Source organism: Aedes albopictus, chromosome 3 (assembly GCF_035046485.1).
Source record: "Aedes albopictus strain Foshan chromosome 3, AalbF5, whole genome shotgun sequence".
Classification (NCBI taxonomy): domain Eukaryota; kingdom Metazoa; phylum Arthropoda; class Insecta; order Diptera; family Culicidae; genus Aedes; species Aedes albopictus.
In genome coordinates, this window is record NC_085138.1 from 370,002,020 (window position 1) to 370,062,967 (window position 60,948).

The 60,948-nt window shown below is 42.2% G+C and overlaps 1 protein-coding gene and 1 long non-coding RNA gene across 8 annotated transcripts; both read left to right on the plus strand.

Moving 5' to 3' along the window:
* The first annotated feature begins 10,522 nt into the window (after positions 1-10,522).
* On the plus strand, positions 10,523-11,474 carry LOC134291780 (uncharacterized). The gene is made up of 2 exons (XR_009999283.1): positions 10,523-10,996; positions 11,062-11,474. It is a non-coding gene; the product is annotated as an uncharacterized LOC134291780 (long non-coding RNA).
* Positions 11,475-13,714: 2,240 nt separating this feature from the next.
* LOC115267813 (protein germ cell-less) lies at positions 13,715-53,006 on the plus strand. Of its 7 annotated transcripts, none has more exons than XM_062855566.1 (6): positions 13,716-14,332; positions 14,545-15,005; positions 49,070-49,229; positions 49,294-49,666; positions 50,104-50,799; positions 50,892-53,006. In XM_062855566.1, the coding sequence occupies exons 3-6, from the start codon at positions 49,093-49,095 to the stop codon at positions 51,213-51,215; spliced, it is 1,530 nt and encodes a 509-aa protein (XP_062711550.1). In that variant the 5' UTR covers positions 13,716-14,332; positions 14,545-15,005; positions 49,070-49,092; the 3' UTR covers positions 51,216-53,006. The 7 variants fall into 7 exon arrangements, with proteins under 7 accessions (XP_062711555.1, XP_062711550.1, XP_062711552.1 ...); XM_062855568.1 differs by having other exon boundaries at positions 13,716-14,208; XM_062855569.1 differs by having other exon boundaries at positions 13,716-13,930; positions 14,484-15,005.
* The last annotated feature ends 7,942 nt before the right edge of the window (positions 53,007-60,948 follow it).

Sequence of the window (60,948 nt, forward strand, 5' to 3'; positions counted from 1 at the left end):
TAATGCAGTAATGGAGGAGTATAATGAAAACATGCTGTTCATTTATGCATTTGGTCAAACCATAGTTGTCTCTAAATGACGAGAACGGGCAGGCGAACGGGCCCTTCCGGTGTTCTGCAAGTGAGAAACAAGTGCAGGTTTATTCAAAAAACATACAGGACCTCGAAGAAGCAAATTTTAACAGCTAAGAAGTAAAATTTTTGAATATAACTGGCACACGACTCTTACGATCATGAGATCGTCTGAGATTCTGGCAACGAAATGTTTCTGTTATTGGCTTAGTGGGTTTGCCTAGAATCAATTGAATTACCCTGTGTTTTAGTAAATCAATAGGTTGACGAAATAATATTCCAGACGCATATGAAGGCCGTATACAATATGTAGCTGGGAGATGGTAACCTTTTTTTTTATGTTTTTTTGTCGAGAGGAGAAGGAAGATGTGACATACCAGTTTAGCACCCTATGCGCAGAGATGCGAATCGTCAGCATTCGCGCATCATCGAAAACCGCGACCCAAACGCGACAACAATATTCGCGCTCCATCAGACATCGCGACGTCGCGACGCGCACGTCGCCGGTCGTCAGCGACACGAAGACTCGAGCCGGTCGAGCAGGAGAGACCGCGCCGCTGACGATCGCCCCCTCTTTCGCATCGCAGCAACCGGGTGGCAAGCACGTGTCAGCCAAAACAGGATGGAGGCAATTTTGCGGCAATCGGCCGAAACTGTAGTGTGGAAATTTACAATCTCCTCTCTTTTATGTCCTATCAACAGTGACGGCTTGTCACTGCAGTGGTTGAACCGTTTCGGATAGGGTGCCCATCTCGACGGGACCGGTAACAGTCTCCCCCCGGTGCTCCCCTTCAGGGGCAGCACCTTGCCCATGTACGTCGAGCACTGCCAGCCTAGTTGTCGGTCGTCTGTAGATTCCATGTTGAGTTTGTACGGTCGCTTGGCGCACTCGGCCATCAGATCCTTTGAAGATCTGCCTAACCTTGCCTCGTGGCCACTCACTACGCCTAGCCCCGTCCGCGACCAGGACAAGGTCACCCACCTTCAAGGGTCTGGTTTCGTCAAACCATTTCGGTTGTCTCCTGATAACTGGAAGATACTCTACAAGGAAACGCTGCCAAAACTTGTCGAGTTGACATTGGATTGTTCCCCACGTATCACGAAGATATTTCTGCGATTCCCCAATGCTGACACCGCCCTGTTTCGCTCCACTAGAGGTACCCAGAAGGAAGTGATTGGGTGTCAAAGCTTCAGACTCCTCAGAGTCCAAGGGCAAGTATGTCAGAGGCCTAGAATTGACAATACTCTCTACTTCAACAACCAGCGTTTGCAGTTCCTCATCGGTTAATTTCCCCTCTGAATATGCATCATTCATGGCTACCTTGACAGACCGTACCAACCTTTCCCAAGCACCCCCCCCCCATATGTGGAGCTCCAGGAGGAATGAAGCTCCACCTCGTGTACGCATTGGTGAATGTCGTGGACAATTCCTTGTCGATCTGCTCTCGTAATATGCGTTCTGCCCCCTGAAAGTTTGTTCCGTTGTCGCTAAAGATTTCTATCGGCGATCCTCGGCGACCGATGAACCGTCGCACACAAGAAATACAGGAGGCTGTTGACAAGCTATACGCTATCTCAAGGTGTACGGCTCGTACCGTGAGACACGTAAAGAGGGCAATCCACCTCTTCACGTTGGAACGTCCTACTTTTGTTAGAAGTGGCCCAAAATAATCCAGACCAACATAGCTGAACGGGCGGACATTCATCGCCAGGCGTGCTGGAGGAAGTGCCGCCATCGGTGGATTGCACGGGCGTGTCTTGCGAATTTTGCACAGCTGACATCTAAATGCGACCTTCTTCACGATTCTACGCAAGTTTGAAATGGCGTAGCGTTGACGAAGCTCGTTGACGATGGTTTCGTTGTTACCATGCCGATAGCGGCGATGATAGTCTTCTACCAAAAGGTTGACAGCATGGTGTTTCGATGGCAGAATTATGGGAAACCGGGCATCGTAGGTCACGTTCTCCGCAGCAACAATACGGCTTCGCTGCCGCAACAATCCGAATTCGTCAAGAGCGGGCATCAACTTGACCAAGTTACTTTTTCGATCTAGAGGTAGTTCCGTTGATTCGGATTTATTCTTCTCCAGGGTAGCAATCTCGTCTGGGTAACTTTCACGCTGTACGTGTTTCGAAATCGTCCGTTCTGCACTGAGCAACTCAGCTTGTGAAAGCGAGCCACGAAGCTTTTGTGTTGGCTTAGCAATGTTGCAGATGAAACGTAAAACGTAGGCTGCGGTGCGCAGCATCCGATTCCATGATGAAAAGCGTTCAAAGTCCAGTGTCGTCACGAATACGAAATGGAACATTACTGACGGTCTGATGTCTTCGGTTGTAGACTCGATGGGATTGTCTCTTTTAGGCCACGATTCTTCTGAATGCCGCAGAAATTCTGGCCCATTGAACCATTGGCTTTCCGGACTGAAGTAAGGTCCACGACCCCACTTGGTTGCCTCATCTGCTGGGTTGAGCTTGGACGGAACCCACTGCCATTCGTTGACGTTCGTAGTCTCCAAAATTTCCCCAACTCTATGAGCTACGAAAGGTTTGTAGCGCCTTGGATCTGAGCTGATCCATGATCTCGCTGTTGTGGAATCCGTCCAGAGGAACCGCTTGGAGAATATGATAGGGTGATTATCCTGGACGAATTTGAGCAAACGTGCACCAAGGACACACCCTTGTAGCTCTAATCTCGGAATAGACATAGGTTTGAGCGGAGCAACCTTGGATTTGCCGGAAACCAAAACGCAGGTGAACGATTCATCTCCAACAGCCGTTCGAATGTAAGCTGCACACGAGAACGCTATCTCGCTGGCGTCCACAAAAATGTGAATTTGGGCATCTTTGTATGTTTGCTCTGTTGCTCGTAGGAAATAGCATCTGGGTATCCTTAGGGATGCCACGAACTCAATCATCTTCGTCCAGCGATTCCAGTGTTCAAATACTGCATCACCTACTGCTTCATCCCTTTCTGTCCCCGCTCGCCACAAGTCCTGAATAAGCACCTTCCCGTGAATAACGAAGAATGCCAAAAGTCCCAGAGGGTCGAACAGTGACATGACGCATCGGAGCACTTGCCGTTTTGTCGGACGAATACCGCTATCCAAGAGCTGCCTGACGTCCTCTCTCATGTAGGTGGAGAAGCTCAACTCGTCCGTACTTGCAGACCAAAGCATTCCGAGCACGCGTTCGACTTGTTCGTCTGATTCTAGATACAGCTTCTTACTGTCTTCCTTGGCTATTTCTCCGAGTCCTGCCATGACCCTTTTGCTGTTAGACCTCCAGTTACGAAGATGAAAACCGCCGTTACGATGTACCAGTCGCACCTCTGTTGAAACCTTTTCCGCTTCGCTTTCGCTGCCAAAGCTGTCGAGATAGTCGTCGACATAATGGCTCTTCAATATTCCTTCCACGGCTCTTGGGTATTGCTGCTGGTGTTCCGTGGTATTGAGATTTTTCACGTACTGTGCTGATGCAGGCGAGCACGTTGCGCCGAACGTAGCGACGTCCATAAGGTAAATCTCCACTGGTCCATCGGAAGTTTCACTCCACAGGAAGCGCAGAGAGTTTCTATCCTCAGGTCGAATGCCCACTTGATGGAACATTTGTTCTATATCTCCGCTAACAGCGACGGAATACAGCCGAAAGCGAAACAGTACAGCCGGTAACAATGTTAGCTGGTCCGGACCTTTCAACAAGACACTGTTCAGCGATACACCAGAAACTTTTGCAGCCGCGTCCCATATAAGACGCACCTTCCCAGGTTTATTTGGATTTGTTACGGCTCCTAACGGTAGAAACCAAATCCTCCTGGCGTCCGCAGTCTCCAGATCTGTCGAAGTTGCCCGATGAGCATAGCCTTTGTCGATGTATTCCTGTATTTGTCGACTTATGTTCTCTTTCAGAACTGGCTGACGCTCCATCCTCCGTTGAAGGCACTGATGTCTTCTCAACGCCATGCCGTAGCTGTCCGGTAGTTCGATCTCATCATCCTTCCACAGTAGGCCTGTTTCGAAGTGGCTACCAACTCGTTTAGTCGTTGTCTCCAGCAATTCCTGAGCTCGCCTTTCTTCCGGACTGAGCGTAGTTTCTAGATGCTTCACTCCATTCTCTTCCACCGCAAAAACTGCTTCACGGTATCATGTAGCTCATCGTCTCTCGTACATCCGCAAATATGGAAGCTGAATCCTTCGTTGCTTCGAGAACTTTGTCGCCCATAGACGCACCACCCCAGTCGTGTTTTAACGGCGATTGGTCCGGATCCATCGCCTTCATTTATCTTCAGCGGCACAGCAAGTTTTATGTTGTCCACTCCGATCAAAATTTCCGGTCTTGCATTGCGGTAGCTTTGAATCGGCAGTTGCTTCAAATAAGCGAACTTTTTCGCCGCCTCTTCTAGCTCGAATGTTTGCGTTGGTAGATTTAAGTTCCTCACGGTATGAGCGTTCACCAGCTTGCAATGTCGCTTCTGCCCTGGTCCAGAAATGGTGATCGATACTAGCTGAGAGTCCTTCTCTTCCCGCGATGTGTTTCCGGTCCATTTGAGGCAGATTGGTTGCGGATCCCCAGTCAAGCCAAGCTGCGCTACCAGATTACGTTCGATCAACGTTGATGAAGAGCCCTCATCCAGAAAGGCAAAGGTGTCAATTTTGCCAGACTTCCCATGAAGCGTGACTGGTATGATCCGGAATAGAATACCTGAATCTAGTAACTGGTGAGTGTGAGTCACTGCCTGCTTGTGTTGTCGGAGTCGTAGATTTTCCATGCAGCAGTGGATGATGTTTGAATTGACACCCATTCACATTGCACCGGTTGTTTATCCGACAGGATCTTTTTCCGTGGCTGTACAAACATATTTGACACACGTTCAGTGCCCGAATACGTCGCCAGCGATCGTCGACGGAAAGTGCCCTGAATGCTTGGCATTCTCGAAGCTTATGGCCTTCTTTATCGCAATGAAGGCACCCGCTCGGCTTTTGCTGCGGCGTCGTCGAAGAGAGTGTTTCGTCTGGCCTGGTAACGTGCGAGTTGATGAACCCTTTCGTCTTCTCTCTGGTCCCGATCTTCCGTGAATCCTGTTCGTAGAGCACCACACTTGAAGCATCTTGCATTACGCCGACCATATACTCGCTGAATGTCTTTAGATCCACCACCGGACGGCCGCGCTTGAAACCTGCCCACATCAGCTTCTGTTCTGAGGGCAACTTTCCAATGAGTTCCTGCCGAAGAGTGGGGTTCGACAAATGCGCTCTTTCATCCGCCGCTTCGATGTGGTCACACAGTTCTTGAACCGCCATCCCGAACTCAATGAGGGCTTCCAACTTGTCTCCCCGAATACTGGGCATAGCTTTCACCTTCTGCAACAAAACGTTGATAAGCAACTCCGGACGACCATATCTCATCCGCAACGTCTCTATCACTTGAGGTACGGCAGCTGGAAAGACTAAGCGACTGCGCACACTTTCTAATGCACGTCCTCGCAAGCATCTTTGTAGGCGCACCATGTTTTCTCCGTTTGTGTACCCGCATGTTCTTGTCGTGTACTCGAAGTTGGAGATAAATATCGGCCATTCGGCTGGATCCCCAGAAAACGTAGGCAGATCTCGTGCTAAAGATTGACGAGAGGTTAGCTGTTGCGGCGTTGGCAGTTCGTCTACTCTCCTCTCCTGCCCGTTCACGTCTGATGCCGCACCTTCAGATGATATTGGCGGAGTACCGACAGGATGTTGCTGCCTCAAAGGCTGCTGCGTTGAAAGCTGTTGTACCGGTGGTGCCCACATTGGAAATTGTGGCAGCAGATTTGGCTGCTCTGCATACTGCTGGACTGGATACTGTTGCACCGGACGTGCCTGCACTGACGGCCAACGCCCTGACTGCTGTTGAAGTGAAGATGACTGCATCAGCGGCTGCTGCATTGACGGTGGCTGCACTGACGGTTGCTGCGCTGAAGCCAGCTGCATTGGCTGTTGGATTTGACCTCGCTGCACTGATGGCTGTGGCACTGGATGATGACGTTCTACATGCTCCTGCACTGACGGCTGCTGCATCGCAGACTGCTGCACCGAAGGCTGCTGCTCAGAATACTGAGGGACTTGATACTGCCGAACTTGAGGCTGCTGTACTATACGCGGCTGCACCAAAGGCTGCTGCACTGGACGCGGACATTCGATATGCTGCTGCACTGACGGCTGCTGCATCGTGGATTGCCGCTCCGAAGGCTGCTGCACTGGAAACGGTTGCGCTGGATACTGCTGCACTTGAGACTGCTGCACTATACGCGGCTGCACCAAAGGCTCCTGCTGCTGCACTGGACGCTGACACTCGATTAGCTGCTGCACTGACGGCTGCTGCATCGCGGGTTGCCGCTCCGAAGGCTGCTGCACTGGAAGCTGTTGCGCTGCATACTGCTGCACTTGAGATTGACGATCTACCTGCTGCACCAACGGCTGCTGCATCATTGACTGCTGCACAGAGAGCTGCTGCACTAACGGCGGCTGCTGCACTAACGGCGGCTGCTGCACTGGAGGCTGTTGCTCTATGTACTGCTGCACCGGTGGCTCCTGCATCGCGGATTGCTGCCCCATACGTGACTGCAACAACGGCTCCTGTACTGGTGGCTGCTGCACTGGATGCTGACTCTCTGCATGCTGCTGCACTGGAGGCTGCTGCATAGCTGATTGCTGCACTGTTGGCTGCTGCACTGGGGGCGGAAGCACTAACTCTTGTTGCACTGGTGATTGGTACCCGAAAGCATACTGTCGTAGGTGTGGTACTTGGGTTATTGCAGGGGGGAAAGGAGTTTGCTGGGTAACAGTCGGTTGCTCGTTATTTATTGCATTAGAGCGCGCGTGGGCTATACGCTGCTGCTCTTGAGGGGGAATTTGCATGATTAGATGTGATTTTGGTTGAGAGATATTGTTTATTTCGATTTGGTTTTCGGAGGCATGACACTTACCTTGAAGGAACTCGTTCGGCCGGTGCTTTGGGATAGCACCTAGCGGTTTGGCTACCGGTTGTACGAGCTCGTCGTTACTGCTTACCGTTCCTATGTTGTCTGTTTGGGCCGCTGGCATCGACACCGTCGTTAAACGGTACACAGTAGAATGCATTCCTTCTATCTCTTCTCTGCATAGCTGCAGCTGTTGCTGCAGATCCGCCAATTGAGGCGATGTTGGCTCCGACTGCAGTAAGCAGCGCTCCAGTCTCACACGTAATTCACGGATAAGATCCTTGGCATTGTGTTGACTGATTACCTCCGGCAGTGGTTGAAGATCGCTAAAGTCTCCCGTGGCCTCGAAAGCAGGGATTGTCCGATCGCGAAGAGGGGAGCTGTGCAGTTGAATGTTCAAATTATCTGCCGTGTCGTGCTGCTGAACCATTGAAGCAACTGCCGATTCAAAACTACCGCAATGCAACACTTCTTCAAAATTTTCATCCGAGATGAGTCATCATCCCGAAACGAGCAAGAAGTATGGATGCGGTGGATGTGACCGGCCAGACGAAGCGGACAACCTGGTCCAATGCGACGCCTGTGATGCGTGGTGGCACTTCAGTTGTGCCGGCGTTACGGGATCAATTACCGATCGTTCGTGGATGTGCACCCGCTGTAAACGCACCTCCCGCGCTTCCTCCAGAGCCAGTGTCACGAGTCGATCGTCCTCGCAACTAGCGGAGAGTATGGCACGTCTGCGCGAACGCCAAGAGCTGCAGAAACGGCGCACAGAGGTTGAGCTGGAAAAGAAATTCCTCGAGGAGCAACGAGAATTGCTGGAAGCTTCGATTGCCGCCGAAGTAGAGAGAAGAAGCCAGGTGAGTCGAACGGATAGCCGAAGGAGAGTCCAAGATTGGATCGAGAGCAGCGCGGACCAGACAACGAGCGCGGCTGAGGGAAATCGCCAGCCAGCAGCTTCAATGGTTCAGCAGCACGACACTCATCCATGTCAGGGGAACTCGGATGCCGCAGCAGCGGCAGATAATTTGGACATTCAACTGCACAGCTCCCCTCTTCACGATCGGACAATCCCTGCTTTCGAGGCCACGGGAGACTTTAGCGATCTTCAACCACTGCCGGAGGTAATCAGTCAACACAATGCCAAGGATCTTATCCGTGAATTACGAAGAGAGATTCTCACAAAAGATTTTCGGAATTCTAAGATGAATTTCCAAAGAAACTTAAAAGATATGACCCAGAATGCTGCTTAGAACCCTAAGAGGGATTACTCCTGAATCCTGAGAAAGGTTCCCTTAAAATATTGGATGGGATTGCCAAAGAAACCTGAGATATATACCGCATTTAGTTCACCACTGGACTGCGAACTGCGACTTCTATAGTGCGAAAACGTAAATAAAAGTGCGCGATCGCATCAAATCAGGTTGATGTCTTCGGCGCACTAATTCTTAAATCTATGGTGAACAAGTGCTCTGAAGACACCGAGTTGATTTGATGCAATTGCGCACTTTTATTAGCGTTTTCGCACTCGTGAAAACTAGTGCGATAGTCCAGTGGTGAACTAAATGCGCTATACTATCTCAGTAATCTTGGAGATAAAATTCCCTGATATTTCCCTAAAATCTTGGGTGGAATCCTTTAGAATGCTGAGAATAATTCTGCCAGAATCCCGATAGGTATTCTCCAGAATACTACGAGTGATTCCCCCAGAATCCTGGAAGGGATCATAAGAGGGGTTCTTCCAGATTCTTAAAAGAAATATATCTAGAAACGAGTCTAGAAACCTAAGAAGAATTTTTCCAAAAATCTGATATGGATTCTGCCTGAAAGGGATTACGCAAACTTCTAGAATGGACTTCCCCAGCATCCTGAGAATAATTCTCTGGAATTCTGAGAAAAATCTGAGGAAATTCCTAGAAAAATTACCGCAGATTCCTGAAAGGCATTCCCACAGAATCTTTGAAAGGACTTTCCTAAGCTCCTGAAAGGGATTGTCCCAGATATGTGAGTGTGTTTCTCTAGAATACTTAAAATTGTTACACCAGAATCTCAAGAAAATCTTCCCATAATCGTGTCAGAGATTTTTCATGATTATTATTGTGCGTTTAGCACTAAATTGATTTCCGAAAAAACTTCATTGACTTCCGCTGCCTTTCCTATGCGTTAAACATAACGTCGGAAGTAGTGCGCTGTACAGTAAATCTGGTTTTCTATACAGCGCACTACTTCCGACGTTATGTTTAACGCATAGGAAAAGCAGCGGAAGTCAATGAAGTTTTTTCGGAAATCAATTTAGTGCTAAACGCACAATAAGAGGGACTCTCCCAGATTCTCGAATGGATTTCTGTGAGCAGCTGCTTCAGAATAAAGAAAACAGAATTCTACTGGGATTCTGGTAGAATGCTGAGATGGATTTCTTAGAATCCTAATAGAGGACTCACAAATCTATGCGAGGGATTTTCCAAAATCCAAATTTCCAAAGCCAAATGTAGAAGTAGGTAGCGAGACATAATTAAATTAAAATGAATTTCCGTTTCGATGCGCACAACAATTTCCATCAGTGCATCCATTGAGAAACCGTGCACACCGAAATCTTACTTCCGTGCTTGCGATCGACGAAAAGCGGGCTTTTGAAATCCTACTCGCAGCTAGGACGCTGGTTGTCGGGAGAAAAAGAGAGCGGATCAAAGGAGAGAAAAACCAAAAGGAGAGAAAGAGGAAGATGATAGATGTGAATGGTCAGGCTGGTTGAATATGAGGGCAGTTTTGAGAATGTTGCGATAGAGTATAGTCGTGAGTTTTGGTGGTGGAAAATGAATAAAATTGTGAATGTGAAAAAGAAACACTGGTTGGTTGGATAATTATTTTCCTGTCAAGAAATCCTACACCAAATTTTCAGAGAATCTTGGGAAGAGTACCCGCAGAATACTTAGTGATATTCCCCCAGCATTTTAAAAGGATCTAACGCAGATTCCTGGGAAGGATATCACTAGAATCTTACGTGGGATTCCCCCAGAATCATAAGAAATATTCTCCCAGGATTCTGATAGGAATTTCGCCACAATTCTGAGAATGCTGAGTATGATTCTCCAAGAAGTCTGAGAAGAGTTCTTGAGAATGCTGAGAAAGATTTCCTCAGAATTCTGAGGGTCTTCCATAATCAACCCAGATCATCCAGAAATTTCTTAGAATTTTGAAAGCAATTTCACCCTTGGTAGGAAATACCCCAAAATAGTGAATTCCCTTAGAATCCAAAGATTCCCTAGAATTCTGATAGGTATTCCCATACTGCTGAGAAATATTCCTGCAAAATTGTTAAAGGGACTTCCCCATAACTCTGAGGATACCGCTAAAATTCTGTGAGAGATTCCTTCAAAATGATGATAATTATCACACCAACATACTGAGAGCTTATTCCAGAAAAGAAAGAAAGACTCTTCCAATAGGTATTCTCCCGGAATTCTATTAAGGATTTCCCAAGAATCCTGAGAGAGATTATACATTAGAGTGGGCCAACGTTGTATGGGAAAATCCAGATTTGATCACATCAGTCCGGAACAAAGCTTTTTCGATGCTTTTTATGGTCTGCAACAACTGTGCAAAATTTGGACGCGATTGGTTGTGTCCCCGCATTCCGCATTGCATTTGAAATTTGTATGGGATTTAGTATGGGAAAACATACTTTTTTGCATTTTTCCCGTGGGAGGCTCAGATTTGTCTAGAACTATATAACCAACGATGTTAAAGTATAGCCCAGGGGATGCTGGTAAACTTTGCCAAAAAGAGTAAGGTAATAGAGTAACTCTGAAAAAAGTTATTAATGTTCAAAGTTTGATATCTCCGCGCAACTGCTAAAAAGCATTTTTTCTGCCAACACTGCTGGTGCTTCGAAGGATCAATTCATCCTTGCTTTTTATTCTGACGTTTCAAGGGGACTCACCTTCATTCCATCAACAAACAGCAAACAAAACTAATGGTTTTCAATCGATTTGAATTCTTTAATTATTTTATCTGATCACACAATTTTTATTATTTTTTTAGGGTCTGTCCTTGAGGAATGGTTTCGGGAGATTTTCGATCACAGGGAAAATTATGGAAGTTTATGAGAGTTTTCATGTGAAATACACGTACATTAAAACATATTGTGCCTGTTTAACTATATTTGACTACCAATGCTAAATAGTACAGGTCAGATGTGATTATCGATAGACCGATCCTGCCCTCTGTTTTTGAAGCGCACCAGCCTTAATGCGTAGAAAAAGCGAGCCTGCGACAAGTTGCTTGAGGAGCTGTGACAACCGAGTTTGAGAAGCGCAGGACTAATTTATGTTGTGGAAGCTTGCTAGTAGGTTGTTAGCCTCTCTGGCCAAATGTACGACTCGAGCTGTAAAAATCTTCAGATGTTATAACGTGGAAAAAAGTAGATTGCAATACAATTAAATTTTGTTTTATAATTTAATATTTTTTATATGATCGACGGTGGGTGAAATATGAGAAAGGCAAATCATTACAATAAAAAAATCGTACATTTTGTAATTTTTGCGATTGCTTTCTTCAGGATAGTTTATTTGTATCCCCTGGTATAGCTAACAAACATATTTGAAAGGAGGAGGCGTCATAGCCCCTTCTTGAGCTTTTTGTACTCTCAAATTAATTTGGAATTGGAGTCCAACAATGTCAGCAAAATTAAGGCAAGGATTGAAAATGTGCTCATGCCATTTTTCGTTATGAAATTCGTGATTGAACTCTAATATATGTGGAGTCTGTCATGTCATAGTTGGTTCCTTCAAATATGTTAGACTCAAACTGTTGAACTTATTGCCCTTCATTCTTAAGTTATAGTTCATGCTATCAATTGCAAAACTCTTTTAAAATGACTAGAACAAATCATTCCATGGAACCTCTCCGAACATTTAATAAGGCCCGTTCATAAACAACATATTCTTAGGGAACGTCCATTGATAACGTTACACTATGAAGGGGGAGGAGGGTTCAAGCAAGGTGTGACGACCCATACAAAAATTTCAGAGGTACCATACAAAAGGTGTGGCACAGGGGGGAGGGGTGGAAGAGTGTTGAAAATGGGCGAATTTTGCGTGACATAATTTATGGGCTATCCTACGCCAAAGTCTACGGTCCACACGAACTAAAAAAAATGTATGAACAAAAGTATACGAGGATGGATGGCGTGTCTTAAATGGACAAAAATACGTCTACGTAGCTCATAGGCTTATGCGTTTTCCTCTGTCTCAAATGACTCAAAACGTTGTTTTATTGTTCTTGGTTTGTAAATGGAAAAAATGCGTCGCAAGCCTGGCTTTAGCAATATCCGCCAACTGTTTTCTTCTTTGAGTAAATCCGGAAAACCCCCGGGAGTTTTCCATGTGATCAAAAAGTTCCACAATGCCTTGCATAATAACTGGTCGGAGATGCCACAACTTAAATTCAAGTGAGTTATTCGTAAAGTGGTCATCGTTTGAAATAAGCACCGGAACCATTCCCCAAAAGCAGACCCTAAAATGATAAGAATTGTGTGATTAAAAAAACATACTTGAAGAATGAAAAGAAAAAAAAAACAACGCAAAACCATCAGTGTTGTTGCTGATTGTTGATGAAATGGGAGTTGAAGTTCCATGAAACGTCAAAATATAAAGCAAGGATGAATTGATCCTTCGAAGCACCAGCAGTGTTGGCAGAAAAAATGGTTTTCAGCAATTGCGCGGAGATACCAAACTTTGAACATTAATAACTTTTTTCAGAGTCACTCTATTACCTTACTCTTTTTGGCAAAGTTTATCAGCATCCCCTGGGCTATACTTTAACATCGTTGGTTACATATTTCCAGACAAATTTGAGCCTCTCACGAGAAAAATGCAAAAAAGTATGTTTCCCCATACTAAATCCCATACAAATTTCAAACGCAATGCGGAAAGCGGGGACACAACCAATCGCGTCCAAATTTTGCACAGTTGTTGCAGACCATAAAAGGCATCGAAAAAGCTTTGTTCCAAAAACACGACCCTGTTGACCCAGTCTATTATACATACTCCAGTTTTCTAAGATGGGTTCTCTCAGAATGTTTAGAGGAATAGGTACTTCCAGTATCCTGAGGGATTTCTTCAGATTCCCGAAATCGATTCTCCCTGAATCCTGAGACGGATTGTCTTAGAATCCTGAGAGAAAGTTTTCCTCGAGATTCTCCTAGATTGCTTAGACGGATGTCTCCAGAACTCCGTGGATATCTTCCAGAATCTTGAGAGGGGTTCTCCTAGAATCCTGAGAGATTAGACTCCTGGGAGCGATAGCCCAAGAAACCTAAGATATACATCAGATATGTCTCGATTTAATAAACCCTAGATCCTAGATTATATATATACACTCTCGATTTTATGTAAATTTTTTTAATGGTTGAACTCTACAGTGTTAAAGTTAATCCAGCTTTTTACGCTGGCCATAAAACAACGAGGGGTGATTCGATATTACTCTGTTTAGAAAAATACTGTCACTCAGTTTTGGCAATTTTCAATGAAGTTCAAAACTGAGTCGAAAACTACTCACTTAAGAGTAGTTTTCAATGAGCGTGTACAGACGTGGAACGTCATTGAAATTGAAACAAAACGTCAAATCGCTGTTCCGTTTTTGCGTTAAGCTAAGCGGAACGCGAAACGGACATCAACAAAACAAAACTCGCAGCAAACGAGCGAGCCATTTTTGTTTTGACGCCAGGTCGGTTCGGTTCGATCGTGCGTGCTTCACCGTTCTAGTGAAAAAATCGTGCTTCCTGATGATCAGCGACTGGTCTTCAATAATTTGTGAAAAACGAGTGAGGAACCTGATTTGCGGCTAGTAAAACGGTAGTGATTGTGGTTTTGTGATAGGAAAAAAAGCTTTGCGCTGAGTTTCTGAAAAGGTGTGTTGATATTTTTCCTTCCATCGCGTATCGCTTCGGCACAACGGGACATCCTTAAGCAAACGCGGTCAAAATTATTCCACATTACAGCGGCATTGGAAAGTTCGTAATCTCGAGTAACTTTAATATAATACTTCAATCTAAAATGAACTAATTTGCCTAATCTAGGTTTTGCCTCATTCCAATGTCTCAGATTCCAATCATAATCGTTTCTCAACACGCAGTGTACGATTTTGTTGACAGGGGAGAGGAAGAATTTGTTTACCTACACAATCTGAGTGAATTGGATCTGTATGATTAACCGAAGCGACACAACACGGGCATTGTGGAAGCTCTGTTCAGCTGCAGCTGACCTACTGCGGCAAAGTTGTTTCGCAAGCAAAAACCATCTATCGCGACTAGGTAATGTTTTTGCTGCTTTGTTTGCGACGGGATTCAGACATCTTAATCGATTGCGATTGTGCTAAGTTTATGATCATCGTTGTGTAATCGAGCTTATCATCGACATCAATTCCTTTTGCATTTTTTTTTCGGGAAAATGGGACGTATATAGAAGTGCGCAGTTAGGAAGTGCATGGACAAAAAAGTGTAAACCGTAATTGTGAATCTTTCAGAGAAGGGGAAGACAAAGGCACTACGTCAACAGTAGAAGCTGTGCGTGTGCATTAATATTCATCTGTTGCGGGGGTGTGCACACTGGTCTGCTGGATAAACTCATACTACCTACCTAGTGGCTGTAATAAAAACGTGTACCTATAATAAAGTTCAGAACGACGTTAAATCCGTAAAAATGGCAAATGCATTGCATTCGATTCTGCTTATACCGTGCGTGATGTGAAATGCATATTGTGCCCCTTACGACGTTCAACGTTTTATCTGTGGAGTGGATCTGTGGAAAAGGTTGCATGCACCAGTGAGTCATATTGTTCAAGGCTGAGACAAGAGAAGAAAACTGGAAGTGAAGTAATTGCTGCCGTTCTTATTTATATCGTTTGCGCCTCAGACGGTTGCTGGAACATCAGTCAGTAATTTGAGTAATCATCATTGAATACAAACGTCTTCGATTCTTTTGTCTGTAAGTATACTAAACATATTTTTAAAATATAATTTTGCAGGAATATTTGCAAAGGGGTGTAAGTGACCATTCTGCCGAGTTTGAACTTAGCATATAAAAAAATGTTCTTCAGATTTCAAGCTTTCAGGAGCTTTTAAAAAATTGTTTTTAGATGATTAGAAAAATTTCACAAATCGAAGAAAATTTGATCGATTTTGAAATTTTATACATTTTGTATGCGATGATAAATTGGTGAAAAACTTTAAATCTCATTTACCCGAAAGTGTTTTTTGTCACTAACACCCTTTGCTTCTGACCCCCTCATTTATATCTGCAGATGGCAAACTGCTTCAAACGCTTACATGATGAAGGCCGTTGTAGTATCAATCAATGGCATCTTCTTAATCACTTAGAGCATGGTTTCCAAAACTGTGGGTCGCGACCCCACCAAGGGGGTCGCCGGCCTCCATCCAGAGGGTCGCGAGGTACAGTAAAATATTGTGCTGAAACTTACAACAAATGAGGGAATTTCTATGGGGGGTCGCGAAAACTACGTCTGCAGGCAAAAGGAGGTCGCACGACCTGAAAGTTTGGTAACCTATGACTTAGAGTGTCAATGGATGGTGAGTAGTCATGAAATTTGGCCGCAACCAAATCAGTAAAGAGATCCCAGTTGGTTGACCGGGGATTCCTGAAACACAATGCTTGCGAAGTATCATTTAAGTGTTCAAAGCAGGTGTAGCGATGGTCGGATAAAAAATCTTCATCTGAAACATGCCAATTGGTCATCTCGTGACTAATTCTTCTAGAGCAAAGCGTTATGTCTAACACTTCCTCTCTAGGCAGATACCATGTTAGATCTGTACTACTTAAGTATTCCCTCAAACTGGGAACCTCTCAAGTCTAAGCTGCCCCAGATTATATGGTGAGCATTAGCATCACTGCCAACAATTAGCTGAAGACGTTTTGAAGTGCAGTGTGGGATGACTTACTTGGAAGCATCCGTGATTCATCATCCGAAAAATACACCGAACAATACTGCCTATGATCGCATAATTGTCCTATATGAATAGGAAACCCAGCAAAGATGGGACTGATATGCGATCATGGGCAGAATAGGTAAAGGTATTCAATGTTGAGGTTTCGAACAGATACATCGATTGCAATAGTACATAGTACATTTCTAGCGACTAATTCAGAGACGAGTGTAGCAGCGATTGCGTTGTTGACAAGCACACATGTTGGAGGCATGACACACAAGTTTGCCATTTAATTTTTAACGGAAAGTAGCAAACACCGGGTTCACAAGGTTTCCTAGATAGAAACTCCGCTTGTACCATTTTGCATAAGTCTACAAAGCTTGATCGTTTCTGTTCTTTTATGCTGAACATTGATCTGAGCTATTTTAACAGTAGCCACTTCCTAAGCTAGGCAAGGCACAAAAAGGGGAGGGGTCAGGGGTTTTGAGCCGACCCCCCCCTCCTTTCTGCACACGGGCTTGCAATGACATCTTAATAATGTCGCCCTTACTCAGCATCAACCTCAAGTTTGAGACAAAAGAAGGGCAGCTGATGGCCACGGAGAAACACAAGATGCTCCGCTTATAGCGCAGTGAGGGCAAAAAATTGTGGAAGGCGCCACTCCACAGGCTCCATTTGCTATTAGGTTTCTATTAGACCCCTCCAAGCATTCATTCCTAGGCACGGGACCGAAAAAGCAGCATAACACAATGAATTAGGGGTCACCTGGTTAGTGGATTCTTATCACTGGAACAGGCGATCCGTAGTGCTATTCTTAGACAGTTGAACTTTGCCCCGGTGAGGACGTCACGTCAAGAAGAAGAAGAAGTGGACTTTCAACTTTCACTTCTCTCTACAATCAGCACGATGAGAGTGAAACGCAGGATAGCATGGATAAGAACTATTTGTGGAGATTTTATGTTACTGAGCCTCTTTAGAATTCGTAAATAGGTATGCGGTTTAATGTCAGCTTGATAGCCATGCCACGTTTGACGCTAGATGGTGCTGTATGCTATAAGCTATTTTACGAGACGTTCTACCGGTGGGCCGCTCATTGTTATTGTTTACATTTGATGTTTTTGTTTTCGCGAAAAGTAGCATAACATGTGGTGAGCGCCAATCAGATTTTTGCTGGCAGAGATGTTTCGGTTTCTAATGTGGCATGTATCAATCCCCCGAGCTGCATGATGTTACTAGCAGAGGAAAAAACATCCCCACGGTCTACGGGTATTGATTATAGTGGACGGATTGACGCATTTTCGCATCTAAATGAACCCCGTTTTTTTGATGGGCCTGTATCACATGTTATGCTAGCGAAAATGTAAATAAATGGGCCCAGCGGTTGGACTTCAAAACTGGTAAACATTCGAAAAACAGCTGATTTGAAACGTCTCATAAAATGCCTTATTCGCAAAGTTGATGTATGGAGATAAGTGGGAGCGGATCATACTGTCATTATAATATGTTGGATAAAGTGGCAATTCTAGTTGAATAGGGGTTTTGACCCCATTCCCGCCACTACAGGTAAACAAAATTGTGCATTACCTAAATTCACAACGAAACGACCGTTTTCGTCCACTTCCATCTGAATCAGATACTTTTTTGCATGAACTTGTTGTTAACAGTGATTGTTGTGAAGATTTTCTGCCGGAAATTTGTTTTTTAACGAGCTTACTGCACCTAGTCTAGCGCCAATTCTCAGCACCAGTGCCAAACATCCAGCAAATTTAAATGGGAAACCACTTCGGCACCCATATTTGTGCTGACGAAGTGCACCCGTCTGCGTGCAATAGTTATTTTGAGCACTTGTGCGGTTTCAGAATGAACGCGTAGCTCATTGACTGTGAATCTCGTTGCGGCAGGCGAGTCACTTTTTAGTGATTTGGTCACTATTTTTGAGCCGGTCACTAAAAAGTCACTATTTGCATGAAAAAGTCACTAAAGTCACTTTTTTCAGTAAAATGATCACTAAAGTCACTATTTTCGTTAATCTGACTACATTAAAAACATTTATTGTCAAAATTAATGGACAAATTTTCCTCAGAAACCTTATCCTTAAAAAAAAATTTCGGCTGCGCAGCTTATTACACTATTATTGTTCTTGTCTTTATTAACCTTCATCACATTGGAAGCAGCTCGCTGACGTAGTATACGGTTTGGATCGAAAATTAACTAAAGGAGGGTTAATATGTTTTCTCGTATTCCGAAGAAGTAAAAATAAATGTGTGGCTATGATTATAGATGAATTTCTGAAATATTATACTTTTTCAATAATAACATTGCAATATTCCTTAAGTATTTTCATTTAAAATTTCAGTTTAATTAAATCACCCTATATCTTCGCATTATTTCAAACTGTTAAGAATTGAATGTTTGGATGGAGTTCAGCGGATCGGAATACGATAACACATACCCAGCTTTAGCATCCTATTAAACATCATATGCGATCGTGTGTTGATTGGGCAGTGCATTGTATTCCCCTGTATCAGTTAATCTTGGATAAATCGGATATTTACAGCTCAAGAACTTTTATAGTAGGTAAAGAAAATATTCTTTTTCAGTTTTTTCAGTAGATTGCAGAACTATTTATGTTACAAATGCGAGATGAATTTCTGATGAAACTATTGAAGGTAGTAGTGACATCATTTGATCATCATTTTTTTTTTTACTGAAATCCGGAAAAGTTTATAATGAAGTTTATTTACTTCTGATGAAAATATTCATAATTCTTCGAATATTGTTTTCATGAATCTTTCATTCATCTCTGGAGCTTTTCTTGGAATCTAATTTTATCAAAATTTCATCCAATATGCGATGGTGAGATTCAACAAGAAATCTGCCAAAGTTTCTTTCGCAAAATTTGCTCAGCTTCTGTAATTATTTTCATAAAATATAGATCAGTTTTTCAACTGCGTCTTCGAGAAATCGATTGAACAGTTTTTTTTTCAGAAATCCAGTTTCTGCGAAAGTTTTCCAGAAGTGGAAAGAATTAGATTTTGGGAATCTTGTACAAACAAAGAATTATGAACACATATATTTCTTAGAAACAGAAATACTAAACAGGTTGCAATGAAACATTTTTTGTAATATTATCTGAATGTAGGAATATTGTATGAAAGTTTCATTTGATTTGCTCAAACCTTCAAAAAGTTGTGGTCGTATATTTGTCTCGGGAATCTATATTTTTTGTACTTGTTCTTCAAAGAAAATGAAATTTTCTTACTGGTAGGCAGTGCTGCAATTTTTCGACAGGCCTTTATGATAGCGATATTTTGCTTTTTTCATTTTCTCCGTTTTGGTTTTCCTGTCAATGTTGCTTTCCGATCAGCAACACGGGAGCGAAATGAAATAGGTACTCACACTCGCACGCAGCGTGCTGAAAGCGAGAGCTGACAGGGCTAATTTCCATTCAATTTTCTGTAGTTGAGTGCTTTCACCCGTGGTAGCGTATAGGGCACTCACTCTCACAAGCCACCGAATGGCCTTTCAGCATGAGTAGTGTGTGGTTGATTGGGAATTTATCTTGTTGGGTCGCTTACGAATGGAGCTCTCGGACTCTGTCAGGTCTCACAACGAGGAACTGAAAACGACCGCCGCTGTCATTCATTTTCGGCTGAAAAACAGGCACTGAGACTGATATTTTGCAAGATTGCTAGTAGGCAATAGTGGTTTCTGCTTTTAGTGGTGTCGCGTGTACGTACACGCTGCATTACACGAACACTACCTGAGTTACTGGTTGAAAATAGTAAACAAAGATCAGCTGTTCCCGGCAAAATCAAATGGGCATATTTTCAACCAGTAGATTTGCATAAGTGTTCGTGATACCGCGCTGCGAAACCACTATGGCACAAAATTCATTGTAAGAACGTGTGCGTCCACAGTAAAATAAAATTAACAACAGATTCACCCAGGTGAGCGCTTTTTTTATCTGTATTTACGAGATTTTTAGCCCTAGGCTAGTTCATCTCGGGACCCACGCTTTACTTCCCTTCCGAAGGAAGAACTCACATTTTGTGAGTTTGTCGGGAGTGGGAATCGATCCCAGGTCCTCGGCGTGATAGTCAAATATTTTAACCATCACACCAGATCCACTCCATGCAAGGTGTGCGCTTTAAATTGTGCCAATTACATGATATTTCGGTGTAGAATAAAAATCCTTGAAAATAACAGGGGTTTCGAAGTTTCGGTCGCTCGGCTAATATTCATCCAAGGATGTTTTCGATCACCTGGCAATCATTTGACTCATTTATCCATACTGAGCTATCAGAAGCCTAATATTGAAATGAGGTGTTCGGCAAACTTGTAGTGTTTTTCCTACAATTAACACCAAGGACTAACTCTCATATACACGGCGTGAGAGCGCTAGTAACACCTACTCATACTAACACTTTTACGCCGTAAATATGGTATGTGGGGGCAAGATGGGTCAGTACCGTTTTCAAACGTACTATTTATTTTTTGAATCTTTCTATAATTTTCCCAGATGAACGACGTGGATACACAAAAAAGTGATATATTGTTTTTAAAATTCTTTACGTTCCTTATGCAGAAAAAAAATAAAATATTTTTTCGTTATACTCCTTATGCTATACATTCCATATAACTACGTGTAATGTGTAGACGGGGCAAGATGGGTCACCCTATTTTTTTGGTATGTTTGCATAGTTTTTAAAAATGTTTTATTTTTAATAGAAAGGCTATTATGTGACCTACATTACCGAAGCGACTAGAGCGCTGAAAATTTGTGAACATATTTTTAATATTTTTCTACAAAAAATATAAGTTTTCAAAGTTTTTTATGGCTATCTGAATAAAAATATTCTGTTTCTGAGAATAATCTACCGATATGTTTCAACACTTCTTTCATGTAATCTGTACGTACATATGTGAAGCTTAGATGTATAGAGAAAAAATAGAAGATCTAGTATTTTTTGTTGGAGAAAAATCGAATTTCTGATAGCTGACCCATCTTGCCCCCGTAGAAATGAGGTGGGGCAAGCAGGCCTGGTAGTGAGTCACTTTTTAGTGATTTGGTCACTATTTTCGAGTCAGTCACTAAAAAGTCACTATTTTCATGAAAAAGTCACTAAAGTCACTTTTTTCAGTAAAATGGTCACTAAAGTCACTATTTCCGTAAATCTGACAACATTTAGAAGATCATATGAGAATTTTGGTAAAACAGCAATGCCAAAATTGATAAAAGAATTTTCCTCAAAAACTTTGCATTAAAAAAAATTTCGGCTGCGCCGCTTTTTAAGTCATTATTTTAGCTTATAGCTACAGTTTTATTGTATTTCGAAGAAGCGAAGATGGATTTGTAGTTAAGATTATAGATGAATTTCGAAATTACTATACTTTTTAATGGTAACACTGATATATTCCTGCATTTAAAGTGTCAGTTTATTTATATCACGGTATATCCACGAATTTAAGAACTGGTAATGATTAAATGTGTGAAATAAGTTTATCGGATAAAAATACGATAACACACAGTGCATTGTATTCCTCTGAATTGGTTTATCTCGAGTTAATCGAAACTTTTTAAACAAATTTTAGAGTTTGCAGAACAATTTCTGTTGCAATTGCGAGATGAATTTCTGATGAAATTACTGGAGGTAGTCGTAACATCATTTTTTCAGCAGCTTTTCACTGAAATCCGAAAGAGTTTATGATGGAGTTCATTTGAGAGTTTCTGATGGAAATCTCCATACACGTGATAGTAAAAAAATGGTGGAGGTATTCTGCCGTAATTCTGCAAAGTGACGTAAGCGACATTGATAGTTTTGGCCCATCTTTTGGTTATTATGCATAAAACTCTTGCTCATCCTCTAAGTTTTATTCCATAGATGATAGATTACGACTAGATCTTGCATTCTAATACAGCAGGCATACCACAGTGTTATTTTTACACTAGATATTATACATAATATACCGAAAAATATTGGCATTTTAATGGCGCTTACGTCACTTTGCAGAATTACGGCAGTATTTCAATAATATTTTGTATTTGAAATGAATCCAGAAGTTTGTTCAAAACGTTTCTTAAAACATTTTTTCAAGAATCTTTTGTTCCTCTCTGAGTTCATAGATCAAACTGTTTTCGCCAAGAATATGTAAGTTTCATCAGGAATTTAAAGATTCATTCAATTTCAGAAGTTCCTCCAAAACATATTTGGCTACATTGTTCAGGAGAATAGTAACAGCTTTGGCGACGACTGTTTGGTAGACTTTTTGGGTATTTTTGTGGCGTTTCAGTCTTTTCGGGGAGAATAGTATGAATATATTCATTATTCTTCACAATATTTCAGGGAGAATTCTTCCGAGAATTTCTTGTCGTGGCAAATGCCAGAGCATTTATCTAAAATCGCTTTTATTTAAAATCTCTACTAGAAATGTAGCATTTTTAATCGATTAAAACCTCCAGTTCCGCAAGTTTTTTCATGCAATATTTACTCGAATTTATTGCATAGTAATGGAGTAAATTTTAGATTGCAACTGGAAGCTGCCATAAATTACTTTTGAACTATTGTTCCAGTTACAACAGCTTTAAAAAAACAACAGCTATCCAATTGAAGGTTTTCTTAGAAAGAATTCATTGCTTGCCAAGCCCATATTTGCCGTCATGAGGAAAAGGGAGGATAATTCTTCTGAAACACGAAATTCCTCACAAAATGTCATACATGTTTAAACATTAATTAATTCAGTGATGTCTGCATTAGTTGTGTCAGTTGTTTGTCACGAGAATCTAAAATTTTTTTGTGACCTTAGCACTTTTGAAAATCATGAGTGGGCGAATTTCGGCGCATAATTTCTTTGAAAATGAAATTTTCTTGCTGATGGGCAAAAGAAAAATTCGAAGAAAGTTTACGTAGGAATTTGGCCACAGTAATATAAAATTAACAGTCTCTGCAGTAAAATTTCATCACAAATTTAATAATCAACATGCAGAAATCTGTCTGCACTTGAAGTAACAAACATCACACATCGAAGGAAAACTTGTGTTTTACCTGATAACAAATTTGCTTGTGATTTCTACCTGTCAGAGATTTTCACGGAACTTATTACCTGTAGTTTTGGTGTGATAATCAAACTGGTTTCATGTTCGAACCACAATTTTTCACTGCAACCGATGTTTTCTTAATTAATAATTAAGTTTTGTGACGGCTCAGGCTCATTTCGGTTCAACTTGAGTTAAACCGCGACAGTTTGTTAAATAATTCACCAAATCAAATGTAGGTGTCGCATGTACGATATGCACGAAGAGGTGGTATTTTGATATCATCATTAACAAACAGTTACCAACAACATTTTTGAAGATAGTAGAATATAGTTAAGGCTTCTTAAATTGAACACTTTCCGAAATAAAAAAAAATATTCAAACAGAGCACAAACTCTGGAACGTAGCTAAAAATTATGCATTTATTTTCTCGGGAAGTCGTTAATTCATCTAATGTTTAGCATATAAATTCTATAGTGGATAACTGACACTGAGGGAGATTACAAGTGGTAATCGAAATACGCAACATAGGGCGGAATTAAAAGGTACGAAACTGATTACACTCATTCGAAGAGGGTATTCTGCTTAGAGGGTTCGAAAAGTCGGTACAAGATATAAATTCAATTTTCTAATAATTTTGAGGTCACTATTTAGTCACTATTTGGTCACTTTTTGGATATTTTTGGTCACTAAAGTCACTATTATTTTGCCACCTGAATGCTACCAGCCCTGATGGGTCATGTTTTGACAATTGTTTGTCAAGAAGCAGGTATCAAACTGTATGACCTTTCTATACCCTTATATCATAGCTGACTAGTGTATCTGGAAGTCGTGATAGAAAACAGAGAAATGCTATTTATATTCAGAATGTTATAGGGATCCATTTCTTAGGTGACCCATCCTGCCCCCACTTACCATATAAGAGTAAGGATACGGCGTCCTTGGTGATAATTGAAGGAAAAACACTTATCTACAAGTTTGCCGAACACCTCATTTCAATTTTAGGCTTCTGAACTGAGATATAGACAAATGAGTCAAATGATTGCCAGATGATCGAAAACATCCTTGACATAATCGTCATAATTGAAAAATCGAAAGCAGTTTTCTCGCTGAAATTTTCGCAATGAAAATGTATTCACTGTATTCCGGGTGGAGAATGGAACACTGTGAATACAATTTCACTGCCGAAATTTCAGTGTTGAACGAGAAAACTGCTTTCGAATTTTCAATGATTACGGTTATGTCAATGACGAATCCTTAATCAGTAGGATACATCATCAAAACAAGAAACAGTATTGAACTTAAAGTGTTCCCAATGTCTGCAAACGTGCTAACAAATTAAAACCATATTTTCTTGCGTGATGAAGTAGGATAAGTTGATATTTTTATTGTCACCAACAATCAGTTATCAAAACTTTCGAAAATAGCAAAAAATATAGTTAAGGCTTCCTTTGTGCTCATGAATACTTTATTGTTTATTTTTTTTTGTTTTGGAAAGTGTTCAATTTCCAAAACAAAAAAAAATAAACAATAAAGTATTCATGAGCACAAACTCTGGAAGTTTAAAGTTAGGCATTGATTTTCTTGGGAATTCGTTAATTGTTCGAAAGTTCAACATAGAAACTCAATTTTCTATTAATTTTGAGGTCACTAGGGTAAATGTACCAATAGTGGTGCTATTAGTAGTAAAATAATTGAATAAAATTTATAATACCACTACATAAAAAGTCTGAAAGCGTTCATCGGTAGTTTTTCACTTAAACTTGCTAGGAAAAATGTAAAAACCATTGTTTATATCAGTTTTTATCAAAAAATCACTTGCACCAACTATAGGTACACGGTTCCTATTATGGAGGTAAAATTTAACATTGGTTCCTATAGTGGCGCATCCCATTGAATTCTTATGGGACCCACCACTATAGGAACACTACCACCACTATAGGTGCAAAGGAACAAAAAAAAAATAAGGAAAATAATTGTTTAAAATAGCTTTTTGTAATTACGTTCCTAAAAGTTTTACTTTTCCATCAGTGAAATTGCAGTGAAAAGGCCTACTTTTCCACACTTGAACAACAGTGCCGAAAAGTACTACTTTTCGGCACTCTTAAATTTGCCGAAAAGTAGTACTTTTCGGCACTGTTGTTTGAATGGCAAATTTGATTATTCTTTTACACTCTTTTGTACTACAAACTGAGTTAACTTGCCGGGAGTATATCTCCTTTATGTTCGAGCACGAATTGCAGTTCATTTTCGGCATTTTTTCTCGCAGAATTTGAAGGAAAAGTGCCAGACCGAACTGAACGGGAGCTTGAAAATTTGTGACAGTCATCTCGATCTGTCCTGATCAGCCCGCCTACTTAAACGCCTACTTGATTGGGTAAAAGGCTAAAACACGTGGAAGCTCGCTTGCCTGTTGTCTCAGAATGTGTTCGTGCAGCACATGAAGGTGGTAATGGATGGGTGTTTTTCGTAATTACAAAAAAACTTTGTATGCAACTCGTTGCAAAACTCGATTTTTTCAGCACTCGTTGTATTTATCCAACTCGGCAAGCCTCGTTGGATAAATGTACAACTCGTGCTGAAAAAATCATCATTTTGCAACTTGTTGCATAAATAACTATTTTCGGCAAGTCCTGAACACTAAACTGAATTAGTGTTATTAATTAGGTATGATGCATCTATTTAAAATGTCATTTGCAAGCTTTTTGGTCGAAATAGTGCTAAATTGCCACTACCACCACTATTGGTACTACCTCCACTAAGGGAGATTTTACCCTAGTTATTTTGAGCACTTGTGCGGTTTTAGAATGAACGCGTAGCACATTGACTGTGAATCTCGTTGCGGGAGATTATTACCTACGGAAGTGCGTTTGGAAAATATGCGGCAAGTGATATTTTGACTTGGTTTGCTGTGAGGTGCCGGGAATTGACGCGGGTGACCAAGTAATTCGAAGCCCTACTAGGTTGTGCTAGTAAGTTGAAGTCTTTACAACGATGACATCCAAGGTAGCATTGCTAAAGATTATAAATCTGAATAAGTAACCCATGCAACTATATGGCACTATTATTCGCCTTGCGTGCCAATGCAGTGCTATTATAGAAATAACTTGCTCTATATTGGCCGTATAATAGCCCTATAAGACCAAAAAGGCAAAATATAAAGCTAATGGTTACTTGGGAATTGAAGTGATTCTAATATGAAGTGTTAAGCTATAAATGGGCTTCCATAACCATTTTGACATTTTACAAAGCCTACTTTGACACAATTCAATGGAATAAAACATAATATTCACACTTTAAATAATATACAATTTATATAGTTTGTTTAAATTATACCTGGAACACACAAGTGTCTCAAATGTTCGTACATCGTAGGGCAATGTTCCAACAGATACGTTGGCTCACGCCCGATTTGGAAGATTACGGATCGTTTAATTATTCGCTATACTGCCCCCACTCGCATAACTGTCCCATTTGACTTTTCATCATTTTTGAGTTAACGTTATGAATAGTCATCATTTTCGATGTACTTCCAAAAACAATATAAAAATTATGAATTTTTATGTCAATATGTGAAAAAAATACCAAGTCATGAGCGTCCCATATCAAAAGTACCCGCATAACAGTCCCATCATGGATTTTTGTGTCACGTAACACAACACTGAACAACTTTGTAGTGATTGTAATATTTTTTACAGTTATATATTCATGTGCAAAGCAATCTGTGAAAGTTCCGAGATGATCGAAATATTCTTCAAATTTTGGCGATTTTTCAAAGTTTTATATGGAAACATGTTTTCAAACTTCAAATGCTGTTTTCTCAATTCCTACTTTTTGCAAATGGGACTGTTATGCGAGTGGGGGCAGTATATTTGGCATCCAAACAATAGGTGTGATTGATCGGTTGCGGCGACCCGTTAGAAGCTAGATGCTGCTAGGCGATATGAGTACCTATAGCAAATCCTATTCAATGTCTCTTTAGATATGCATGCATCCGACCCAACACCCACGGATGCAGCAGCTCGACCGGTAAAAAGTGACATCATAGTCCCACACACAGATGGCCTGCTGCCCTACAGCGAAGTGTGGGCAGTGCCCGAAGGTGGTGCACTATTATTACACAAGTATCATTCAGTCGTAGCGATGGCAAAACTTTTGCATTTACAATGGGATAACTGCTAGGGATGTGCCTTCGGTATAACCAGTTGTTAGTCTACACACCTAGCTGTTGAAGACAAAGAACAAACTCATTGCTCGAAGTGTTGAACTTATCATCAAACTTAATGACTTCATTATTTGATCTTCGAGCAGACTTCAACCGATCTTTCGTACACATGCCTTGTTTCCTAAACAATTAGCGATCCAGTTGTATTTGTTAGGCTCATTCGCACACGTTACATATCCGCACTATCCAGAAGCGATCTTATTGTGCCTTGCAAGATAAATCCGCGAAACGCGTTTGTCTTCTTCTTTTTCATCAAGTTGCCAAAATATGACCGCACCACTATGAACGACCTGATGGTCAGAAATTCTGCATGCGGCGCTTATATCAAATCCACATGAGGCTGCGGCGATATGGCCGCGAGGAGATGCACGCGATACAGACGCAATGTGGAAATGGAAAAGATGAAGCCGTATCCTCCTGCAGCATCACTAAATAACATCTTGATTATTAAATACACAGCCGACGAGGTGATGCGTATGCGTATAGTGAAACAACAAGGGGACGGCAACCTATTTTTTCACTATGGAGTTTGACAGGTTGGATTGTGCATCCTTCCGTGGAGCATAAATTTATGCTCCAGCCAAAATATTCACCAACACAGTCGTGAAATTTGAATGTTTACTTTTTATACGAGGGGTATCGGTGCAAAACGCTTACATCACATTAGATCTCATAAAAGTGTAGATCATGAAAAAGTGGCACTGATTGATAATTTTTAATTTCAGAGTGTCGATGTTTAGGTAAAGTTCCTACAGAGAGTGAGAATTGCTTGTGAAAAGACACACATTACCTCTTTTCGCAAACTTTGTTCGCCAAAGTGCGTTTTTCCTTATTTCCTCCCGCTGCTGTATTGAGTAAATGTTGGTATTAGTGAGCACTGGTTGCGATGATAAGCGGCAACAAAATCAGATCACCGTAGCATCCCCGTGTGAAACAATGTCGCGATAAATATTATTACGATTTCTGGCCACTTGAGATGCCATTGTGCTAACTTTTGTTTTGATGTAAACGGCCTGAAGGCTGCTGCGATGCTGCTGGGTGGATGACAGTATCTGTTCGATTTTGACATTGCGTCTGTATCGCGGGTATCTCCTAGCGGCCATATGGCCGCCGCCCAATGTGGATTTATTATAAGCGCCGCAATAAATATCATGTCATCAATGTGTAAGTTAAAACAAATTTCCCTGTGATCCTTATCAGATAGATTTTATTCATTTCAACATGTAAAATACGTTTATTAAAAGATTGGCAGATATTCTTTACAATCTTTTATGAAAATTGTATAACTCTTGTGTATAATAGCGAAAGAAACGCAGTTAATGGACGTACCACAATGCAGCCAAAAAGGTGATTATACATTTTGAACACAACTCACGAGCAAGTCGTTTCGTTTTTGCGTCTTTATCGATCCCGAGCAATAATTGAATTCTGGCGGAATTCTGGACTTTTTTTTACTACTCCAGCAGCGGTAATTCTTTCGCTGGGTGATACTGATCACTCAAGTGATTGGTGATGGGTTTGAAACATGCAGCCGTAGCTATCGATGGCATTTTCGAAAGCGAGAATGTGAACAATTACTGATTCTCAACGACGATCAGCGCGCGATCGAAAGAGGCAATCATGTTTCCTATTCTCTGTTGAATTGCATTAACGCTGCTATTGGAAATTCTGATATCACAATTTTATGGATACCTTTGCTGGTGGGAATTTTTTCTTCATTGATTTTGTATTGCTTTTCCTAGTTTGTTGAATTAACAACTGTGATTGGAAATGAATGATTGAATAAGTCACCTCATAATCTAATCAGCTTGTCACCGCGCTATCAGTGTTCGTTGAATGTACCTTACAAGCGACAGTTCGGTATAGGTAAAGGCAATACACGCGCTGGAGCAGTTCTCTTTCTCAATTTATTAATTCCAAATACGATCCTATCAATAGCGCGCGCTCTCCGGTTTTGGTGTTGGTAGAGGTCAACTGTGACTGGAGGTTTGTGGGTGGCCTTCATAAAAATGTTTTGCTGGTTTTAAACCGTCTCTTTTGACTGCGTTTCGCAAGCATAATGAATCTAGGAAGTAGTTTAGTTTCAATAGAGAGACAAACACAACTGGAACAGTGAATTTATTTTAGGCTATCCATCAATTCTAACGGAGTCATGGTACATCATCAATGATTTTTAATTGGATTTACCAAATAATCAAAAACCGACATCTCTTCTCGACGTTGCGTCAAGTAGTGATTGTTTGTGAATGCCTCCAAGGGGGAGTCTTGCCATCACTTTTGTGGAATCTCGTAACAGATACGCTATTGAAGCAACTCAATAATAGCGGGTTTCTTAGTAATGGTTTTGCTGACGACTACCTAACATTGTTTTTCGGTATGTGCATCAACACCCTTTTCGACCTGATGCAAAGCGCCTTTTCGGTAGTTGACAGGTGGTGTCGCTAATATGACCTTTCGGTAAATCCGAGTAAAACATCTTGTTCTTTTCACTGAAAGGCAAAACCGTAATGGCGTTCGACCTTTGCGCCTTTGATTCTGAAATCGATTTGACTGAACATGTAAAGTACGATTCCAAGCTTTCTTGGATACCCCATATTGAGTTTAGAATCAAGAAAGGTTGTATGGCCTTCAGGCAATGCCGAGGAATCTTTGGTAAAACTTGGGATCTTAAACCTTAGTATATCAAAGGGATTTACACAACTGTTGTTCGACCAATATTGGCCTATGGATGTCTTGTGTGGGGGCGAAAGGGCGAAATGAGAACAATCCAATCAAAATTAGGAGAATTTTCCTAGTAGCTGTTTTAGGACTTCACAGGTAATTCATTGAGGATTTCCATGGGGTAATTCTGCAGGAGTTTCCCGGTGATTTATCAAGGAGTTTTGTCACCTCTCCTGGGAAAGGTTGCATGAGATGGAGGACAAAATAGGTAGAAAGATGATGCTGGAGGTACTGGTACCGATATCCACGTACCCAAACCAGCCGATACAATTGGTTCGAGATCGTGGAACCATCAATAAAGTAAACTATTCGGGATCACCCATAATTCAATGAAAACATAAATTTCACATGCAATAAAAAAATGTATTTTACTAGTTGTACACAGAAAAAAATATGTAATTAAAATTCAGCGAGAAATCATGCACATAAAGGGAATGCTAGAGTTAGTGCATATTTACATGAGATATCATGTAAAATTACGTTACGTTTGTGTAAATTTCCGCCAATAGTCGCGTAACCGGTTGGAGTCTATGGTGGTTTACGCGATGGTTGGCGGAAATTTACACGATGATAATGTAATTTTACATTATATCTCATGTAAAAGTGCACTAACTCTAGCATTCCCTTTATGTGCATGATTTCTCGCTGAGATTTAATTACATGTGCGTTGATGTAGAATAGATGGTACTCTCATCCAACTAAACAATTTTGTATTGTGTTGCGCGTGTAGTGTATTTCACATGGTAAGAAAATGACCTATGCTTCCATTTCATACAGGATACTAAGACCAACTTTGATGCCCTCGCGAGGCTGCTGATAGTGAGTAGGTTACAGTTTCTCAGGAGTTCCTCCAAGAGTTCCATGTGAATTCTTCAAAATGTTCCTCAAAAATTTCTCTAGGAGTTCCTCGGGAATACCTCAAGAAGTTCCACAAGAATTCCTTCAGGAGTTCCTCGAAATTTTCCAATTGGCAATCCCTCCAGGAGTTTCATGCCAGTACTTTAAGGAATTCTTCTGAAATTCTTCGGAAAGATCTCCAGGACTTCCTCGGAAACCTCTCCAGGAGGTCGTCGGCAATGTTCCCAGGCGATCCCTGGCAACTTTTACAGAAGTTCTTAGACTTTCTTAGGAAGTACTCTGGGAATTTCTCAATGAGTTTCTCGGATACTTCCAGGAATTCCTCGGGCGTTCCTTCAGGAGTTCTTCTGGGTTTCTTCCAGAAAATGCTTGGGAAGTTCTCCACGAGTTAATGTACTTGGGAAATCCTGCAGAAGTTCTACATGAATTCATTCAGAAGCTCCTCGGGAATACCTGCAGGAGTTCCTAAAAAAATTTACTTGGAAGAATTTCTAAGGAATCTGCGAGAAACTCCTGGAGGAATTCCTGAAGAATTCTTGAGGAATTCCCAAGGAACTTCTGAAGGAAATCCCGAGGGGTTACTGGAGGAATTCCCGAAAAACTCCAGAAGAAATTCCCGAAGAACTTCTAGAGAAATTCCCGAGGAACTCCTGGGGGAATTCGCGAGGAACTCTTGCAGGAATTCCCGATGACTTCCTTGGAGGAATTCTCGATGAAATCTCGGAGAACTCCTGCGGGAATTCCCTGGGAACTCCTGGAGGAATTCGCGGGGAACTACTACATGAATTCTCGGGGAAATCTTGGAGGAATCCTGGAGCAATTTGCGGGGAACTCCTGGAAGAATTTCCTGGGAATTCCAAGAGAATTTCCTGGGAAATTTCTGAAGGAATTTCTTGGGAATTTCAAGAGGTTTTTCCGGGAAACTTTTCCAGGAATTCCTGGGGAACTCCTGTAGGTATTCTCGGAGAATTTATGGAGGAATTCCTGGGAAAGTATGAAGTAATTCTCGGAGAACTCTTAGAGAAATGCCCGGGGATCTCCTGGAGGAATTCCCGGGAAACAGCTGCAAAAAATTCCAGGATACTCGTGAAGATATTCCCGGAGAATTCTTGGAGGAATTACCGGGGAGCTCCTGGAGAAATTGCCGGTGACCTCCTGAAAGAATTCTCAGGACATTCCTGGAGGAGTTCTCAGGAAACACCTCTAGAATTTCCGGGAAAATCCTGGAGGGGTTTGGCCAAAAATGCTGGCGGAATTCTTGGGAAATTTCTAGAAATATCCCGTTTAGATCTTGGAAGTATTCCTGGTGAAGCCATGGAGGTATACCCGGGGCTCCTGTAGGAATTTCCGGCGTACTTCTGCAAGAAGTTCTGTGTAGATTCTGAAGAATTTTTTTTGGGTTATTATGGAGGAATTTCCGGAAACCTCTTATGAATTCTTGAGACAATTTTTGAATCAATTCTCAGAAGTATCACATAAGGAATTTTGGAAGAACTCTAGGAGGAAACCCAGAAAGTGCTTTTGGAAGAATCTCGAAAGGAACTCCCTATAGAAACGACTTGAGGAGCTCCTGAAGGAACTACTGGAAGAATTTCAGAAGCATATAAAAAACTGGGGCATTCCTAGAAGAAACTATTTAAGTAATTCTACAAGGATGAATCCTACAAGGAACTCTTGTAGGAATTGTCAATTTTATTATTTATTACATTCTTCGTTTCATCGTTTCGTTAAAATGCTGTCAGTTAAACAAATGTCAAAATTATTTAGGGTAAAAGCTCCCTTAGTGGAGGTAGTACCAATAGTGGTGGTAGTGGCAATTTAGCACTATTTTGACCAAAAAGCTTACAAATGGCATTTTTAATAGATGCATCATACCTAATTAATAACATTAATTCAGTTTTGTGTTCAGGATTTGGCAGAAAACCTACTATAAATAATTATTTTCCTTAACTTTTTTGCTCCTTTGCACCTATAGTGGTGGTAGTGTTCCTATAGTGGTGGGTCCCATAAGAATTCAATGGGATGCGCCACTATAGGAACCAATGTTAAATTTTACCTCCATAATAGGAACCATGTACCTATAGTTGGTGCAAGTGATTTATTAGCAAAAACTGTAATAAACAATGGTTTTTACATTTTTCTTAGAAAATTTAAGTGAAAAACTATCGATTAACGTTTTCAGACTTTTTATTTTGTGGTATTATCAATTTTATTCAATTATTTTAGTACAAGGAGCTACTAATAGCACCACTATTGGTACATTTACCCTACGGAAAAATCAGGAATTTTACTTGAGCGCTCTACTTGGGAACAGGAAACTTAACTTACCATTATGTGTTACAATGCCCTTTTCAGGGTGCCGTTTAAACCCATTATAGTACGCTTATGTGTTTATGACCATCCTATTTCATTGCCTTTTCCCTGTCACCGCTTTTGTGGAATCTCGTAGCAGATACGCTATTGAGGAAACTCAATAATAGCGGTTTTCCTACTTATGGTTTTACCGACGACTACCTAGCATTGTTAGTTGGTATGTGTATCACAACCCTTTTTCGACCTGATGCAGAGCGCCCTTCAGGTAGTTGAGGGTTGGTGTCGCCAATATGGCCTTTCGGTTAATCCGAGTAAAACATCTATAGTTCTTTTTACGGAAAGGCGAAACCGTAATGGCGTTCGACCTTTGCGTCTCTTTGATTCTGAAATCGATGTGACTGAACAGGTAATGTACGTTGGAGTCATTCTTGATTCCAAGCTTTCCTGGACACCTCGCATTGAGTTCAGAATCAAGCAAGCTTGTATGGCCTTCGGGCAATGCCGGCTAACCTTTGGTACAACTTGGGGTCTAAAACCCAAGTATATCAAATGGATCTACACAACTGTTGTTCGGCCAATATTGTCCTATGGATGTCTTGTGTGGTGGCAAAAGGGCGAAATGAGAACGATCCAATCAAAGTTAGGCCATCTCCAAAGGATGTGCTTAATGGCGATGTCTGGAGCGTTCTCTTCAACTCCCACAGCAGCGCTCGAAGTTCTCTTTGACGTTACTCCACTACACATTCATCTCAAACAAGAAGCACTTTCTTGCACTTACCGTCTACGGGTACTCGGTCTACTAGAGGAAACTCCTGTGAACCGCAGTTCAACACACACCTCGTTGTTTCCACTTTTGGTGAATTGGGACAACATTGTCCTTGCTCCAAGTGATCTTACAAATGCTTGTAATTTTACATATAGGACATTTTCCACGAAATTCCCTTCCCGGGAAGAGTAGACATCTGGATATCTGGAAAGAAGTATTTCAGACGGCATCGTATGTTACCCTGATGGCTCCCTTCTCGGAGGTCGAGCAGGTGCTGGTGTTTATTCTCGTGAGCTAAGGCTGTATCTGTCTTACTCACTTGGTAGACACTGTACCGTTTTTCAGGCCGAAATCTTTGCTCTTATGTGCGGAGTGCAATCAGCACTTCAGCAGCACGTAATGGGCAAAGTAATATACTTCTGTTCAGATAGCCAGGCTGCTATTAAAGCACTTGCTTCGGCCAACTCTAGGTCGAAGATAGTTATCGCTTGTCGAACTCAAATCGAGGAGCTGAATTCAGCAAACGCTGTTCACCTTGTATGGGTACCTGGCCATTCTTCCATCGCTGGAAATGAATTGGCTGATGAGTTAGCTCGCACTGGAGCATCTCATGACTTCATTGGCCCTGAGCCAGCTATTCCGATATCGCAGTGTTGGGTAAAGCTTCAGATTCACACCTGGGCTGCTACTCAACACAGACAATACTGGAATAGTTTGGAGTCATGTCGTCAAACCAAATTGTATTGTACTGAGCCATCTCCAAGGGTGGCGAAGTATCTTACAAATCTGTCAAAGCAGAATTATAGTCAAAGCATTGACTGGCCACTACCGACTCAGCTATCACATGGCGAATATTCAGCAAGCTGATTCATTTGCATGTGATAGCTGTGAATCCGATTATGGAAATTCGTATCATTTGATATGTAACTGTCCAGTTTTTGCGCAACTGCGTTTCCGAGTATTCGGTTCCCCGTAACGTGGGTAGATCACCTTATAATGGTGCGTTACGGTGTAAGATCTACCATAACAAATTCTGATCTTGTAATTTTTTTAGCTTTGTTAATTTAAATGCAGGAAAATACCAAGATCATAATTTGTTCGACATTTTTTTTTATTTTATGTTTTTTATTGTTAGTAAACCATTTGTTTCAGGAGGTTTCAGGTAATTTTCATCTATGTATAGGGTAGAGAGATTTATTTCCGTAAATTATATGACTGTTGTGAGCCTATCACCATTTAATACTATTTTCTATTTCAGATGTACAAGCGGGCAACCCTGCAGTCGGGAAGACGAAACACTCTTCTTATTTTTTGAAGCAACCTTATCTTTCGGTGGCGGGTAGACCACGTTGTCCGCGTCGTTTTTATTCGAGCCGAGTGTCGTAAGGTCGCGGGTGTAGATGCGTTTTTTTTAGAAAAATTGATTTTCTTTTTCGGATCGCCAACCCTAAGTGTAGAATTAGCTATAAGTTAAAATACACATTAATAAAAAAAAAAAATCGCCAACCATGTTTTTTTACTAGTTTTACGCGATCTTGTTTTTTTTTTAGATAAAGTGCGATATTTTGCGATTTTTTTTTGTTTATTTTATGTTTTTTTTTATTTTGTTGTTTTTCGAGTCACCAATTTTTTTCCCTTGCGTGTTAAACATTTATTGCAAAGTTCCGATGACCCTGGAGGTTCTGCTTGTGCCTCGCACTGAGCCGAAACATACTTATTTATACAAAAAAAAAAAAAAATCTTTAGATTTGATTTTCTTCAGCTCGTTTTCCGTATTTTTTTTTAAATAAATTGAGATGTTTTTTTTTTCGTTGTTTTCGCGTTTTGAGTTTTTTTTTCTGGAATCGCCAGTTTTTTTTTCACGCGTTTCAAATATCTATTGTAATGTTCCGATGACCCTGGAGGGATCGGTTCTGCTTGGGCTTCTTACTGAGCAGAAACATAATTATTTAAACAATAAATAGAAAAAAAATCTCTTTTGATTGCCGGCTTTCAAAAGATTAAATTTTAACGAACTAAACAACCAATGCCGTGGGTCCATCGCCAGCTTTTCAGGCGAATCCTTGACCTACATAATACATCTCCCAACCACCCACTCCGTAGTACTTATGGGAGTGTCACTGAGTCGGAGGCCTCTTATATAAGTGCTACATCAACATTTCCTTCCCCTATCCCAAGTTACGGTAAAGATGGGCGTGGCCGGGAATAATGACATTTGTGCTTTTGGTATTCTTGCATAAGATTGGAGCGAAGTTAACTCCCCAGCTTTGTTCCGAAAAGCAATTCGAGCAAGATTAGCAAAAGGTACATGAATGTTGTTAGTATCCAATCTACGAAGTATACACACTTAATTTTGATTACCGAGTTCGGTAATTTTTTGACGAGATTAAAACTGCTGAGCACCGAACTCGTTCAGCAAAAATGCATTGTTTACCTTTTCCATACGATTTTGACAGTTGTTTTACTGAGCCTCAGTAAAATCGATTACCGAAACTACCGAGATCGTACTGCTGTTATAATCTCGTCAAAAAAGTACCGAACAGGCAATTCAGAAATAAGTGTGTACCGTAACTACGCTAACGCTAACGCTATCCTATTTCATTGCCTTTTCCCTATCCCCACCCCCCCTATTCCTTTCCCTCTCCCTCGGGTAAATGATGGATTGGCGCGTCTTCATGGCGATGGCACCAATTTCCCAAATGGAGGAGAACGTGCCTCTGGAGCCGACCTACTGATACCTGATGCTCAGTCAGATCCAGCAGCCAAGGGCTGAAGCCAAAACCATTACGAAATGTACCGTACTGTATGTGAAGCTGATCACGGTTACAGCCAGGCCCCTGACACGGCCTATATCAATGCATTGGAATCGTGGTAGACAGGATGTCCTGGGCGCTAGTAAATAGCGCCCACTGTCAAATGCGAAAACATCAACAATTTTTTGTTTAGCGTTTTTTTTGGTTTGTTCTTCAGTTTTTGGAATCATTTTTTCCACCTCTTATGATCACAAAACACTTCAAACTCGCTTTAATATTGATGTACGGTAAAGGTCCCATTAGACATGACAAATATTTGGCCAAACAAGCCCAACAAATGACCAACACAACGTAAATCATGGCAACCTCGGATGAATGTCGGACTACCATGGCAAATATTTGTCATTATGACAAACAGTCTAATGGCCCCTTAAGAGGAGCATGTGATTAGTTGAATAAAGCAACCCAACAAACACGCATTGTGAATGTGATTTCGTGTGTGGCTCACAACATCAAACAAAAGCTGCGTTTGTTGATTACACGCTCGTTTCAATTTGCACGAATATGAGTATAAGGCAGTTAGATGTTGGCTACGATAAATTTCATTGATGCCAGGGGCCTGGTTACAGCGTCCTACATCTGGTGCAGGGAGATTATCAGCTGAACTGCGACATCAAGACCGTAGACAAGATGATCGAAACGTGAAAGCAGAAGGAGTTGCATGGGACGCATCCTCATCAACTGTAGCTCGAGCACATCCGGGATGACCTCTTCTCGGAAACAGATGGTTTTTTTGATAGCCATTCAGGTCCCGGTGTTCGGATAGGTGAAGGGTCTTCCAGCAGCAGTTTGTATGTGCAGCTCAAAGCTGAAAAAAAAAGATTTTATTAGAGTTCATTTCGAGAGAGTCATGTTATAGCAATACATTTGATCTTGCCTATACCGATAGCAAACCCCTTTGGATCGATGTAACAGAAATCACGTATAGTCGCTGCCTGAGAGTAACATTGATTAACAAAGCGTAAAACTTCGAATTCATCCTTTAAGCATAGGGTCTGGGACCATTTGGGCAGGAGTACCTATTTTGGGCACTTGCTGCTATAACTTAGTCAATTTTGAACCGATTGACTTGATTTTTGAGACACGATCAGATACACACAGTATCTAGCCGTGTACAAAAATCCAAGTCAATCGGCTTGAACTTGACTGAGTTATAGCAGCAAGTGCCCAAAATAGGTGCTCCTGCCCAAATGGTCCCAGACCCTACCTAGTCACAGCGAATATCTCTATGCACACGATATAATTGCAACCCTCAATACAAGCCGCCGGAACGCTATATTCTATATGAGAAACCGGCATTAAGAAGTGTATACAAATCCCTGTGAGGAATTAACGGTTTCTTTACCTACTCCTAACGTTTCTAAATTTCAAATAAACGACTTAAGCAGAACCAAATTCAACGTAAATCAGCACAGAATAACTCGCACCAAACTAATCATATAATCGAATTCTTCATCAAATTAGCATCACACTGCATCTTCTCTAGCATACGAAAAAGTGCCACACGTTTCTGCCTTCTGCTATTGTGCTATGGCAGCTCATTGTGTCAACCGTAGCTATCCATTCGTTGAGTGGGATTCTAGAGGTGGTGATGCTGAACGTCGTCCGTGCTGCCAGAACACCCGGATTACGACGAAGTATTACCAGCACGAAAACGCGGAGGACCACTGTAGTGCAACTCGATAGGAAGAACGATCAAGCATGTCGTTGCAGGCTGTTCAGGGTTAGCTGGATCAGCTTACCTTGATCGTCACAACGAAGTTGCCAAGATTGTGCACCAACAGTTTGTGTTAATGCGCAACTTGGTGGACGTCTACATATTTGTATCCTACTACAAGTACCTGTCGGACCCGGTTCTGGAAACTAGTTACATAAAGCTGTACTGAGATCCAGAGATCATTAAGGATGTCTTCATTCGTGCCAACAGGCCCGATAATGTGGTTTACGACAAAAGGATGAAGCGGGCAGCCCTCATCGACATCGCTGTACCATTAGACCATAATGTCAATCAAAGTTCTCCGGCAAGATAACGAAGTACCATGACCTAGCGGAGGAGTTGAAGCAGATGGAGGATGCCTGTACAGTTCCGTTTGTCCTGGAGTTGTTCCTAATTCTCCTGAGGTCCCTAGACAAGCTGGTATTGAAGAAAGGCCTGAACCAAATATTATAAATATTTAAATCTTTGCCTGAACAGTATGCTGAAAGCGATAATTATTGGATCATACAGATGCAGTATAGTTTGACGATTCCTGAATCATCACAACTGAAGGTATGTCTAAATGCAGACTCATTAGAATATAAGCAAAACTGGCTAATGAGATCCACATAGTCTAATCCCCGTTGGCATGCAGATTTCTCGGAGTTTCCAGCAATTTGGTGAGAAGTGCTAAAACTCTACAACAATAATAACAATAAGAGAATCTAGCTGAGAAGTAGGTATTTCTATCCAAGTACGAATGTAATTGAGGGAAACGTTTTTTGCTTGATAAACTAGCGTTAGTATTTAGTAAAAAATTGTAATATACATATAAACGCTTTTCGTCAATCCGACTACAATAATGTATGCGCGGAAACAACGCATCTAGAAATTAATATGCAAAAGCATGATCGCATCGATAACCACGCACTGTATACTCAACAAGTTTATGAACATGTGTATACGGTTGAGTATGTCATCGTATTTACGTTGCTGCCAACCAATGCCGCACACCAGAGACAGACTAGACCGCGTTTTGCTTCTCAGTTCTCACACATGCACTGCAGGAGAAAGAAGCGTGCGTGTGTTGTTTATGGGCGCCGCATCAAGTTCAGCCGGCTGGCTGTGGAAACAAGCGGCCCCACCGCGAGATCAGTCCGTCAGTCTGTGTTGAACCGCGAGCTTGTTAACGTTGATTCGCGTCGCCGGACGTCGCCAAAAGAATCAGCTTGCAATCACGTGGAAGCGGTACGCGCGCGGCCTGAGTTTGGACTGCACTGTACATATACGGGATTTCAGATTGAATGTGTTTGATTAACCGTGCGATTGGTCTTAGCGAGGTATGACGCTAGCTACGGTTTGTTTACATGCAGACCTACATACACAGCTGTGTTGAGTGTTGTGCAGTATGCCACTAACGATTTAATGATCCGAACCCTACAGGGTAGATTGTAGTGCCCTAGGTCGTTGGTGTACGTGCTTTATTGATATTTCATTGAGTAGTTTGAGACTGGAGACCACTTGAAGGAGTTTGCACATAATAAGTGTATAGAGTGAAGGTCTTTTGCGAGTGTAGTGACATCATCGATGTATACATTAGACCAACTCGTGAAAAAAGTGTTTCTTTACAAATTGTTCAGGAATTTCTAAAAGTATTGCTATGAAAATATTTGATAGAGTATCTTACCATACCCTTGAATTTCTAGACGTTTTTCAAAGACGTTTTAAGAAAAAAAAATCGGAAAAATTTGGAGAACTCTCTGTAGAAAGGAATGCAAAATTTCAGTGAGATTCTGCCGTATGCAGCATAGTTGTTCAATGTTCAACGGATCCCTATTCACATGGGACAACTATGCTGCACACGGCAGAATGTTTATAAAAGTTACGTTACACGCTAAAGCTCATATAAGAATACTAAACAATGCCTTTAGTCCAGGCCGTCGAAGAAATTGCTAGTGGAAGACTGTTGACAGACTGACAAACTCACGCCTTTGAACCGGTCTAATCCATTCAAACGAATCGAATCGAACTGGGATGGTCGGACCATATGATGCACGGTCAGAAAATTCACTCATTTTGGAGCTAAAGTGGGACAACTCAAAATTGAGTAAATTTTTTTTCCAGCGATAGCGCTGGCCCAAGTGCGAAAATCTCATCAGTTTAAGCTGTATAATATTCTTGCTGATGTGAAGAATATTATACGGCTTAAACTGTTTGGATTTTTGCACTTGGGCCAGCGTAATCGCTGGAAATGCAATTTACTCATTTTTTGAGCTGTCCCAGTTTAGCTCAGTTTTGTGTGAATCTTACTCATTTTAGAGTAACATTTTCTTAGCGTGTGGGCAAACATTAGCATTGCCAATCACCATCTGCCGGTTGATCGTGTCCAAACTAAAAACGATATCCGAAACCTGACAACCCAGCGGTTGACATCATCTTTGCATACTTTCCTAATTGGGTAATCGTGCGAATACGAATAACAATATATCAAGGAAAAGTTGAATGTCCCCTTTTCGCAGTGTTCACAAGTCTACTTGTAACACACAGAAAAAGTGATTGTGTGTGAAGAATTGAGCTTTACACTACTGTGCGATGTTTTCAGAGTCTCTCTAGTTCCAATCTTCTCCGATCTCATGAAAATGAGGGTGTTTATTTTTAGTTGTGGCGACTAATTCGAAACGGAACTTTACGGGTTTGGGTGATGTCAGAGTGCAATGTTGTGATTTGAAGCGAACATGTGTTTTCAGTTTCACCGTGTGTTCCTGCTGGTTCGTTGATTTTATGCTGGTAGCTATCGTTTAACATAGGCTGCGGTGGGACAGTTAAACAAATAGTCCATGATGATTTCCAAATGTTTATGTGGGTAGGGGCTTCGATTGAACCTGCGAAATGGAACATATATTTTCGTTTGTGCTAGTTTTTAGTAGGTCATCTGGAAAAATTTAGTGATTCGTTATTCTCTCTAAAATGCAATAAATTCCACTAAGATGTATGCCTAGGGAAGTTCAACTGAGATTATAGGACATTTCACAAAGCCATATTTCAAAACTTAAAACAATGATTCAACAATTCAACGCCACAAAACTTGGTTTACAACTGGTTCTGTCCATCCTCGGGATAGTCATACTTTCGCCAAAACTCTCTCGACCTGGTCAGTCTACGCTAATCATCATTTCCCAGTTTCCCACCAAGAATTGTCTTGACATTTTTTGGTCTTCCTCATTTAACGTCTACGCTTCGCGATCGTAGAGCAATATCGGCAGAATTAGCATCTTATACAGAGTGAATTTCATTTGCATTTGCATGGGACCTAAGATGTTCATATAATCCGTAAAAAAGCCCTATTCGTAGTTGTAATATGCCTTTTCACTTCACGAGAAATGTCATATGCCACAAGTGTTCCAAGACAAACAAATTCTTCAGCAGCTTTAAACATATCCATCATCAATTTCTACCTCAGCACTAACACCTTTAGGCCTGCCTATGTCTCTATCTGCAATCCTGTACTTCGTTTTGGTAGATTTTCACGTCAAGCCTAGCCTTACCATCGATCTCCCTCTTTAGAGAAGCATCCTCCAGGTATGTGCAATCGGTTGTGTGTTGCACACTTATTTTGCCGTGTGCGGAAGGTCTCTTGTCTCTCGAACACTACCGTATTCACTCTTTCTGTGCTTGGCGCTGTGCTCGTCTCTGTGCTTGGCTGTACGGAAGATTATTAGAGGATCGTGTCAGAAGAGATCCAGAGGGTCTTGGGGGTATCAAGAAGTTGACACGTACGTCCCCAACCCCATTTCGGTCGTGTTTCCCGGGGCTTCAGGTGCGTTTCGAGGAGGTTTCAGAAGTGTTTCAGGCGTTTAATGCCCCTTTTCAGGGTGTCAAGAGTGTTTCAGGAAAGTTTTAGGGAGTGTCAGGACGATTCATAAGATTTGAAGGCGTTTCAAGGTGTTTAAGAGGTATTTCAAGAACGTCGCAGGTGGTTTCTGGAAAGATTCTGAGATGTTTCAATGGGTTTAAGTGAAGTTTCAAAAGATTTTAAGGTGTTTCGGGAGTGTTTCAACGACAAACGCTTTTGAATCCCATATTAACATTGCATCAGAACCTCAAATGCACAAATCTCAAGAAGCAGTCTTCTAACCACAGTGTATTTTTTTTGTTTTTGCTTACTTGTAATAAGCTTAAAATAAGAAGATCCGGTACGCTGTTTTAGTTGCTGGTTTCAGGGGGCGTCAGGAGCAATAAGGGGGGGGGGGTTCAAGCCAGTTCTAGGGGGTTTCATGAGGTGAATAGCAATAACTAGAGAAAAAAACATTGAGGGCCCATATAGCCGAGGCGGTAAACGCACGGGTATTCAGCATGACCATGCTGAGGGTGACGGGTTCGATTCCCGGTCGGTCCAGGATCTTTTCGTAAAGGAAATTTCCTTGACTTCCTTGAGCATAGAGTATCTTCGTGCCTGCCACACGATATACACATGCAAAATGGTCATTGGCAGAGGAAGCTCTCAGTTAATAACTGTGGAAGTGCTCATAGAACACTAAGCTGAGAAGCAGGCTTTGTCCCAATAAGGACGTTACGCCAAGAAGAGAGAGAGAGAGAGGATTCCTAGTAGAAATAACATATTTCTGGAGAAATCCATGAATAAATTACAGCAGGGATTACTGGAGGAGCCCCACCTAGAAATTCCTATTGGAAATGCAAGAATAATTGAGGAGTCCATGTGCAAAGGGGTTAAGTGATAATTTTGTCGATTTCGAGTTGAGCATATAAAAAAAAAATCCTATAACTTTGAGCTTTTAGGAACTTTTTCATGATTTTTTTACGATAAATAACAATAAATCGGAGAAAATTGGGTCGATGCTGAAACTATATACGTTTTGCATGGAATGAAAAATTGGTTAAACATTTTAAACCTCATTTACTCGAAAGTTAATTTTTGTCACTTACACCCTTTTGCTTCTAACCACCTCAATTCTTGTGTGAGTCCTTGTAGAAATCTATGGAAAAATCCTAAGAGGAATTCCTGGAAAAATTATTGGCCAAGTACAGGAGAAATTTCTGGGAGAGCCCATGGAGAAATTCCTTCAAATGTCTCAATGAGAATTTCTGGAGGAATCCCAGCAGACATTCTAGTAGGATTTTTGAAAGCTAAATCAAAATGTATCCCTGAAGATTTACAGATTCCTTCAAGACTTGGTTAAGATTTTTTCTAAGAGTACCTACTTGCAAAATCTCCTATTAGAATTTCTCTAGCAATTCTTGGTGGTATTTCTCAAACATTTTCACCTGGGATTGCTCTAGAAATTCCTCTTGAAAGCCTTTTTAGAATTCCTGGAGGATTCTCAGCAGACATTGCCTGAGAAATCTCAACAACTTCATGGTGGATTTTAGGGTAAGACGGGGCTAGATGAGCACCCTTAGGATCACGATGAGTTTATTGAGAGTGAACGCAATTTTTCGAAGTACCTCTCAGTAGTTCTTTTCTATATCATGTTTTCTATCACTCATTAATATAACAGGATTCAAAAATTTATTTGACTAAACCGAAAAGATGTTTTATGGTCAGCTCGAACATACTGCGGAGCAGGAAGAGCACTCCAATAAAATATAAATATTTTACCTTGACAGCGGACAACACACAGAACACCCAGTAGCCCAGTGTTGAATTTTTCGTTTGACGAAATGTTTCCATCAACTGGAGCGGGAACCAAACCCACACGCCGTGGCTTACGATATGCCTAGACGATTGCCACCGCTAACCGCACGGCCACGATGGCCCGGGTTGCTATCTTGCCCCGTTCTACCCTACTAGAAATTTCTGAATGTTTCCAGCATCACTTCTGGAGAAAACTCAGCAATAATTGCTAAAGGAATTTCAAGTTGCTTCACAGCTGAAAATTTGTAAGAAATTTTATGAAATAACCGTCATATAAATCCTCGAAGGAATCAAAACAGGATTTTTTTTAAAGAATCGCAGTTGTAACAACTAGCGTGACCAGCTGCTTCTTTTTCACTCGTTCTTCGGAACAAACACGAGAAAGAGAAGGATGGAAGAGGTGGGTCTTGCTCTCCCTTCTATTCCTCTCTTTCACATGTTTATAGAAAAGAATGAATGAGAAATAAGAAAAATAAACCGGAGCTAGTGGCTGTTATTGCGTGAGGTATTCCAGCATTAATTTCTGCAAAAATCATACGTTCCCTACAGAAATTCCTCCAAGCATACTTCAGGATGACTTTTTGGGATGTCACCCAAGTGGAGATGCATGCACTCCATACGAAGGAAAATGCAGAAGAAGGTGTATCCCATCACAAAGAACAACTTTATAGAGAACTCGAAAAATCTTAAAAATCCATAGAAAAAGTTATATCAGAAAACCTTTTACAAGGGGTCGTTCACAAACAATGACACATAACTCTTGAAGTTGAGCAAATAAGGTGCAAGGCATTTCTCAATATCCACAAAGGGGGAGGGGCCAGGGAGGATGCCACACCCAGATATTGGAAGATCAACTAATCGCATTTAATTTAAAATTGGCTTCAAATTTTTTGATTGTGTGGTCTTTGAGTAGCAGCCGATTGAAAAAAGTGGTTCGTCTAGGGCTAACTGAGAGTTTCATCTGTCAATGACCATTTTTGCATGTGTATATCGTGGCTGTGGGCCCATATAGCCGAGGCGGTAAACGCACGGGTATTCAGCATGACCATGCTGAGGGTGACGGGTTCGATTCCCGGTCGGTCCAGGATCTTTTCGTAAAGGAAATTTCCTTGACTTCCTTGGGCATAGAGTATCTTCGTGCCTGTCACACGATATACACATGCAAATTGGTCATTGGCAGAGGAAGCTCTCAGTTAATAACTGTGGAAGTGCTCATAGAACACTAAGCTGAGAAGCAGACTTTGTCCCAGTGAGGACGTTACGCCAAGAAGAAGAAGAAGAAGATATCGTGTGGCTGGCACGAAGATACTCTATGACCAAGGAAGTTCCCGTTACGAAAAGTTACTGGACCGACCGGGAATCGAACCCGTCACCCTGCTGGACCCACGCCTTTACAGCTGTAATTATATGGGATCTCGGTCCGCGAAGGGATCTGGATACTCGCAAAGGTCGTTCAAGATCCTTCAAAGCCTAAATACAGGAAGTGTACGTGAGCTCAACTTAGGTGTGCGAAGATCTACGAATGATTGTGGAATTTCTAGTCGATCTGCGGAGGTCTGGGACAGATTGCAAGAAGGATTTATGCACATTCATTCTGTAACGGTCTGCAAGGGTTTTAAAGAACCGCTAAGATCTGTCTATATACTCTCCTTGAGGTCTATATGAATGTCGTTCAAGATATACTGTGATTGATAATATCAGGGAAAGTCAGGGAATTTTGTTGATGATTAGGGAAAATTTTTCATGATAATCATGAACGATGTATTTGAGTTTAACAAGTTCCTAAAGTCACCAATTAGTGGTAAGGCTATGGATCGCCAATCCGGAGATGGCGGGTTCGATTCCAGTTCCGGATTGGAAAATTTTCCCGACTCCCTGCAGTGTATCATTGTGCTTGCCTCACAATATACCTACTAATTCATGCAATGGCTGGCAAAGAAAGCCCTCCAATTAATAACTGTGGAATTGCTCAAAGAACACTAAGTTGGAGATAGGCAGGCCAAGTTCCAGTGGGAACGTAGAGCCTTACAGAAGAAGTTCCTACAGTTATGGAATTTAAAAAACTAGCTAAATTGTTTCTTGAACCCTCAAAACCCCAGGATAAACTTTTTATGTTTAGTCGGTTGATACTTCGGAACTGCGACATATAAAAATAAGCGATTTTCACTATGATCGATGGGAAGAGTTGTACTTCTTGTAAGGGTAGTTGTCATGCCGGGATTTCATGTTTGAACTAGTTTTGCACCGGAAATAAGTGTTCCCTGGTGCACTGTTTTGGCGATTCGCCAAATGAAATGCTAGGCCAACGAAGAACACAATAGATGAGATTGTTTTCTAGCATGAGTTGCATCTGAAACTTGGTCCCTGATGTGTTCTTCCGGTAGGATTCCCTAAGACCCCATTTCGTGGTCATATGTAATCATTTTGGGCATGAAAAAATGATTTTAGGAGTTCAGTGTTTACTAAGTATTTGTAAGATATACCAGAGCCCTTTTTTAAGTAGGTATCACTCATGTGATTAATCCATCTAGAATTCTAACACGGGCCATACTTTTAGCCAACAAATTATTACAAGATCATTGCATACTTTTAGGCGTTTATCAGTATATGGAGGTTTCTGGCCTAATTTACAAAATTAGTTTCAATTTGTAGAAACACGTTTCGCTAAAAAAAATATGGCCATATATAGATTTCACTTTCATCAATCTACCGAGAATAAACAGCTATTTATCGAATAAGTATCCAAAAGGCAGCTGTAGAACATATCGACAAAACATTGCACTTGGGAACACTTATTTCCGGTGCAAAATCAGGTTCAAGCATGGATTTCCGGTTTGAAAGCTACCCTTCCCATCGATCATAGTGAAAAGCACTTATTTTATATTTTGTAGTTTCTGAGTATCAGCCGATTAAAAATAAAGTTTGTCAAGGGCCTTTGAGGGTTAAACTGTTAAGTCCAAGATGCTGACTAACGATCAAATAAATGTATGATCTTAATCCTGAGGTTTGAAGTATTCAGTTAACGAAATGCTGTTCTAATTTTTATCATAAAGCCTTATTTCATGTCAAAATTACTAAAATAAGGCCATTTTAGACCAAATAAGCAAATTAGAATAAAAAATTGCCTTAATGCACAAGGAGGTTTGATGGATATGTTCGGAATACCGTCTGGATTCGATGTCTTGTTCACCTTGAGTGAGTTTGCTATTGTGACAAGTTCCGCTTTTGTCACCGGGACAACCTGGTTTTGACCGTGGAGGACGAGAGCCCATGATCGCGTTTTGTGACGCGGAAACGGTGTTTCCAGTATTCTTTGCAGCATCTCGGGGGAGAGGGTGCCGACGAGCATCTGGTCTTAGCCATGACTAAGGTAGTCAGGTTAGGCCGGAAACCTATCTTTTGTACTGAAAACCGACCAGTTGAACAGATCACCGCTAGTTTAGCCTTATCCACCACCTAGTTCTCGTTGTCGGTGGGAATGCGGTACGGGTCCTCCAGCAAGGCGATATCTGTACTTGAGACTGACTGTTGTGGCCTCTCAGTGATTCAGCTTCATCTATGCTGCCTGCACTTTTGTCGGATATTGGGTCTTCGCCCTGCAGATTAGGCATTTTGGTGCCGAGTTGTACTGACGTGAATCGCATATCAGTCCCATCTTTGCTGGATTTCCTATGCAAATGGGACAAATATGGGATTCACGGCAGTGTACTCCTTTATGGTTTGCTCCTATCGGGCCTCTGCAGTACCACGACTAGTGGCCCCTGCTCTGGCGGCTCGTAGATGCTGAACGAACACAGTGACCAGTCAACTCTGATCTTCCCAACAGCGGCCGCCATGTTAATCTCCTCTGCTGGGAGCTTAATCGCGGAGATATGGATATCTGCTGGGCCTTTCCTCTGAACCGCTCAGCATCAAAGTGTATAATTTCCAGGCTACACCAAAAATGTATAACCCTTACTCATCCACAAAATCTGCCCTTGCGTCTGTAAAATCAAGAATTTCACAAAAAAAAACTTGTACGGCAATCTAGCTAGGTTTACTAGTGACCTTGGTAAACAAAAAATATCAACATTCCGCATCTAGAAGAGTGTACGAGTTGTTTTTCTGAATGTGTAACAGGCACCCTACACACGACTCAAACCGTTTGACCAACATTGCCACCGCCCCCTGGTTCGTCGAACCAGCTTATGTTTCTGCAACCGTATGACGAACTGCCAAATCGTGTTGCACCAACATGTCACTGAGGTTGCACCAACATCATCTCCCATTTGAAATCGCACTATTTTTGTGCAACAACACTACACACGGTACGATCGGTTCGTCAAACATTGTCTCCGCCCACCGTTGGTTTGAGTAAAATCAAACCGGTTTGATTTTTGCCAACCAAACCATCAACCGTCAAATCGGTTTGACGAACTGCCAAATCGGTTCGTCAAACAGCATCACACACGGTCAAACACAGCACCAACTCAACCACCAACCTGGGGGCGGAGTCAATGTTGGTCAAACCGTTTGAGTAGTGTGTAGGGTGTCTTACACCACATACAAACAGACGTAACACTCTTTGAAAGGGCTTGGCACATGCATTTAACGATCAATTCAATTTTCATTTGATTTCCGGGATCCTTCCACCAGAGGCGCTAGTGTTCGATCACTTTGACGATTGCCAGTGTATACGTTGCTGAATCATGCAAACGACTATTACAGGCAAGTTGTGTAGTAGTTTGCGTGTTGACAAACGCATTCCATCATGGAGGCCAGTGTCTCGCGCGGGGTATTGTATTCATGAAAAAAAACATCGTTTATGAAAGTTTGAATGAATTTCTCCTAAGAGTTACGTCTGTTTGTCTGTGGTTACACATTTTTGGTGTGGTCCGCCTTCAGGGTTTCTACTTCCTCGCTTAGAACCTCTTGGGCTATCTTCTTTCCTAATCAGAGGTTACTATGTTGCTAAATTATCGACAATATAATCTAGTCTAATATGTATATAGTAACCGATATTTCCCTCTCTTAATCTCTTGCAGAAACCTAACCAACAACCCGCAGGATGGGTAACGTAGTCAATAAGGTCACCAACCCGATCCAGGCGATGCGGGGCAAGAAGCGCAAACGAGAGGATGAAGACTCGGACTGCAACGAGGAGATCAACGATTTGCTTGACAAATCACTTGCTACTCCTAAACGGTAAGCTAATTTTCACACCCATTGGTTCCGTTCCAGTGCACTGACCCGTTCGTTCCCCTTCCAGAAAGAAGCTCATCTCGACGGCCAAGTACATCTACCAGGCGCTATTCAAGGAAGAACGCAACTCGGACATCACGGTGCACGCCCTCGGGAAGGTGTGGCACCTGCACAAGGTCTATCTCAGCCAGAGTCCCTACTTTGCCAGCATGTTCAACGGATCGTGGCGGGAGGCGGACGAAGATTACGTCCACATCGAGATAGTGGATCCGAAGATCACGATTGAATCGCTGTACTCGGTGTTCGGGGCGCTGTACATGGACGAGGTTGTGCTGGAACCGAGGGAGATTGTTTCGATACTGGCCACGGCAACCCTGTTTCAGCTGGACAGTTTGATCGACCGATGTGCCGAGGTGATGATTGAGACTTCGAACGCCGAGGTGAGTTCTCAATGTTAGCCTTTAGGTTCCAAGACTCGGGGTCGACTGAATTGAGACATTCAGGCACATTTCTGAGTAGGGTCTGGGACCATTTGGGCAGGAGCACCTATTTTGGGCACTTGCTGCTATAACTCAGTCAATTTCAAACCGATTGACTTGAATTTTTGCACATGGCTAGATACTGTGCGTATTTGATCATGTTTTAAAAATAAAGTCAATCGGTTCAAAATTGACTGAGTTATAGCAGCAAGTGCCCAAAATAGGTGCTCCTGCCGAAATGGTCCCAGACAATGAGTCGACAAGACATTATTTCAAAAACGTCAGAAAATCGCTGAAGAGCACGAAGCATTTCATTCTTATAATTCAGTAACGGTATGAAAAAAGTAATAATTAACACATGGTGACTAACTAGCATGTGCGTTCTCGATTCGTTCCAGACGGCAGTCAAGTATTACGAGGCGGCCTGCGAGTACGGGGTAAAGAGTGTGAAACAATCCACGTTCAACTGGTTGCTGGTTAACCTGCTGAGTCTGTACTACAAAACCGGCAAGTGGCTACGGTTGATTAGTATCGAGCTGATGGAACTGCTGGTGGCCAGCCCGGATCTGTACGTTATGCAAACTGAGCTGTCGTTGTACACATTATTGAGGTATTGGATGTACCTGAAGCTGCATCCGGGAGCGGAGGAAGTCGGAGCGTCGGAAGAAAAGTTACAGTATTTCGCTAATAGGCAGAGTTCGGTTGCATTTTTGAATACCCCGAAGGGAAAGCCTTTCGAAAAGTGCTTCCGTGCGTTGCGGTTGCACAATTTACTTAATCACCATGTGGACATCAGGGTACTGAGGCAGGATAACATTATACCGGTGGAGTGGATGCATGAACCGCTGTTTCAGCAATGGAATAGCATGCTGCTGGTGGATCAAACGCTGGACAAAGGCCCGAAGGACGTCGACGAAAAGTTATTCTTGGAATCGTGCATACGGTGTGGTCGGACGTTGCCAGAAAACGAATACCTTAAGTGGCGATGGACCGGGTTCAATTTCGGACTGGATTTGATACTGATATCGGATACCAAAACGCTGAGGGTAAAGCGGCACCATAGGACGGAGAACGAGCGGTTACTCAGCTTACAGGTAAGGTTTACTATTCCTCTTGGTTTTCTTGGGAGATGAATGTTCCTGAAGGTTCTCTATCTTGATAACTTTATTGATCCCCATATTTGCAGGTGAAACGACAGTTTCAAATCCGTGTCTCGGTAGCATCCCTCAACGACCTACGGCAAATCAAACATCAACAAACCACTGCCATCCAGTCAGTGTCTTTAGACAAGAACGAAGAAGCGATGCTGATCATGTTCGACAAGGAGCTCACCTACCCGCTACTCATTTCCGTCAACATGCTGGTGGTATCACCTCCACGAACTAGTCCACCCAGCACACCGGCCCAGACAGCCGGACCGTCCAGTAGTAGTAGTTCCCGACAGCCTCATCGACGAGACGAGGAAGAATCTCTGGACGCCGGGGGGAACGATATCGCCGTGAGCTCATGATTGCACACCATTCGCGCCAAAAGGGTTCGACGACCTCCGCGGCGGCAGCAGCGCTCCGGAGGAGATACGTCAGGATGCTGAATTGTGTACTACCGGTAGGGGCTAGTGAACTCGCGTTTATCGTTATCTTCCGCCGGGTGCGAAGGTGTGGTATCAGCTGTTTTTTTTTAAGGTTATCGTGCGATGTAGCGCCAGACTACGACTCTCACACATGTCGGGTACACACTGTTGTTACGCACAGATAGCGTTATGTAGGGTATGTGCAATGTTATAAACATAGCCCTAATTGAGCATACTTGAGATATTCTTCAAAATTTGATTAGGCATTTGGTTTTCACACTATTTACCAAGTATGTCCAAAAAGGGAACTATAATGCTTATAATTGGCATATTTACCCTTATTATCGATACTAACAGCATTTTTCACTACGCTGATATCTGGGTACATTGAAAGCGATAAGAGAGGTTTAACGTATAGTCTTATATCTTGATCAGTTCGTACCTTGTAAATAGGTCCTGCTGATAACAGGTGTGTGTGCCATTTATTCTCACGCCTTTTTCGCAATACAACAACTCGAACTCAGTGTCTTATTCTCTGTAACTATCGGTGACTGAAACCGTGAATGTTGGAAAACTTTTTACAACTTCTGGATTGTAGCTTGTTATCAGGATTGAGAACTTTATTATCTACACCTATTGGAATATACATATGCTTTTGTGAACATTGATGAATTGAAATTTTAATCATTTGAAAGATCTAAATAATCTTCATCCTGCTACCTGTATGTGTTTCGATTGATTTTGATGAAATTTTCATAACTCCACATAACTGTTCAAGTTTAAGATTTGAAAATGCATTTGTCTTAATCTACATTGTTCTAACTTAGCTAGTTCTGATTATTTTGAGCGAGTTTGCCGAAGGTGGCATCCTTATATTTATTTCAGATTTCAAGATACGTTTTAGCACTGGCACAAGCTAGCGGATGTATTTCAAATCTAATATTACGTGTCAGTTATGTGTAAACCTGCCCTACAATTCAACTGAAAACGGCATCCTTCTAGCTACTCAGAATTTCTACTGCAGATATGACTTCGGCAATTTTGATTTTATGTAGTTTTTTAATGAACTTGAAAGATAACAATTATCCGAATGTCGTAAACTATAAAGTGATCTTTTTCGACAAGAAATCAAACAAAGTTTATATTCGTATCCAATAATCCGTATGTTACCCACAATCTCTTTAAATAAGTTTAATTAACCGCCATAAGTAAGTTCAAACGTCATGTTGAAACCACCCAGTCAAATACTATTGTAGTAATAACAAACATTAACTTACAGTTTAGAATGAGTAGTGAATCAAAATATAAGTGATAATGAATGTTCAATTTACCGTTTCAACAACATAACTACAGTCGCGAGAACAGAGAAGGGGTATATTTACTTAACTAATTTATTAACTCATAGGATTAGCCTACCAACGCAAACGTCATAAGTAACGTTCGGATTCTTCCAATTTTGCATCCCCGATTTTTGTTTGAAACGGAAAACATCGATATGAACCTAAATATGTTTTCCAACCGAACACACCTACGAAATAAGTCTTGCATATTCGAGCCACGTTGTTTTGTGACTAACTTCCATACCGTTAGATTTAAGTTTGAACTGGATTATCCAATCGGTTATCGGAAAATGCGCAAAGTTGTGAAAAAGGTCTGCCCGCCTATTTTTATTCGTTTGTAGAGTATAAGGTTTTATTTACAATAACATCGAATCGGAGTTCTTTTTCTATATCCAGTATCGGTACAATCATTTGATTATTGAGAAAGCCATGTTTCTAATAGTTTGATATGTCTGGCGACCACAGCCGCTGGTTTACTGGCTAATACCATGGTACCGTAATCCGGGGTAAAATTGATCATTTGGGTACTACATTGTAATTCCATACTAGGAACTCTTAAGCGTCGTAATGATCTTAAACTTTTCACGTCATCTGGTTCGTAGCTGTCTAGAGATGAGTGAGACTTTTTATTTTTTAGAAAAAAAGTTAGTTTTGCTTTATTTTTTGAAGGAATTCAAAATGTATTTCTCATTTAGCTGAAATCATTGCTACTAAACAATCGATTGCTAATGGGACTTCCCGTAAATTCTCTGTTTTAACATTTTTGTGGAGCCTTGGTTGAGAAGTTATGTAGCTAATCAGAACATGAAATAGTTATAAGAAGTTCATTTTATGATGAAATAGTCATTTATTGTGATAGGAATCACTTATTTCAAATAAAATTGCCTACCTATAGGCGTTTAAAGGAAAATTTCATAATTTAATTGTGCATTTTAAGTATTAAATTCACTAGTTGTAAGGTTTTAAACGCGTTATTCGGTTTTAAAAGAGCAAAATTAAGCGGAGAAGGAAATTTTCCTTTCGAACCGATGCTTAATTGTATACTGATCAATTTCGCCCCAAAGTGGCATTTCCAAATTTTTGATATTTGGAGTTATTTAACTTAAAGTTTAAATTTGTTGAACAAAATTCTTTCACATGGTTCCATGGAGATCTACAGGGTACTGGTTTTACAGAAATTCTTTTAGCAATATTTGAATTGGCACTGATTTTATCCGCAAAAGTTGTTTTAAAGTGATCAATTTGACCCCGGATTACGGTACCTACCTTGATATTATGTTCGCTATAAAGCTTCATCCTAGCGACAAGCGTATAGTAGAGCTACAACTTCGTCAGCCCTGGGCGATTTGCCTTCAGTTTCACAGGTCAAATGTGGCTGTCCACGAAGTCTGCCTGGCTCCCTGCTGAATATTGGTTTCGTAATTCTTTCTTCTGACTTTCGCCCGTCGTGATCAGCCCACTGAAGTCTGCCGCACTTTATACGTTTTACATTATTTCTGCTTTGTACATTGGATACAGTTCAATTCCCCTATTCTAAGGCTGAAAAGCTTTCTCTATAGTTTTACGTACTACCTACGTCTAGTCCTCAGCACCCATGGTGGTGCAGAAGACCGAATTAAAAAAATTCAACCATAGAGAACTACTGGTCTAATCATCGTTTTGTAGATGATTAACTTCGTGCAATTTTGCGCCTCTGAATTTCTCGACTAGTATCGTTGTCGGCGGTCACCATTGAGCCCAAGTACACGATTTTTTCAACCGCCTCGATTCCATCATCATCGATAGAAATTTACGGTGGTGGGCGCGGTAATTCCTCCCTAGAGCCCTTTGCCACCATGTAATTTGTCTTTGACACATTAATAACTAATCCGATTCGCCTGGATTCATTCTTTAGTCGGTGGTTTGTTTTCGCCATTGTCTCAAATTTGTGGTCTATAATACCAATATCATCAGCGAAACCAAGCAGCTGCACGGACTTCGTGAAAATCATTCCACTCGTGTTTATCCCCACTCTCTTAATTACATCCCTAAAGCAATGTTGAACAGCAAGCACGAAAGACCATACCCTTGCCGTAACCCTCTGCGCGATTCGAAGGGACTCGAGAGTGTCTCTGATACTTGAACTAGGCACATCACTCGATCCATCGTCGCCTTGATCAATAGTATCAGTATCCGTATCCGTCCATAATCTGCCAACAAGTGATGTGTGGTCACGTTGTATTCGCGACATTTTTGCAACACCTGGCGGATGGCGAACATCTGGTCCGTTGTAGCGCGTTGTATATGCCTAGTACAGTTATATTGTGGTTCGTTCTGTTCGTTTCGTATTAGCCTGCCCCGGCAATATGTGATCTATTGTGAGGGGGTCGTCACAGTGTCTGCACTTGGGTTGGGATTCCTTGTGTAGGGTGTACCCGTGTGATAACCACGTGAGGCCTATTCTCATCCTTGTTAATATTCTTTGTTCTTTTAGTGTGTTCCTGTCCTTCCAGGAGAGTGATGTTGGTTTTGATTGTCTAAGGAAGGATGGGTTTTCCTTTCTCATTTGTAGTCGTGCGTCCATGTGCTTCTTGTTTTGTACCAGCTGATTGCATTGTTCGCTGGCTTAATGGGATATTTGGCTCTGTCTACCGGCCTCTGCCAGTTTATCTACTTGTTCGTTCCCTCTGATGCCTCTGTTTCTGAGTACCCAGCAGAATGTTATGTTCTTGTTTAGTGTTACCTTTTGGATCTCCTCTACCCACGGATGATGGGTCCTTGGTAAGTGCTTCTAGGCATCCAGCCGAGTCTGTAAACACGATATTTGATTGGTTGGGCTTGGCTATGCCCCTTGCAGCCACGAGTAGTGCTTGACTTTCAGTGGAGAAGATTGTCCACATTTTGTTTAGTTTATGGCATTGTTTTGGTCTTGGATATGTATTCTACGGCCCGCTTCTTCGTTTTTGACTGAGCCATCGCCATCGGCAGGCTTGTCCGCACTGAACGCATGAAAATTCTGCTCTTTTGATTTACACCACCAAAACCATCGTATTTATCCAATCTTCCTATTTTACCTGATAGAAGGATGTTTGAATATTTTAAATGTCATTTCGAACTGTCAAAAAATCGCACCGCAGTGCCGCACTGAGCGTGCAAAGAGAAATTCACTGGGGTGAATTGTGCTGTGTTTGAATTGATTGCATATATTAATTATATGTATTATTTTTGATTTATGAGGTAAATCCTTTGTGTTTGACCCAGTCGATTATCTTGTTTATTATCTTATGGAACGTTGTTTTCAGTTTTTGTTTGACCTTTCCTATGATGATGATTAGGATATCATCTGCATAGACTAGTATCTTGCGGCTTTCCTGTATTTGTTTACTATGGAGTTCATTGCTATATGGAAAAGGGTGATCGATATGACGGACGGCTCCCTGTGGTATTCCGTTTTCTTAGGTTTTAGTGTTTGATCTTGTGGTGCCTATCTCCGCTTGGAACTTTCGGTCTGTTAGGAAGTTTTCCACGTACTTTAACATGTTTTCCCTATGTTCCATTTTGTTAGTTGTTCTAGGATTGGTCTTCTCCATGCCTTGTCATAGGCTTTGGATAGATCTAGTAGCGCGCACTCTACGTAGTTGCCTTTCTCAATGGCTGGTACTACAGCAACTTCTATTTCCGTGAAGTATTCCTCTGTACTTTTCCGGGTCGGAAGGCGAATTGGTCCGGGTTCAGTCTGATTTTTGACGTTTGCTTACTACTGCCACCTACTGAGTGGTTTGCGTAACACAGCCTTGTTAGCATTGGGCGATTATGTTTTCGTGACGATGATTTTATCGCAATTTGTTCCAAGTGATACGTCTGTTTGTCTGTGATGGTACTTTGCCGTGGACGGGTTGTTTCGTTCTAGGGATACTAGAGATTGCTGCTTTGTGTATTTTTCGGTGAAATTTGGATTTTTTTCCCAGCCTGGACAGACTTGGGCCTATAATTGTTTTTTTTTTGTTTCTGGGTGTTCTCCGTTATGACTATAGGGAAGTACCGTGCGGTACCCATATTCTGAACGGTTAAGGTAACAACAAAACCCAATAGCCGCCCGAAGTTCTCCAAATCTCTACGTAACATATTTTTTACGGTTTTATAATTTCCTTTTTTTTCGCTTTTTGCTTTTTTTCTAAACCATAGGGGGATAATCTGCTCAACAGACACCCTAACAGAAGGTTAGGGTAGTGTAGGTCTGAGGCCGTCTTCTACAACAAAAGTAAAAGCCAGGACTACTCTCTCCTCGTACCCACTAAACCATTCCTATGGTCGCCAAACCCTACGTCTCTCCGGAACCATCAAGAAGGTATTGCTTCAGAGAGGGGCTAGTGCACATCGCACCCACAAGGTTAGCTGCGTAGCCTGCAGCAACGAACATCGATGACTCGCTTTGGAGAGTCCATCACGGTAGCATGCTGGCGCTTAGCCAGTTTCCCGAGTGGTCCTCGCCACTCCCTTTGTCCTCGGAAGGCGGGCAACCCCGCCCCGCGCCCTACTGCTGAGCGGACATCAAGAACTGATGCCCACATGCAACCCGATCTGACCTGCCCGCAAAGGAAGGGTATCACTACCCTTCAGGCCCTATCAGATGCATCCGTAGGTTGCAGACAGCAGGGTCTCACCTACCCCGACCCTTGCCGGGGACCCCTTTCCAACCCAGTAGACTGACGCCACGACAGCACCGCTACCGGGACTTCCTCTCCGCGGCCACATAATCGCTATAAGGGTCGATCTCGACCGCAGGGCACCGGTATGACCTACGAAGCCGACTCCGAACCCCTGGACCACCTCTTGTACTGCATCTGGACTAGCCACTCTCCGAGTCCACGCGCCACCCCCTCTGTAGCTCCCAGACGATATGGGTGATAGCCGTTGAAATGGCGTTCCAGCCAAACTCATCCCTACACATCCTCTGGACCAAATTGTCCGGGTTTGTGTCCTCTCCGCATGTGGCAAGCATGCGGTCACGCATTGCGCGAAAACGTGGGCACACGAACAAAACGTGTTCCGCCGTTTCCTCTAAACCATTGCACACTGGGCATTCGGGAGAATCCGCATGCCCGAAACGGTGTAGATACTGTCGGAAGCAACCATGACCTGTAAGGACCTGTGTCAGGTGCAGGGGCGACTCGTGACCTTTTCAGCTACATGTTCAACATTTTTGTTTGACTAATATACTGCCGTATGTAGCATAATTGTCCCATGTTAATAGGGATTCCCATAGAACATGGGACAACTATGCTGCCCACGGCAGTGGCACAAATGTCCCAAATGGAGGATAACGTGCCTCTGGAGCCGGCCTTCTGATAAGAAGCCGAGAATATAAATAACATCGTATATACTACAAGTTCTCATATTTTTTATGTTTTGAGGTCGAACTTCAAACAAATTATGCCGAATTCTATAAACATCTGCTTAATACAAAGCGAAACAGATGAATGATTATAACTTATGTTGTTTTCGTGATTGAACATGGGTTGGTACTGAATAAACTCGCAGTTGCAACCACATCCAAATTCAGTTGAGCCTGTACATAAATTTATTTGCAACATAAGGATAATCAGATAAAAAAATATATCTTTGCTCACAACCACTCTATCCATCCACTAACTTTAAAATCAAATTTGCTCCAAATGCTAACGTTTTGAATCAGTCAATTGAACCAATTCAAAATTGATTTTTGAGCTTACTTATAGAATATCGAATTTTGTGAAGTTGAACTCTATTAGCAGTGAACATGAAATGCGTGATCCTTTGATTCCCGCTGAAAATATAATGCATCAAGCATAGTCAACAACACATGCACCGTGTGCAGAAAAAAAAACATCAGCGTGCTACATTCGTGGGCTCTGTTTGTTTCATCCGCATATGGGTACCGCCGTCACAACCAGTGCGATCTTGGCGATGGACAGTCAGACCGCTTTTCAACACTGAACATACACCAACACAATGACAAAAATGTCCGTATGTATTCTTATACAAACGGCACCTCGCATGTACGATGTTGCAGATGAACAGGCGACAGAAACATTGCAACCAAACAAATGCTCTGAGAGAGACGCAAGAGAGAAAAGGCACTCCCATGCAACGCGACGGTTCGCACCGGTCGCGTCATTACTCTCAGGTCGGTGGTACCTGAGACGTCGGTACGACACCAGAATTGAACATGCATCAACAACGATGGTCGTAAAATGTAGCGCATCCACCACGCACGTGTTTCTCGTAGGCGTATGTAAAATCGTCGTGCGATTTTCATAATGAACGGTTTAGAGTTTTATTTTGGATGAAAGTCTCTCTAATAAAGACAAATCAATCAATCAATTTATTTTGGACGCATTTTTTATGTGGCTCCACATGTGCAATGCACATGTTGGACATCTGGACGAGTCGCCCCTGGTCAGGTGGAATGTAACTTCCCCATGGCGCCTATTAATCCAACTATCTACCCTCGGTATCAACCTATGGGTCCACCTTCCTTTGGTGGAACTGTCCCACGCGCGCTGCCATTTGACCATAGACCAGTAATGACGCAGAGAGCTTCGTGTGACACGATACGGTACGCGCTCGCAACCCTCAGGCACATAAGCCTGTAAGTACTTTCCAGCTTCCGTCGGTAGGATTTAGTACTTAGCGCGGTGCCCCACGCCGGGCCGCCATACCTAAGTATGGACGTAGCAACACTAGCCAGAAGCTTGCGCTTACTGGCGTACACCGCAGAGCTATTGGACATCATCCGGGACAGTGCCGCAATAGCTGTGGAGGCTCTTTTACAGGCATAATCGACGTGGCTACCGAAGGTAAGCTTGTCGTCGATCATCACGCCCAAGTGTTTGACGGAGCGCTTTGACAGGATAGTGCACTCTCCTACACTGATCTCCGTCTGCTGCTCCGACTTCAGGTTGTTAACAACCGTCACCTCTGTCTTGTGGTGAGCCGGCTCCAGTTTCCTGGACCGCATCCACGCCTCCACAACCTTGATCGAGTGATTGGTAGTCAACTTTACCTCCTCGATCGTTTCACCGTAGACTTCGAGCGTAATGTCGTCGGCAAATCCGACAATCACCACTCCCACTGGATACTCTAACCTCAACACCTCGTCGTACATGACATTCCATAACACCGGACCCAGGATGGAACATTGCGGGACTCCTGAGGTTATGTGAAAGCACTTCCGACCCACCTCCGTGTCGTAGACTAGTACACGATTCTGAAAGTAACTTCCGAGAATCTTGTACAGGTACTCCGGTATCCCCAGACGCAAGAGCGCATCGGCAATAGCAGACCAGCTGGCGCTATTAAACGCATTCCTAACATCCAGAGTCACTACTGCGCAAAAGCGAATTCCCCTCCTCTTAGGCTCGAGTGCTTTCTCGGCGGTTTTTGTAACCGACAAGATAGCGTCTACGGTGGACTTCCCCTTCCGGAAGCCGTACTGGTTACTCGAAAGACCATTTTCGTCCTCGGTGAACCTCAACATTCTATTGAGGATGATCTTTTCGAGCACCTTCTCCGCCGTGTCAATCAAGCATATGGTCTATATGCCGACGGGTCTCCGGGTGGTTTCCCCGCCTTTGGCAATAGTACCAGGCTCTGCCTCTTCCAAGCTTCTGGGAAAACTCCCTCGTCCAGGCACTTCTGCATAGCAGACCTGAACATCTCGGGAGCCTCTGCAATAGCTACTTTTAAGGCCAGCTTCGGAACTCCGTTCGGACCTGGGGCCTTACCTACGCTAAGGGACTCCAATGATCCCCTCCAACATCTCTGGAGATTGCTCTGTCACACCTCTTGTCTTGGCCATAACGACCCTGTAGGCGTCATCCCACGGGTTCGTATTGGCACTCTGACAGAGACCCTCAAAGCAGGCCTTTTTGCTTGCTCTTATCTCGGTCTTAAGCGCGGCTTTTGCAGCGGCGAACACCACCCGCCGTTCGTTTCGCTCTTCCTCTGATCGTGCTCGCTGCATCCGCCGCCTAGCCCGTAGGCAGGCGCGGCGCAGGTGCGCAATCGCGTCGGTCCACCAGTAAGCTGGTGGCCTCCCATTTCTAGGGTGGACTCGCCTAGGCATGGTCGCATCACACGCACGTGAGAGCACCGCTACCAGCTCGTCGCCGTCTAAACCGATTAAGTTTCGCTCACGGCGGAGCGCCTCCCTAACTACCCCTTCGTCGAAGTATGATGTCTTCCACCTGCGAGGGCTTGGCCTTGGCCTAGCCGCCTCTTCTTCTATCCGCTGTCTGCTGTTGTTGTAGTCGATACTGTAGCGAACCGCCAGGTGGTCGCTGTGAGTGTAGCCATCATCTACTCTCCAGTTC

Bases quoted from the DNA above. Each gene is read 5' to 3' on its own strand.
- LOC115267813 (XM_062855571.1), top strand. From the start codon at position 49,093: ATGGGTAACGTAGTCAATAAGGTCACCAACCCGATCCAGGCGATGCGG. The intron at 49,230-49,293 runs GTAAGCTAATTT...TTCCCCTTCCAG, and splicing joins TCACTTGCTACTCCTAAACG to AAAGAAGCTCATCTCGACGG. The intron at 50,800-50,891 runs GTAAGGTTTACT...CCATATTTGCAG, and splicing joins AGCGGTTACTCAGCTTACAG to GTGAAACGACAGTTTCAAAT.